The 72,089-nt window shown below is 41.6% G+C and overlaps 2 protein-coding genes across 5 annotated transcripts in view; both read right to left on the reverse strand.

The window, feature by feature from the left end:
* Positions 1-1,899: 1,899 nt before the first annotated feature.
* On the reverse strand, positions 1,900-28,731 carry nt5dc2 (5'-nucleotidase domain containing 2). Of its 3 annotated transcripts, none has more exons than XR_002949095.2 (15): positions 28,204-28,731; positions 20,888-21,072; positions 20,698-20,772; positions 20,536-20,591; positions 19,434-19,527; positions 14,561-14,689; positions 10,502-10,562; positions 9,850-9,952; positions 9,608-9,709; positions 9,397-9,478; positions 7,048-7,134; positions 5,188-5,328; positions 4,199-4,319; positions 3,744-3,808; positions 2,877-2,930 (listed from the first exon to the last, which is right to left on the reverse strand). XR_002949095.2 is itself a non-coding variant. In XM_024384617.2 (14 exons), exons 1-14 carry the CDS (start codon positions 28,568-28,570, stop codon positions 2,669-2,671), a joined length of 1,809 nt encoding a protein of 602 aa, XP_024240385.1. In that variant the 5' UTR covers positions 28,571-28,729; the 3' UTR covers positions 1,900-2,668. The 3 variants fall into 3 exon arrangements, 1 of the variants encoding a protein (XP_024240385.1); XR_002949096.2 differs by having other exon boundaries at positions 4,199-4,270; positions 28,204-28,730; XM_024384617.2 differs by lacking the exon at positions 4,199-4,319 and having other exon boundaries at positions 1,900-2,930; positions 28,204-28,729.
* A 41,893-nt stretch (positions 28,732-70,624) lies between these two features.
* Positions 70,625-72,089, reverse strand: part of LOC112222055 (coiled-coil domain-containing protein 22) — a 9,787-nt gene continuing 8,322 nt past the window's right edge. For both annotated transcript variants that reach the window (XM_024384618.2, XM_024384619.2), the window contains 2 exons: positions 71,929-72,003; positions 70,625-71,786 (listed from right to left, as the gene is read on the reverse strand). In XM_024384618.2, coding sequence (XP_024240386.1) covers positions 71,673-71,786; positions 71,929-72,003 — 189 coding nt within the window. In that variant the 3' untranslated portion in view covers positions 70,625-71,672. The remainder of the gene's footprint in view (positions 71,787-71,928; positions 72,004-72,089) is intronic.

The following is a 72,089-nucleotide window of genomic DNA, read 5'->3' on the forward strand; positions in this document are numbered from 1 at the left end:
GGTGAAATAAAATAAATCAAAATAAATGGCGTGGCATTCCGGCAACTTTGAGAAAACCAATTTTGTATTGGAGTTGTGCCTGTTGTTTTTGTTTACATGTGTATCTGCCCTCTTATTGGCTAGAATGTTCTCACCTGATCCCGCCTCTTCCTGTCTGCCTTTGTAGACATTCATTCCCATTTTTACAGTGGTCACTCCACTATCTTGTCAGTTTACAATCTTTGTTTATGTTAATTTTGACTTGGAGGTTCTCATTAGCATAGAGTTGATCAGGCTGTTGATTTTGACCTGTGGAATGTTGACCCTCTCCTCTTCAATGGCTGTGAGAAGTTGCAAGATATTGTCTGGAACTGGAACACGCTGTCCTACATGTAGATCCAGAGCATCCCAAACATACTCAATTTGTGACATGTCTGGTGAGTATGCAGGCAATGGAGAACTGGGAAATTTTCATCTTCCAGGAATTATCATGCTGAAACATGAGGTGATGGTGGCAGACGAATGGCACGACAATGGGATTCAGAATCTCGTCACAGTAGCGCTGTGCATTCAAATTGCAAAATGTTCGTAGCTTATACCTGCCCGTACCATAACCCCACCGCCACCATGGGGCACTCTGTTCAGCAAACCACTCACCCACACCGCGCCATACACACTGTCTGCCATTTTTTGCCCAGTACAGTTGAAACTGGGATTAATCTGTGAAAAGCACACTTCTCCAGCATGCCAGTGGCCATCGAAGGTGAGCATTTACACACAGAAGTAGGTTACGATGCCAAACTTGTAGTCAGCTCAAGACTCTGGTGAGGACGACGAGCACGCAGATGAGCTTCCCTGAGACAGTTTCTGACAGTTTGTGCAGAAATTCTTCGGTTGTGCAAACCCAGCTTCGTCACCTGTCCAGGTGGCTTGTCTCGGATGATCCCGCAGGTGAAGAAGCACGATGTGGAGGTCCTGGGCTGGCGTGGTTACATGTGGCCGGTTGGACATACCGCCAAATTCTCTAAAATGAGAAATTAACATTGAATTCTCTGGTAACAGCTCTGGTGCAAATTCCTGCAGTCAGCATGCCAACTACATGCTCCCTCGAAACGTGAGACGTCTGTGGCATTGTTGTGTAATAAAACTGCACATTTGAGAGTGGCCTTTATTGTCCCCAGCACAAGGCGCTCCTGTGTAATGATCATGCTGTTTAATCAGCTTCTTGATACGCTAACCCTGACATGTGGATGGATTATCCTGGAAATGCTCACTAACAGTGATAAACAAATGTGTACACATTGAGAAATACGCTTTTTGTGAGTATAGAATATTTCTGGTATCTTTTATTTCAGCTCATGAAACATGGGCCCAACTCCTTGCGTTTATATTTTTGTTCAGTGTACAACGTATATGATATATAGCTGGAATCCTCAAATAATCATTTAGTAAGCAAAATAAAATAATTATCAAGTCCCATTTATTTTTCAAGAGGATTTTCCAATTCTTGAATTTACCATCCTACCATACTTCCCTCCCTTGGTGGAGTGTACTGTTCAGGAACTGACATGAAAGCTCAGTTACTACAAAAACAACACATTTAGTTAAAAAGGTCATTCTGTGATTTGGGTTGGCATTTAAGTATTGCATTTTGTAACAAATTCTTATTTTTTGTAGATTTCTATTTAATTTATATGTATTTGGATACATTTTCCCATTATAAACAAACTAATATGGCAGCTTAATACATTTGGACCATTATGATAACATTGTGCCACCAGTAGGAGCAGTAACACCAATGCCAACTTTTAGGTAATTGAGGATTTTCATAAAATGGAGGCCACAGAAATGCAAATCTATGGTCAATAACCCTTTTCAAATAATTTACAAAAGTGATATGATGAATAATTTCTCACAATGCAACACCAATGACACTTTATTTAAACAATTCTCAATCCTCACATTTACGACACACTAAAAGGGTTTGATTAACTAATCCTTTCCTTTAATATAGGCCCCTATGCTCAAGGTCCTTTGTAATGAGTGATTTTCAAGGTGGTAACACCAATGACTTAAAATATACTTGTAAAAAATTCTATTAATCAAGATCCATTAATCAAAACTCAAACTGATGCGGTCATAAGATACTGTATATCATTATATGACATCAGTCCGTTACAGGCTACATGTTTAAAATTAGATTTAAAAAGTCATCATGTGACAGATATCAAAAACATACATTTGTACATGGTGTGGACAACAAGTTACAACCTTAACTAACCTAAAAAATAAAACTAATAGCTAAACCTGTCAAATGTCCTGGCCAACCAAGTGATATTGGGTGACTTGAATAGGCAGAAATTATGATATGCTACTACTGTAGGCCTACTGGCATACAGCAGGGGGTACTTTTTTCCCTCTTTTTTCTTTTATTGAACAGTGGGTTAACTGCCTGTTCAGGGGCAGAACGACAGATTTGTACCTTGTCAGCTCGGGGATTCGAACTTGCAACCTTCTGGTTACTAGTCCAACGCTCTAACCACTAGGCTACCCTGCCGCCCCACTCATGATCCGTGCAGACCTTTAACCTCTACTGGGTTGTCCACCATGCCTCCTTACTCTCAGCTTAGTCTCAGTTCCTGCATCTTCATATTCAGTTTGCGGTTTGTGAGATCTTGGATTGCCCCTCTCAGCGGATGTGAGCCATCTCCTCCAGAAAGGGAGTCTTCATGCAGCCAGTGCAAAGCTGGTCCATCCACAGGGGAGCCTCATGCTGCAGGGGGGTGCGACGAGGGTAGAAGGTGTAGGAGAGGTCGTAGTTCAGCAGACAGCTGATGGATGCCATGTAGACATCAGAGAAGCGGCACAGGCGACGGGAGAAGTAGGTGGGGTTGTGGCAGGTGCGGAAAATGCTACCAAAGTGAGGGTTGAACAGGTTCTTGGTCACAGCTCTGTGAGGGGGGAAAATGAAAGAAAGGGTCAAAGGAAGTTCATAGGTCAGTACAAAGCTTGTTAAGTCCAAATTACACTGAATCCTTTAGGTCTGACTTGCTGTCCGACGGTCTTGATAAATTAAATGTTGAATATTATGACATACACTACATGACCAAAGGTATGTGGACACCTGCTCGTCAAACATCTCATTCCAAAATCATGGGCATTAATATGGAGTTGGTCCCCCCTTTGTTGCTATAACAATGGTGGCGAGTTTTACACCACTCCAGCTGATGCTTGGCATTGCGCATGGTGATCTTAAGCGTGTGTGCGGCTGCTCGGCAATGGAGCCCAATTCATGAAGCTCCCGATGAACAGTTCTTGTGCTGATGTTGCTCCCAGAGGCAGTAAGGAACTCGGTATTGAGTGTTGCAACCGAGGACAGACAATTTTCTTGCGCGCTACGGCGTTCCCGTTCTGTGAGCTTGTGTGGCCTACCACTTCACAGCTGAGCCATTGTTGCTCCTAGATGATTTCCACTTCACAATAACAGCACTTACAGTTGACCAGGGCAGCTCTAGCAGGGTAGAAATTTGATGAAGTTACTTGTTGAAAGGTGGCATTCTGTGATGGTGCCACATTGAAAGTTACGGAGATCTTCAGTAAGGCCAATCTACTGCCACTGTTCTATGCAGTTTGCATGGCTGTGTGCTCGAGTTTAACACCTGTCAGCAACAGGTGTGACTGAAATAGCCGAAAGCACTAATTTCAAGGGGTGTCCACATACTTTTGTATATTTAGTGTATAATATCTACTAACACTATACTCACCGAAGCTCTTCTCTCTCCTTCAACCAATCCTGCAGAACTTTCTTTGACTCTGGATCTCGATGCATCTGCAACAAGTTCAATAAAAATGTTTTTACTTGAACACTTTCATCTTAACATAAAAAAACATGGCATGGCTGATGGGTAAAAAAAAAAATCATAATATTAGCTTGTAGTAGTAGTGATTATTGTGGGGGTACAATTGATTGGGACCAGAGTATGTGCAGCGGAGCATGATCAATTTGACTGGAGCGCTGAGCGAGATTACCAAAGGCTGGAGCCTGCTCCAATTTCGCTCCAGTAGCGCTCACTTCACAAGCTCAGGGCATGCCTGGCCCAGCATGCATTTGTAGTCTACTTGTGTGCTACTATAGCCCCTTGCTTTAGCTACTGTCATGGAGTTCAAAATATTTTAATAAAGAAACTGATAAAACAGTTGCAAAATCAAAATGACTTACAAGGATGAGGACCAAGAACAAGAGGGGGAGTGCGGTGATGTAGTGTCCACAACTAAGGAATCATTATGGAATCTGAAAAGACGCGTATCCAGAAAGCATGATGGTGTACTTCGTATACATGCTAAAAGAAAGGAACAAGGTGGGCAGAAAAAAACCTTTAGGCCTACCTATCCTACCTATAGAAAAATAAAAAATAAAACACCTCTGCATCTCTGCCCAGCCTGACCAGAGTGGCCAAAAGGGTGTTTAGCATCCCCAGAGGCTCTGCAAGCTCAGAGAGGATATTCTCCACTGCTGGCCTGCTCTCCAGGCATCATCGCATGAGTCTGAAGCCACAGACTCTGGCCAAACTCGTGTTTCTAAAAATGAATTCAAAAGGCACAGTAGACTAAGCCTAATAAGGCATTTTACATTAAATTCTAAGTCACAGCCTATATACTCAATTTATAGACTATAATGATACAACAAAATGTTGTTTAAATGCTGATCGCTTTATGTCCCTACCAGCCTATTCCGTCACATTCGCAAATGCTTCACAATGTATTCCTTTGTAGGCTATAGCCTTGAAATAATACAGCCTAAATAAGTCATTTTAGTTCCTTCTTAGGCTCTCTGTCTGGCTCCTGACCTATTTAGAGTGTTTATATGTTGTATAATATGACATGTGGCCTATTTGAAATTAGCGCTTCTTACATTCCCCTTTTCATGTTTATTCAAATCATTTTCATTCAAATCATATGGTTTGGTTTTAATACTTCAAAACCATATGGTAGGTCAAGGCAGTCACAAAAATAGATGGGTGTTGGCTAAATTGTGATTTTAATGAATGGAGCGAATTTTGAGATGCATTTTTCCCACACTATGAGTGTGGAGCGGTGCTGCTCCATGAGAGATGAGTGGGATTTCCAACCGGTAAACGCAACATTGCTTTAACCTCACAGTTTGCCGATTTCTATGTTGTAGAACACCCTATAGCTCTATAAGTGTACCTGCATGCGCTCCAGCAGACCGGTGAGTGCCTGCAGCCAGGTGAGGCCCTGGGCATACTGCTCCGTGTTCACAACCCTGGTCTCCACCTCCAGCTCCGGTACTATGGCTCCTGTCCGCCAGCCGTGACGCAGCATCAGGTCCTGCAGAAGAGCATGAGTAGTCAGCCCAGTACAATGACTAGCCACAGCATGACACAGGTTATTACAGTAAGCACAATGTGGGACACAGACCTTAAAACAAAGTCAATTTCTGTTTGCAATTTCCTGTGTGGAGAAATCACATCCACACTGCCTGCATCAGTCACCAAAATATTCAGACATAGTACCAGTACCACCACAGTACCAGTCAAAAGTTTGGACACACCTACTCATTCAAGGGCTTTTTCTTATTTTTTTTTCTAAATTGTAGAATAGTGAAGACATCAAAACTATGAAATAACACATATGGAATCATGTAGTAACCAAAAAAGTGTTACATTTTGCTATTTCAGATTCTTCAAAGCAGCCACCCTTTGCCTTGATGACAGCTTTGATATCTCTTGGCATTCTTTCAATCACCTGGAATGCTTTTCCAACAGCCTTGAAGGAGTTCCCACATATGCTGAGCACTTGTTGGCTGGTTTTCCACTCTGCAGTCCAACTCATCCCAAACCATCTCTATTGGGTTGAGGTCAGAGGATTGTGGAGGCCAGGTCATCTGATGCAGCACTCCATCACTCTCCTTCTTGGTCAAATAGCCCTTACACAGCCTGGAGGTGTGTTGGGTCATTGTCCTGTTGAAAAAACAAATTATAGGCCCAAACCAGATGGGATGAAGTATCGCTGCAGAATACTGTGGTAGCCATGCTAGTTGTGTGCCTTGAAATCTAAATAAATCACAGACAGTGTCACCAGCATAGCACCACACCTCCATGCTTGACGGTGGGAACCACACATGCGGAGATCATCCGTTCATCTACTCTGTATCTCACAAAGACAGGGAGGTTGGAACCAAAAATCTCACATTTCTGTCAAAGGACAGATTTCCACCGGTCTAATGGCCATTGCTCATGTTTCTTGGCCCAAGCAAGTCTCTTCTTATTATTGGTGTCCTTTAGTAGTTGTTTCTTTGCAGCAATTCGACCATGAAGGCCAGATTCACGTAGTCTCCTCTGAACAGTTGATGTTGAGATGTGTCTGTTACTTGAACTCTGAAGCATTTATTTGGGTTGCAATTTCTGAGGCTGGTAACTCTAATGAACTTATCCTCTGCAGCAGAGGTAACTCTGGGTCTTCCTTTCCTGTGGCGGTCCTCATGAGAGCCAGTTTCATCATAGCGCTTGATGGTTTTTGCGACTGCACTTGAAGAAACCTTACAAGTTCTTGAAATGTTCTAGATTGACTGAACTTCATGTCTTAAAGTAATGATGGACTGTCAATTCTCTTTGCTTATTTGAGCTGTCCTTCCCATAATATGGGCTTGGTCTTTTACCAAATAGGGCCATCTTCTGTATACCACCCCTACCTTGTAAAAACACAACTGATTGGCTCAAAGGCATTAAGGAAATAAATTCCACAAACTAACTTTTAACAAGGCACACCAGGGGACTGACTACCTCATGAAGCTGGTTGAGAGAATGCCAAGAGTGTGCAAAGCTGTCATCAAGACAAAGGGTGGCTAATTATTATTAATATATTAACATATTTTAATTTGTTTAACACTTTTTGTGGTTAATACATGATTCTATATGTGTTATTTCATAGTTTTGATATCTTCAATATTATTCTACAATGTAGAAAATAGCAAAAATAAAGAAAAACCCTGGAATGAGTAGATGTGTTCAAACTTGTGACTGGTACTGTAAATATAGTATGACTCACTGCCAAGTCACTGTACAGATGATCTCCAAAGTACAGCACCTTGGATCCTCTCCATCCTGTGAGCCTGAGAAAGTCAAACAGGTTGCCCTACAACAAGGAGACAGTGTAATGAATGTCACAAGGAATTATTATTAAGTTAAATCAGGCAATGGTTGAAGTTAACAGAGGAGGAAATATGACAAACAACGTGGATTGGCAAAACTATAACATGACAGTAATTATGTGGTCATGGATGTGGTCTTCCATCAAATTCTGCTGAGGCTTTAGCAACAGACAATTATTGGCTTTGAGGGTCAGTCTGGCAATGATGTTGGCAGTGTTCTTAGAGGAAAAGTACGGCATGGTTAACATGTCCAACTGTGAGGCAACAATACATGTAATTTCATCAAAGTAGTATCCATTTATCACCAAGCCTGATCGATTGTCCCCAAATCCTGTCCAGATAACAGAGAACGAGGTGGCCTCATGCTTGTCACATATTAAGCCACAGAAAGCACAGGGCCCAGATGGACTACGGGGCAAAGTACTGAAGGTCTGCGTCGACCAGCTCAAGGGAGTCTTCACACAACTGTTTCAACTCCTTCTGAGCACCTGTACTGTGCAAAACTCCTGGAAGGTGTCAATCATTGTACCGGTGCCTAAGAAGTCAGAGGCCAAATTACAAATTACTTTCGCCTGTGGCCCTCACACCCCTTCTGGCCCAATGCACGGAAAGGGTTGTTAGTAAGCACCTTACCCTGTCTATAGCAGATCATCTGGACCTGATACAGTTTGCCTATTAGTCAGAGGGGGACTGAGGATGCTATCCTGACCTTGGTGAACATAGTGGCTAGTCAGTCACCTTCAACATGATAAATCATATGCACACGTTATTTATTGATTTTAGTTCAGCTTTCAATACAATGCAAATGCACATACTGCTGAAACGACTACTGGACCTGAATGTCAACGGCGGCCTCGCAGGTTGGATCAAGGACTTAAACTGACCGCCCACAGAGGGTCCTCATGAATGGGGCCCTCTCTGATGAACTGACCCTGAACACAGGGGCACCCCAGGGGTGTGTCCTTTCACTGTTGTTGTTCTCGACCTACACCAATGAAATGAAGATCCAACTAAACAATGTGAGACTTTTCAAGTATGCGGATGACATGGCTCTAATAGGACTCTTTTTTAAAGATGCTACGTCAGATGGGTACAACTATTTTAAACAGATCAAAAACCTTCAAGAATGATGCTGGTCAAGTACCCTCCACATAAATGTGGAAAAGACAAATGAGCTGATCATCAATGGCAACAACTTGCCAATGTCCCAACCACTCTCTCTGAATGACTAACCAGTGGATGTGGTTGAGTGTTTCAAACATCTAGGGACACAAATTGATAACAAGCTGAGTTTTACAGAGAATGCAGACTATTTGTTTTAAAGCAAGCCATCGCCTGATTTGAAGGCGTTTGTGGTCAGCCAAGATGCTCTGGAGAGGGTGTACAGCAGCTTGGTGGAGAGCATCCACACGTTCAATATGACAGTCTGGTATGGTAATCTGAGCGTGAGGAGCAAAAGCAAACTGACCAGAATAGTAAACACAGCCAGCAAAGTAATTGGTCGACCACAGGCACATTTGAGCAGTCAACCATAAAGAAGGCACTGGCTGTCATTGGTGACCCCTCCCACCATCTACACCCTCAGTTTGAGAGGCTTCTCTCTGTCCGGAGCTTCAGAATGCCCATGGCCAAGAAGAACGTGTTCAAACATTCATTCATTGTGCTGTTGGACTACTAAATGCAACGTAAATTTGATCCGTATATGTACTTATCTATCCAGTGCAGTTGGGACAGCGGTCAGTTGTGAGTGAACGTATGGCCTATGTTTTTAGTATGATCAACTGACTGGTTTAAGTGTGTATGATGTGAGAATGTATGTGATCCTTTTAATGGAAGGTGATGTCCATCCTGGATGGACAATAAAGTTTAGTCTATTCTATTCTGACCTAAATTCAAGGACAAGACTAACATCTTTGCACAGGCTTCAAAGGCCAACTTTGTAACACCAGCCTAACTCAAGACTTTGGACATTTCATTCAGGTTGATTAAAGAGTTAACATCCCAGTCCAATCATGCGTCATTCACTTCCCACAATAAAAGGAACAAACAGTTTTGACATTGTGAATCTCACAAATTACCACAATCTGTTACGCAAGTAGTCAATGCTGGTAAATCCTGCAACTGAGTTAGTCACTTTGAGTTAGCCATATATTTTCCAAGTTGGAAAAGACAGTACCAGCCAACGTGCCACTTTAGTTCCATATACGGTATACAGTAATACTGCTGGGTAATGTCTACACTCCTACCTGTTTGTAGACCTGGCCCTTATCCAAGCTCTTGATCTTGTCCCACTGAAGGTCCCCGTTGCTATCCAAACGTCTGAAAGGTCTGCAAGTGGCAAATATGGTCACAGAATGACCTTAACAGTATGCATTTTCTGTGAATTTATGTGAAGACCAAAGTTTCGGAATTTGGACACTTCTTGATTGGGAATATAAAGGTATGCATTGTACTTACTTGCCACAGCTGTTGAAGAAGTGTGGTTTGTCAGCTTGAACAATGACAATGTCAAATAAGTCCCTCCAGTCCTTTCCTACCATGTATTTCATCCCTTTGTCTCTAAATGAAGAAAAAAATCTGGTTAGTCAACAACCACGAAAGGTACAGATAATGTGCAGAGCTGAACGTGCCCAGAGAACAAATCAATAACCTGCATGTATATCTCTGATTAACTCAGTTTGGTTGATGGTGGCACTCACACAAAGCTAAATGGGCTGTTGGTTATAAGGAAGAGCTTCTTGCCATGGCTTGCCAGACGGTGTAGAACTGCATATGTCTCATCACCTCTGAGAATATATTTCTCTGTGGGAGGGAGATGAGAAGAGGGGGGGGTCAATTCCAACTGAAGCAGACTGAGCTTCCCTAGAGCATTTCGAAAGTATGTAAATATTCCACTTCCATCAGAATGTATTGTTCCTTGGAAGAAAATGGCAGATTTTCCCATTTGGAAACAGTCCTGTAGCATTTAAGCAAAAGATAAAGGCATTTAAAGTACTTTTCTTGAAACTGTGAGAGAGCAGAGTATAAAGAGATAGATATGTCCTAAAATGTTCTTCTCTCAATTCCTGCCAAACCTGAACTCCGTAAACACATATTTAAACAAAAACTAGGATTTAAGGTTATAAATTGTTAAGTGTACTATCATTTTTATATTCACTTAAAAGTATGGTAATATTTTTGCACTTTAAAGTATGTTAGTAACGTTTTATCAATTATCTTGACTTCCACTTGGCCATGGTTTCCTGGCTTGAAAAATATGCTTTTTACCTAATCATAACCCGAAAAAAATTATCTGCAGGGCTGTTAAATTGCTACACTGTTTTAATAGTGTATAATAATAGTATATCTCACCCAAGTCTTGCATTATCCACTTGTACATGTAGCCTTTGATATGCACCATTCCAATGGCATCCTTAGGAAAATAAACACAGTGGATAAGCAGTTGAGCTGACTGTTTTCCCTGAGTATGCTTATATACAGTCGTCTTGCTCAAGGTTTAAATACATTCTTGACTCGACTTCTGTATTTACACTTTTGATGGCTTTCTACGCCTATCTAAAAGGAAATTTATCCAGACGTTTTTTCAACATGGTTCTCTTCTCTCTCTTGGGAGAGAACATTCATTGAATGTTGCATAGTTTGCTATAAACAGCTAGCATCCCTGGAATCTTGCCACTCACTTACTGTACTTCTGTAACTGGGAAGTACAGTTTGTTCAGAACCAATCAGAAACAATGACCCCCGGGGAAGGAACCAAAGGGAGTGACATATATAGGGCAGGTAATCAAAGAGGTGATGGTGACAGGTGTACGCCATAATGAGCAACCTGGTGACCTAGAGGCCGGAGAGGGAGCACACGTGACAGTCATTAATTTGTACGTTTTTTGTGTGGTCTTAATCGCACAATTTTACATCTAGCTATGATGTTTGGTGCAGTATTTTAAGTAAAATAATTTTCATGAAAACTATTAGTGCACTGCAGACTGCATCGAGTCAGCTGCCATTGCCCTCTGGACTGATTTGAGAACTACAACTTATTTATTAGCAAGCTGCCAAACTACTGTAAATAAAGCACAAGCTTCATTCTGTTTATCAGTGCCAAAAATCAGTAGCTAGCTAAATTTAATCTCTGTGTTTGTCAATAAAGCTAGCTAGTAGCTAGCAGGCACATTGAGCAGGCATGCTACATTAGCTAAATCAAATCAAATCACATTTTATTGGTCACATACATATATTTAGCAGATGTTATTGCTGGTGTAACGAAATAGATGTGTTCCTAGCTCCAACAGTGCAGTATTATCTAACAATACATACAAATCTCAAAGTAAAGGAATGGAATTAAGAAATATCTAAATATTAGGACGAGCAATGTCAGAGTTGCATTGACTAGAATATAGTAAAATACTGTATGTAAACATTATTCAAGTGTCCAGTGTTCCATTATTAAAGTGACCAGTAATCCCATGTCTATGTACATAGGGCAGAAGCGTGGCTATTTAATAGTCTGATGGCTGTGAGATAGAGACTGAAAAACAGATTATTGGTCTCATCTTTGATGCAACTGTACTGACCTCGCCTTCAGTGGGGTGAACAGCCTATAGCTCGGATGATTGTCGTCCTTGATGATCGTTTTGACCTTCCTGTGACATTGGGTGCTGTCGGTGTCCTAGAGAGCAGGTTCTGTGCCCCCGGTGATGCGTTGGGCAGACCGCACCACTCTCTGGAGAGCCCTGCTGTTGCGTGCAATGCAGTTGCCGTACCAGGGGGTGATACAGCCCGACAGGATGCTCTCAATAGTGCATCTGTAAAAGTTTGTGAGGGACCAAGCTGATTTTCTTGAGCCACTGTCTCTGAGGGTGGACAATTTCAGTTTGTCAGTGATGTGGAGGCCAAGGAACTTGAAGCTTTTCACCTTCTCCAAAGCGGTCCTGTCGATGTGGATAGGGGTGTGCTCCCTCTGCTGTTTACTGAAGTCCACGATCAGCTCCTTCATTTTGTTTCACATTTAGGGAGAGGTTCTTTTCCTGTCACCCCTCCGCCAGGGCCCTCACCTTCTCTCTGTAGGCTGTCTCATCATTGCTGGTAATCAGGCCTGTCATCTGCAAACTTGATGAATGAATTGGAGGCGTGCATGGCCACGCAGTCATGGGTGAACAGGGAGTACAGGAAGGGGCTGAGCACGCACCCACGTGGGGCCCGTGTTGAGGATCAGCGGAGTGGTGGTGTTGTTTCCTACCTTCACCACCTGGGGGCGGCCCGTCAGGAAGTCCAGGACCCAGTTGTACAGGGCAATGTTCAGACCCAGGGCTCTGAGCTTAATGCTGAGCTTGGAGGTAATATGGTGTTGAAGGCTGAGCTGTACTCAATGAACAGCATTCTTACATAGGTATTCCACTTGTCCAGATGGGATAGGGCAGTGTGCAGTGCAATGGCGATTGCATCGTCTGTGGATCTATTGGGGCGGTATACAAATTGAAGTGGGTCTAGGGTGTCAGGTAAAGTGGAGGTGATATGATCCTTTACTAGCCTCTCAAAGCTCTTCATGATGACAGAAGTGAGTGCTACGGTGCCAAATGTAAATGTACAGTTTTGTCATTTAGCAGACGCTCTTATCCAGAGCAACTTACAGGAGCAAATAGGGTTAAGTGCCTCAAATCAAATTATATTGGTCACATACACATGGTCAGCAGATGTTATTGCGAGTATAGCGAAATGCTTGTGCTTCTAGCTCCGACAGTGCAGTAATATCTAACAAGTAATCTAATAGTTCCATAACAACTACCTAACACATACAAATCCAAGTAAAGAGATTCAATAAGAATATATACATAGAAATATATGGATTAGCAATGACCGAGCGGCATAGGTCAAGATGCAAGAGATGGTATAAAATACAGGATATACATGTGATATGAGTAATGTAAGGTATGTAAACATTATTAAGGTGGCATTGTTTAAAGTGAGTAGTGATCCATTTATTAAAGTGGCCAGTGATTGTGTCTCAATGTAGGCAGCAGCCTCTCTGAGTTAGTGATTGCTGTTTAGCAGTCTGATGGCCTTGAAATAGAAGCTGTTTTTCAATCTCTCGGCCCTTGCTTTGATGCACCTCTACTGACCTCACCTTCTGGATGGTAGCGGGGTGAACAAGCAATGGCTCGGTTGGTTGTTGTCCTTGATGATCTTATTTGCCTTCCTGTGGCATTGGGTTCTGTAGGTGTCCTGGAGGGCAGGTAGTTTGCCCTCGGTGATGCCGACAGGATGCTCTCAATTGTGCATCTGTAAAAGTTTGTGTGGGTTTTAGGTGTCAAGCCACATTTCTTCAGCCTCCTGAGACGCTGTTGCGCCTTTTTCACCACACTGTCTGTGTGGGTGGACCATTTCAGTTTGGTCGTGATTTGTACAATGAGTAACTTAAAACTTTCCACCTTCTCCACTGCTGTTCTGTCGATGTGGATAGGGGGGATGCTCCCTCTGCTGTTTCCTAAGTCCATGATCATCTCCCTTGTTTTGTTGACGTTGCGTGAGAGGTTGTTTTCCTGACACCACACTCCCGAGTGCCCTCACCTCCTCCTTGTAGGCTGTCTCGTCGTTGTTGATAATCAAGCCCACTACTGTTGTGTCGTCTGCAAACTTGATGATTGAGTTGGAGGCATGCATGGTCACGCAGTTATGGCTGAAAAGGGTGTATAGGAGGGGGCTGAGCACGCAGCCTTGTGGGGCCCTTGCTCAAGGGCACAGACAGATTTACCTAATTGGCTCTGGGATTCGACCCAGCGACATTTTGGTTACTGGCCCAACACTCTTAACCAGTAGGCTACCGTCCGGCCCAAATCATCTTATCAAGTCACTGGCGAGTGGCAAAGTGCTTCGGTGCCGTAACAGCTTCCCTAAATTTCGCAAATGTCAGTTTTAGAAGACAGTGACTTAATGACCAAAATTGTGCTATACACACTAGACTAATATTGATGCAATATTGCCCGTTTTCAACCAGAGAAGTTTGTTTTTGAGTTCAGCTGCCCGTTAAACGGAATGAGAAGATCAAATAGTATGCATCTTTTTCATTAAGGGGGAATGAAAGAGCTTTTGGCTCACTGACCGACCGGCACAGCATAACAAACAACGTTAAAATCACATTCCCAACTGCCTTGCACACTGGTAGACAAAAGGACCATTCACAGATATTGACTTTGGTGCAACTACTTATGAGCTAGGATGCAGCAATCAACTAAGTTAGTTACATTATTTAAGTCAAAAAGCATTTTTTGTTAAAAGCCTCTATTTCCAGAACCAGTTATTTGCCCACATGTTCAAAGCTGGTTTCAGTTTGACTGTCTCAATTAAAATACAGTATTATCTGTGGATTCCAAGTTTGTGAGAATGTGGGTATGTTTTGTTGCCGAATGCACTCACTGAAACGTCTTTGTAGAGATGACCAGGGTCATATTCAATGTCATTGGAGTTGAAGTAGTCATTGGCAGCAGCCAGGAGAGTCATCTCTGGGATGGAGAAAACATCCATGAACTGCTTCATCACAGGACCCTGTAAGATAACGTTAGCTCAACGAGATAGAAGACAAAGCTGAGCCTCAGCAAAAAAAAAACACAACAAATCCGACGATTTTTTTTTTAATGAATTTTTTGCAGATATTGGATATACATTTTAGAGAGCAATTTCCATCGGGAACTGATCATTAATGCAAGTCTTTTACGCAGGCTTTTAACCATTATTTTATCTTTTAAAGAATGGAAATTTGGCAACAATTGCAGCAAATTCCACGGATTTCCATACATACCGTGCGTTCAGAAAGTATTCAGACCCTTTGACTTTTTTCACATTTAGTTACATCACAACCGTATTCTAAAATGTATTAAAATGACATTTTTTCCCTCTTCAATCTACACACAATACCCCATAATGACAAAGCAAAACTGCTTTATACACTGCTCAGAAAATAAAGGGAACACTAAAATAACACATCCTAGATCTGAATTGAATGAAATATTTTTATTAAATACTTTTTTCTTTACATAGTTGAATGTGCTGACAACAAAATCACACAAAAATGATCAATGGAAATCAAATTTATCAACCCATGGAGGTCTGGATTTGGAGTCACACTCAAAATTAAAGTGGAAAACCACACTACAGGCTGATCCAACTTTGATGTAATGTCCTAAAAACAAGTCAAAATGAGGCTCAGTAGTGTGTGTGGCCTCCACGTGCCTGTATGTCCTCCCTACAGCGCCTGGGCATGCTCCTGATGAGGTGGCGGATGGTCTCCTGAGGGATCTCCTCCCAGACCTGGACTAAAGCATCCGCCAAGTCCTGGACAGTCTGTGGTGCAACGTGGCGTTGGTGGATGGAGCGAGACATGATGTCCCAGATGTGCTCAATTGGATTCAGGTCTGGGGAACGGGCGGGCCAGTCCATAGCATCAATGCCTTCCGCTTGCAGGAACTGCTGACACACTCCAGCCACATGAGGTCTAGCATTGTCTTGCATTAGGAGGAACCCAGGGCCAACCGCAACAGCATATGGTCTCACAAGGGGTCTGAGGATCTCATCTCGGTACCTAATGGCAGTCTGGCTACCTCTGGCGAGCACATGGAGGGCTGTGCGGCCCTCCAAAGAAATGCCACCCCACACCATGACTGACTCACCGCCAAACCGGTCATGCTGGAGGATGTTGCAGGCAGCATAACGTTCTCCACGGCATCTCCAGACTGTCACGTCTGTCACATGTGCTCAGTGTGAACCTGCTTTCATCTGTGAAGAGCGCAGGGCACCAGTGGCGAATTTGCCGATCTTGGTGTTCTCTGGAAAATGCCAAACGTCCTGCATGGTGTTTGGCTGTAAGCACAACCCCCACCTGTGGACGTCGGGCCCTCATACCATCCTCATGGAGTCTGTTTCTGACCGTTTGAGCAGACATATGCACATTTGTGGCCTGCTGGAGGTCATTTTGCAGGGCTCTGGCAGTGCTCCTCCTGCTCCTCCTTGCACAAAGGCGGAGGTAGCGGTCCTGCTGCTGGGTTGTTGCCCTCCTATGGCCTCCTCCACGTCTCCTGATGTACTGGCCTGTCTCCTGGTAGCGCCTCCATGCTCTGGACAATACGCTGACAGACACAGCAAACCTTCTTGCCACAGCTCGCATTGATGTGCCATCCTGGATGAGCTGCACTACCTGAGCCACTTGTGTGGGTTGTAGACTCCGTCTCATGCTACCACTAGAGTGAAAGCACTGCCAGCATTCAAAAGTGACCAAAACATCAGCCAGGAAGCATAGGAACTGAGAAGTGGTCTGTAGTCACCAACATCAGAACCACTCCTTTATTGGGGGTGTCTTGCTAATTGCCTATAATTTCCACCTGTTGTCTATTGCATTTGCACAACAGCATGTGAAATTTATTGTCAATCAGTGTTGCTTCCTAAGTGGACAGTTTGATTTCACAGAAGTGTGATTGACTTGGAGTTACATTGTGTTGTTTAAGTGTTCCCTTTATTTTTTTGAGCAGTGTATAAATGTTTGCAAAATGAACAACAAAAATACCTTATTTACATAAGTATTTAGACCATTTGCAATGAGACTTGAAATTGAGCTCAGGTGCATCCTGTTTCCATTGATCACCCTTGAGATGTTTCTTCAACTTTATTGGAGTCCACCTGTGGTAAATTCAATTGATTGGACATGATTTGGAAAGGCAAACATCTGTCTATATTAAGTCCCACAGTTGACAGTGCATGTCAGTGCAAAAACCAAGCCAAGAGGTCCGTAGAGCTCCGAGACAGGATTGTGTTGACGCACAGATCCAGGGAAGGGTACCAAAACATTTCTGCAGCATTGAAGGTCCTCAAGAACACATTGGCCTCCATCATTCTTAAATGATGGATGCTCTGCCAAACTGAGCAGTCAGGGGAGAAGGGCCTTGGTCAGGAAGGTGACCAAGAATCAGATGGTCACTCTGACAGAGCTCAAGAGTTCCTCTGTGGAGATGGGAGAACCTTCCAGAAGGACAACCATCTCTGCAGCACTCCAACAATCAGGCCTTTATGGTAGAGTGGCAAGACGGAAGCCACTCCTCAGTAAAAGGCACATGACAGCCCGCTTCTAGTTTACCAAAAGTTTAGAACCTTAAGACTCTCTAGTTCACCACCGTAAGACTCTCAGACCATGAGAAACAAGATTCTCTGGTCTGATGAAACCAAGATTGAACTCTTTGGCCTGATTGCCCAGCCTCACGTCTGGAGAAAACCTGGCACCATCCCTACGGTGAAGCATAATGGTGGCTGCATCATGCTGTGGGGATGTTTTTCAGCGGCAGGGACTGGGAGACTAGTCAGGATCGAGGGAAAGATGAACGGGGCAGAGTACAGAGAGATCCTTGATGAAAACCTACTCCAGAGTGCACAAGACCTCAGACTGGGGCAAAGATTCACCTTCTAACAGGACACCGACCCTAAGCACACAGCCAAGACAACGCAGGAGTGGCTTCGGGACAAGTCTCTGAATGTCCTTGAGTGGCTCAGCCAGAGCCCAGACTTGAACCCAATTAAACATCTCTGGGGAGACCTGAAAATAGCTGTGCAGCGCCGCTCCCCATCCAACCTGATAGAGCTTGAGAGGATCTGCAAAGAAGAATGGGAGAAACTCCCCAAATACAGGTGTGCCAAGCTTGTAGCGTCAAACCCAAGAAGACTCAAGGCTGTAATCGCTGCCAAGGGTGCTTAAACAAAGTACTGAGTAAATGGTCTGAATACTTATGTACATTTGATATTTCCATTTTTTATTTTTAATACATTTGCAAACATTCTTTGTCATTATGTGATATTGTGGTTAAATTGATGAGGGGGAAAAAACTATTTAATCCATTTTATAATAAGGCTGTAATGTAACAAAATGTGGAAAATGTGAAGGGGTCTGAATACTTTCTGAATACACTGTATATTCTATTTTAGTGTCTCCGGTCCTTATTTTTCAGTTAACCTTTTCATACGAGTTCCAAATATCTCTAACGGTCACCCCAGTGTGAGTTGTTTTATGCACGTGATGTCAGAATTCACTCACTGTTCCAAAATATGATTATTACGCAACAGGACAGTTAACACGTGCTTCCTGCTAATTGTCTATAGGCTGTTTCAACTTGTCAATTTCAAATTATTTTCTAACAAGTTGTATTTCCTAACAATAGTTTGAATTGAGCTGTGTTCCGCCTCCTCATTAATTCACATAGAAGTAGCTCATTTCAGCGTTGCAGACAATTTATGTATGAGGCTTTACTGAGCCAGACAAACTTCTCTCTTCGAGAGTCCACGCACTTCACCAATGTTTGCGCAGATCAAGTATGCAGACATTTGCGCAGTCTTGCACAAATTGGAACATGTTGGTTTTCCTTACAAATAATAACTTTGGACATGCGTTCCTATCAAAGTAAGTTCCTTATTTTCTGTATATCGTGTTGTCGTTTCTACTGTAGCCGCATACAATATGTATGTATGTATGTATCTATGTATGGGGCATAATGTACTTACAGTTTTATTCACAGTACCGGTGACAAATAATGCATTCCGATTATTGCATTGATTGTAATGGACACCTATGATGTGTGTAAAATACTTTTTTGAAGGTTGTACTGTTTATAATGAGCTAATGCTAAGCTATTTGCCAGCTATGTGTGGCGCCATGTTTGTTGACATTATACAATGCATTCTGGGTGTCACCTAAACGTCTGTCAAACCAAAAATGTTATAATGAGGTGAAGGAATGGTTCACTCATCTTTCAGGTAAACTTCCGGAAGTGAATGAAGGGAAGTGAATGAACGTAGACAACACACCCCCTTCAACATGCATACTATAAACAGACCAAACTCATCTTGTCTCCTTGTATTATCTTTGGTTAAATAATAATTGCTATTAGATCATTTATAATGTAGTTTCTGTCAGCCGTGAGTTATAAAAATATGACCTGTTATGTCAATCTTTCCTCACTTAGCGCTAGAAAAATGCAGCCTACATTTTCCGGTTTGGATGAATGTGTTATGCTGTAGCTACTTCTGTGAATGTCTGAACATTGCATCCAAAAATAAACTGGTCACATTCTGGACATAAATTTGTAAGGACTGTGTTTGTGCAAAATGTTTCTGTGAAAAACAATGTGGCCAGCTCAAATGCTGATTCATTCGAAACTGGACGTTAAAAATAAGCATTCAGGGACCACTGTTGAATGATCACACTCGTTTGTTGGTAAGTGTGAAAAGGTTAAGGTAAAAGAATGTAAATAATGACCTTTCCATAGAAGCCACTGACTTCCTCAAGAGGGACATGGTTAGTTCCACCGTAGAGCTCCAAAACCTCCTCATCTGGGACAGGATTCAGACCCCTGTGGGAATCAACATCTCTCAATTACAGAATTGAATCCATGACATACCAATAGCAAAGAGTATTGTTATTAGAAAAAACGTTGTGCACAAAACTCAACAGAGGCGGGAGGGCGGAGAGGACAGGATGAGCAGAGCGGTAAAATCAATAGACAGTGAGGACATCGTCCTGGTTCTAGTTTGGCTGGTGGTGCACTCGGTAGCTAGCCAGACTTGATAGGTCTCTGGCACTTCAAATGAATGAGTCTCTGTCAGTTATGTTTAGTATCTGCATAGTTAATACCATCAGTAGCAAGCTACTGTTGCGAGCAACTTCGAGAATAATAAATATACACTTTTGAGCACCCTCCAAAAAGTTATACTTTGCAACAGCTTACCTTGAAATAAAATGTAAATTCTCATCTCCCTCCCTTTCAAAATCGGCAAAGACACCCCCAATGACAGTTCTGGCTTTTGCTTTGACTGTATGCTTCAGGATAGTCTATACCTCTAATCATCTTTGCTGATAGCGATGTTTCCAGAAGTGGATAAATTGGTCTAATTTAGCATGTATTGTAAAGCCTCAACCTTTAGCTAACTCTTCATATTCAAATGAGCTCAAAAATGTTTTAATGAGGACAAAATGTTTTGTGTGACTACACTCCAGCCATAAAAAGCAAAAATAGACACGTTGTAATTGAGCGGCGTGTCAAAGAGAACCGCGCGTTCACTGCCCGCCCGGCATCAGTTGGGTCATTATCATTCAAAACAAAGCATTCTAAAATCAATTGCACGCACGCCTAAAGTTATTCTTATTTCATTGTGTTACTATTTTCCCTTAAGTTTATTCAGAAATGTTTTCTTAACCTACTTTTTTAAAACTCTGCATTGTTGTTTATTAAGGGCTCATAAGTAAGCATTTCACATAAGGTCTACTACACCTGTTATAGTTGGCACATGTGACTAATAAAATTTGATTTTGTGAGTTTAGGCCTTTAGTTTTCATTATATTCCCCCAGCAAGTGTCTCACCTGTATACAGTCCCAAGCTGAATGTAATGGAAGGCATCAATTTTCATCAACAGTCCCTGCATGAAAAAATATAATTTTATTGACTGAACTACCATTTCACTCTAATTTCACTCTCAAACTTTGAATGTTTAAAAGCTTTTATACACCCATAAAAACACTTACCTTCTGAATGTCATAGTGGAGACCACGAGCAGCGAAGTTGGGAATATAGTCATACTTGCTAATGCCCTCTGGATACTGTTAGGGGAATTAAAAGTAACAATTTAAATTCAAACAAACAATAAACAACGTGCACAATGACCATTTGTATGAGGATATGAGGCAAACAGCATCACATTTCTGTCAAACTAACCTTGTAGTGTTTGACAAGGAAGTCTCGAGCTGTGTTGTAGATCATTGTATCAAGAGTGTTGGAGTACAAAGCGAGCGTGTAGTCATAATCAAAGCCATAGATTTCCACTTCGTCCAAGTCAACCTCATTGTTGGCATAGATGGTGGAGGGGTTCAGTAAGTTACATACACCTGGAGGAATCAAATCTGCAGAAAAGGAAGGGGAGACATTACACACACAAAAAAAAATCTAACATGATCCAGCTTCATGATTTGTCTTAAATGCATTGTGTGGATAATCTAAAGAGCCTGTGCTTACAATTTTGGGCAGTAAGTGGTCTATTGTTCAAAATGGCCAAAGATATACAGTTGAAGTCGGAAGTTTACAGAAGCCTTAGCCAAATACATTTAAACTCAGTTTTTTACAATTCCTGACATTTAATCTTAGTAAAGATTCCATTCCCTGTCTTAGGTCAGTTAGGATCACCACTTTATTTTAAGAATGTTAAATGTCAGAATAATAGTAGAGAGAATGACTTATTTCAGCATTTATTTCTTTCATCACATTCCAAGTGGGTCAGAAGTGTACATACACTCAATTATTATTTGGTAGCATTGCCTTTAAATTGTTTAACTTGGGTCAAACATTTTAGGTAGCCTTCCACAAGCTTCCAACAATACTTTGGGTAAATTTTGGCCCATTCCTCCTGACAGAGCTGGTGTAACTGAGTCAGGTTTGTAGGCCTCCTTGCTCGCACACGTTTTTTCAGATCTGCCCACACATTTTATATAGGATTGAGGTCAGGGCTTTGTGATGGCCACTCCAATACCTTGACTTTGTTGTCCTGAAGCCATTTTCCCACAACTTTGGAAGTATGCTTGGGGTCATTGTCCAGTGGGAAGATCCGTTTGCGACCAAGCTCTAACTGATGTCTTGAGATGTTGCTTCAATATATCCACATATTTTCATTCCTCATGGTGCCATCTATTTTGTGAAGTGCACCAGTCCCTCCTGCAGAAAAGCACCCCCACAACATGATGCTGCCACCCCCGTACTTCAAGGTTGGGATGGTGTTCTTCGGCTTGCACGCCTCCCCCTTTTTCCTACAAACATAACGATGGTGTCATTATGGCCAAACAGTTCTATTTTGTTTCATCAGACCAGAGGACATTTCTCCAAAAACTACGAACTAAAAAGCCAGACGGCTTTTTTTATGGCGATTTTGGAGCAGTGGCTTCTTCCTTGCTGAGTGTCCTTTCAGGTTATGTCGATATAGGACTCATTTTTACTGTGGATATAGATACTTTTGTCCCCGTTTCCTCCAGCATCTTCACAAGGTCCGTTGCTGTTGTTCTGGGATTGATTTGCACTTTTCGCATCAAAGTACATTCATCTCTAAGAGACAGAACGCGTCTCCTTCCTGAGCGGTATGACGGCTGCGTTGTCACATGGTGTTTATACTTGCGTACTATTGCTTGTACAGATGAACGTGGTACCTTCAGACGTTTGAAAATTGCTCCCAAAGATGAACCAGACTTGTGGAGGTCTACAATTATTTTTCTGAGGTCTATCTCCCAGGCTGCGTGCCGGTCTTGACAGCCAATCGCATGCAAGGAACAAAACAGCCCATTTGGCCAGTCTTGTGAGCTAGCTAGTTAGCTCGGTAGTCTTGGTAGGTATCAAGCTAGCTTGTTACGGCAGGTAGTCTAGTGGTTAGAGAGTTGGACTAGTAACCGAAAGGTTGCAAGATCAAATCCCTGAACTGGCCAGGTAAAAAGCTGTCATTCTGCCCCTGAACAAGGCAGTTAACCCACTGTTCCTAGGCTGTCATTGAAAATAATAATCTGATTCGATAAACCAATGGGAGAGGCAGGACTTGCACTGCGTTCAGCGTCACAAATAGAACTGACTTCTATTTTAGCGCTTGGCAACGCAGACGCTCGTTGGCACGCGCGAGCAGTGTGGGTGCAATAATTGAATAACGTATGTTTACAATTATTTTGCAAAGCACACAACGCAAGTGGTGTGGTAGGCATGTTAAGTTAAATCTAGATTTGGTCATTCCTGAATTATGAATTATTTAAGAGGTGCAATATGGAAAAATTGCTCCGCCATTTCTTGGTTGCTGACATTCTAATAGTTAGCCTAATTTCAGTTTGTGAAAACAAGCACTTAAGAGTGTAGAAAATCATTGTAGCATGTAAACCGCTGTGAAATATATTTGCAACAACCCAAATGATTGTATTTTCAGTTGTTTGAAGGTGGTGTTCAAAACCAAAAGTAAAAGACGCAAAAACGAAACTTAATAATGGGAAGCATAGAAACAGCAAACATAGAACAGATCTACAGTTTTTTAGACTTACTTTCAATTGTTTCTTTTAATTTAACCTTTATTTAACTAAGCAAATCAGTTAAGAACAAATTATTATTTACAATGACGGCCTACCAGAAGGCAAAAGGCCTCCTTTCAGACTTAGTGTAAGGGGCCATGTACAGGACGGTGCTGATGGTGGCCGATAACACCCAGCAACAGTCAACAAAGAGTTATTGAAAGTTTAATGCGTAAAACCAGCAAATCAAACTGTTTGGGGACAGACTTGGTGGAGACAACCGAGTACTGAAGGTGTTCCTTGGTAAAGATTGCCACTCCACCAACTTTGGAAGATCTGTCTTGCCGAAAAAGGTTATGTGAGGATGACAGATCTATAACTCAAATTTCTATGTACATTTGGTCGGGTTGCCCAAAAAGTTACATATTGCAGCTTTAATGTAACAAATCAAAAATTAATAATGTTATAGAAGGTAAAGTCAAAATTTGAACTGGTCTGTCAATGCATAGCCTAGGCTATATATTTCTTTATGTTTATCGCGCAGCCCTAATTTCTAGTCAAAATGACAAATGAGTAATGCCAAATTATCTAAAACGATTGGAGGTGGTTATGGTAGAGAAATTAACATTCAATTCTCTGGCAACCGCTCTTGTGGACATTCCTGCAGCCAGCATGCCAATTTCACACTCCCTCAAAACTTGAGACATCTGTGGCATTGTGTTGCGACAAAACTTTGCATTTTAGAGTGGTTGTTTATTGTCCCCAGCAAAAGGTGCACCTGTGTAATGATCATGCTGTTTAATCAGCTTCTTGATATGCCACATCTGTCAAGCAGATTAATTATCTTGGCAAAGGAAAAATGCGCACTAACAGGGATGTAAACTAATGTGTGCACAAAGTTTGAAAAATAAGGTTTTTGTGCATATGGAACATTTATGCAATCTTTTATTTCAGCTCATGAAACATGGGATTAACACTTTACATGTTGTGTTTATATTTTTGTTCAGTATAGTTTACATGTTGGCAACAATCCTTTGATTCTACACAAACTCGCCTGTTCTGCTCCAAGGTTGCACACGCATCGGTTTTGTTGCTAAACAATCAACCCACCTATACACATTCAGTTGATTAAAAAAAACATACATATTTTAGGCAAGCAGCCTAGAAAAAATAAGGAAGGAAAGTGCTGCTATGTTACACAATAGGTCTTTGTAAATAGAAGCTGCTCTTTGGTAAAAGGGGATAATTGTATTTTAAAAAGCAAGGAGGCCAAGACACTTCATATTTGTATGACATTTTCAAAGGAACAAATGTTTTTTAATGACACATTTGGCAGCATGGCTTTCTTCAGGGAGTACAAAGATACAGTGATGTCTTTTGAACAAACAATGTTCAAATCAACCCAATTTGATTTATTTATATATAAGCCACCAGATCCGACCCTCTTTCTTGCAGCTGCAAACATTTCTAAAAAACAGTTTCTGCTTTGTCAGTATGGGGCATTGTGTGTAGATTGATGAGGAAAAAAATGGAAGATTGAAAACTGGAAGAAACTATCTAAATTTCAACAACAAAAAAGCAATGGACTATTCTCCATCCTCCCCCGAATTGGGATATATCATTGTCATTGTCATGGCACACTTTGTTTAATTAAGAGCTATTGATGAGAGAAAACCGAATATCCACCGAATATCCAATATAAAAGTAATTTTACCTCTGTCTAAAATTAATTAGCTAACAAACCAACAACTGTAACAATGTATTTAAGAGACAAAAAGTGCTCATTGTGCACATTTCGTCATGTCTTCCAATAAAGATTTGGAGAGGAAATATACACTGAAACAAAAATACAAACACAAAAATGTCATAGATTTTACTAGGTTACGGTTAATTTAAGGAAATCAGTTCATTTAAATAAATGAATTGGCCCTAATCTGTGGATTTCACATGACTGGGAATATAGATATGCATCTGTTGGTCACAGATACCATAAAAAAGGTAGGGAAGTGGAACAGAACAGCAGTAAGTATTTGGTGTGACCACCAGTCCTCAGCACAAGGTGCACCTGTGTAATGATCATGCTGTTCAATTAGCTTCTTGATATGCCACACCTGACAAGCAGATGAATTATCTTGGCAAAGGAAAAATGCTCACCAACAGGGATGTAAACAAATTTGTGCACAAATGTGCGTATGGAACATTTATGGGATCTTTTACTTTAGCTCATGAAACATGGAATCAACACTTTACATGTGTTTATATTTTTGTTCAGTATAGTTTACATGTTGGCAACAATCATTTGATTCTACGCAAACCCCGCCTGTTCTGCTCTAAGGTTGCACAGGCATCAGTTTTGTTGCTAAACAACCCACCCACCAATACACATTCAGTTGGCAAAAAAACATACATTTTTAGGCAAGTAGCGTAGAAAAGAGAAGGAAGGAAAGTGCTGCTAGGTTGCACAATAGGTCTTTGTAAATAGAAGGTGATGTTTGGTAAAAGGGGATAATTGGATTTTAAAAAGCAAGAAGGATCAAGACACTTCATATTTGTATGACATTTTCAATGGAGAATTTTTTTTTTAATGACACGTTTGGCAGCATGGCCTTCTTCAGGAAGTACAAAGATACAGTGATGTCTTTTGAACGAATGATGTTCCTATCAACCCTGATTTTACGTATTTATTAGCCACCAGATCCGACCCTCTTGCTTACAGCTGCAATAGGGTCAGACAGCATTCCTGTGTATATTAAGACACCACAAAGCCGGCACGAGGTATGACTCTGAAAATGTACCTCAATCCAGGGATGAGAAAAGTGTTGTGCTCCGAATTGTCCCATTATACCAACTGTTAGACCAAAAAGAATGAACAACTGCTCGTTTAAGTAAACTACTGTTTTTGTCCCCATGCTAACTAGCAGTAGCAACAGCAACCATTATGGAATGGCACATCTCGTTGAACAACAAGAGCCAGGGTTGCCATGTCTGCGGTTTTCCTGAAAAATTGGGCTACTTAACAAAACGACGTCGCGGGTGAAAATGTATTGGCCGCGGGTTTTGGACTACTTCTAAATTGCATGGCAATTTTAAAAAATATATATATTTCACTGTGACCTGCTGCTGAAGACTATCAGGCAGTGAGGCAGCCTGTTTCTGAGTGAGTGAGTGGGGAGGGCCTGAGCGGTGTGTATGTATTGAGACTGAGCGCTGCAGCAGGCAGCTGAGTCAAGTGAGTGAGAGGAGATAGAAGAGCACATGCACACATCCTGAAAACCTTGACCAGTTGTAGGTAGGCTATTTAGATTAGCTGTCTCCGTAATGACATTTCCAACCTTTTTTCCATAAAACATATTAACGCGCTATAACTGATTGCGCATCAATAAATAACAGTGACAAAGCACAGGAAATGCCTGTAGACGCTCTAGAGCGCATTAGATAAATTTGCTTGGAGGTGGTTTAAACTGCATTCTAATGTTGACTTTGCTCATGGAAAACCATATTAAGCAAAGGGTTTCATGCATGCTCAGTTCTTGGGTTTCGAGCGCTGCACAAGTGGAAATTTCAAATGGCAGTTATGCTTCTTTTATGGGGAAAAGTCCACAACGAAACTGACAGTAAATGTGGATAATGATACATTTGCATCCGTTGGCTATTAATTTCTATGCCTATGTATGCTACTGTAGTCTACCATTTTATAAAATAAATATACTGACATTACGATATCACTGGAGCCATTGCAAATCAATTTGTGCCACTTGTGTTGCCTACCTGGAGTTGGCAAACGCATTTAATAAATTGCCTATAATAAGTCGCATTTGATAAATTGCCAGTTTATTGCTGTTGTAGCCTTGTGTTATTATGCAATGTTCAGCTGTTTTTAGAATGCATTAGATTGAAGGTAACAGCCAGTCAGATCAGTTAATATCCATATTATGAATATTTGATTAAGTCATTGAAATTATGAACCCATCTTCAGTAGCCTATTCCAGCAGGCTATTGGGCAATGGAAACACTTCTTACCACTAAATCTCCTCGCTATTCATGTTGAATAAATTAGTCTGTCAATTTGAACTAAGCAAGCTGTTAAATCATGAATCTTATATCTTGGCTACTGTGTAGGCTATTTGAAATTAGAAGTAGGCCTATCAGGGGCTATAGGCTACCTGCATCTAGCTAACCAAGCCATGGAAAAGTTTAATTACAATCATAAATCCAGGTTTAAATCAGTAGTCCTAGTCTATGCCTATTGAAAAGACAAGTCAATCTCCCAAATAGGCCATTTATAACGGTTTGTAGTCTTAACATCTGGCACATAACGGCACAACGGCCAGAAAATAGCTTAACATTCGTTTTTTAAGTTTAAAAAGGGTGAATTATATTTTCTCTTGCAATATATTTAAATTATTTTATTAGTCACGTTAGCTCCCAATATTAATTATTTTGATGGAAAACCCTAATTTAGCTTCTTATGGTCTTTAGAAGTTAAGTCGAGATTCCTTCTCAATTCGCTCAATAACGTTATGGAGAAAGAGTTTATTGGCTAAATATGGCAACTCCCCTCTTGCTGCAGTAAAAAACATTTGGGCTAGTTTTCAAGCCTTGTGGTTGGGTTTTGAGTAGTCATTGGGCTACACATTTTGCTATACTTGGCAACCCTGACAGGCTGTTCGGGCTAACACTGCCATTTCAAAATGGCTGCTGTGCCTTCTGCAACCAAGCATTATGACAAAAAGGACAGGTTTCAGGACAAAACAGAAGTTGTTCAATCTTCGAAGTGTAACAGTTGGGATAATGGGATAACGGGACAATTCGGAGTACAACACATTTCTTATCTCTGGAATGAAGCTCATTTTCTGAGCCTTATCTTACACTAGCTCAGTGGAGTTTTAATAGGCTATTAACAGTAATGCTGTCTAACCCTAGTGCAGCTGTAAGCGAGCAGGTCAGATCTGCTGGCTAATATTCGATATATTAGGCGAGCTTTAACATTACATAAAAACATCTTACCGTGCACAAGTCGTTTCATCTCATTATACCTTGACCAAAGGTACACCTTGGAGTCAATCTTGGGTGCAGTAGTGAATGCCCTTTCAGAAAACGTCGGCGACACCTCCTTAAATTTCTTGCCTGCGACTTGTCTGTGATTTGCGGGTGATGGAGAAGTTGGGATGGCTGTGGACCCTGTAGCCTGGATACCCGAATTTGATCCACAACTTTGACCATTTTCGCAGCATTTTCCTATTTGGTTGGTCGGACCTCTAGATGCCACGTTACCATAAGACGCAACAGATGTTTTTAAACCCCTGCAAAGCGAAGCTGCCTTACTTTTCTGCAATAACGCATGGCTAAACTTTCTTATTTTTTGACAGGACATTACTACCTGGCATTTATCAGAGTATCTCCAGAACGTTATCTAATTCAAACCTAAATGTAGGCTACAGTTGATACAGTAGCAACTGAGTCAGATGCACAAGGATGACAGTATATCATCAACAGAGGCTATCTATATACTGAGACGGGTCTCAACGTTCTAACAAAGAGAACAAATATCCGCAAAGGAGGCGGGAACAGGCGGGAATATTCTAGCCAATGAGAGGGCAGATTCGCATGTAAACAAGTTCACCAACGTAGCCAGGGACACATTCATTTGAAAAACGTTCTTGATTTTTCAGATAGAAATTACATCAAGATAGCCTACATTATTCCGTATGTCAAGTAGAAATATTCTATATTGAACAAACATGCCCATCTGAACTTTCCAAAATGTTGCTTCCTGCTGAACATGCCCCAGGCATAAAATAAACCCTGAAACTAGATTCCCCACATTCTGGTAGGGGGATGTTCTCTTCTGCACTGTTCAACCAATCCAGTAAATGTGAAGGAGGAGTTAAGATAGAGTGTTGCCACAGTGTTTCTAAACCCAGAGGCACAGCATTGTGAGACATCAATAATCACTTGCGAAACAGACCAGGCAGGGATTTGAGAAGTCAATGAGAGAAGTGAACAAGTAAATCAAATCAAATTGTATTTGTCAAATGCACCGAATACAACAGATGGTTTTAGACCTTACCGTGAAATGCTTACTTACAAGCCCTTAAACAACAATGCAGAAACAACAATGCAGTTTTAAGAAAATAAGAGTTAAGAAATGATTTACTAAAATTTAAAAAAATAACAACAAAATAACAATAACGAGGCTATGTACAGTACCGAGTCAATGTGCGGCGGTACAGGTTAGTCAAGGTAATTGAGGTAATATGTACATGTAGGTAGGGGTAAAGTGACTGCATAAATAATAAACAGTGAGTAGCGGGGGTTGGTCAATGCAAATAGTCCGGGTAGCAATTTGATTAATTGTTCAGCAGTCTTGGGGGTAGAAGCTGTTAAGGAGCCTTTTGGACCTAGACTTGGCACTCCGGTAGCGCTAGCCATGCGATAGCAGAGAGAACAGTCTTTGACTAGGGTGGCAGGAGTTATTTTGGGCCTTCCTCTGACACCGCCTAGTATAGAGGTCCTAGATGGCAGGAAGCTCGGTCCAGTGATGTACTTGGCCGTACGTACTACCCTCTGTAGCGTCTTATGGTTGGATGAAGAGCAGTTGCCATACCAGGCAGTGATGCAACTGGTCAGGAGGTTCTCGACGGTGCAGCTGTAGAGGTTTTTGAGGATCTGGCTACCCATGCCAAATCTTTTCAGTCTCCTGAGGGGAATAGGCATTGTCGTGCCCTCTTCACGACCGTCTTGGTGTGTTTGGACCATGATAGTTTGTTGGTGATGTGGACACCAAGGAACTTGAAGCTCTCAACCCGCTCCACTACAGCCCCATCGATGTGAATGGGGCATGTTCGGCCCTCCTTTTCCTCAAGTTCCCGATCAGCTTGTTTGTCTTGCTCACATTGAGGGAGAGGTTGTTGTCCTGGTACCACACTGCCAGGTCTCTGACCTCCTCCCTGTAGGCTGCCTCATCAGTCGGTGATCAGGCCTACCAACAACTTTATATCGAAGGAGGGCCTTTGATTTGACGGACTGTACATGAGCAGTTCGGAATGAGATGACCATTAGACCCAATGATGTGTTTCTGCGCACGAGCTTAGCTAGCCAACGTCGCCTACAAGTGTGATTGCCATAGCCTCAAAACAGTCTGAATTAATCTAAAATAACTCAAGAAATCTGTCATTAATTTAGACGTTTTTGTTTTCGAGATCTTAGGGCATCAGACTAGGGTGTTTGGTGCCGTATTTCTCAAGTGAAAGAATGTGCATGAGGACAGGCACTTCATAGAAGAATCCCTACTGTTGACCAATCGCTGACGAGGGCGCGTAGACTTCGGCTGCTGACTTTGGCTGATTAAAAATCCCTTGCCGAAGTCACAATGTCATCATAATATATGCACAAACTGTTCCGAAATGTTTCGGCTGGGAAGCACGTGGACTCCTTTAGTCCTTCCAGGTCATTCACACCTTGTCCAGTGGGGAATCAACAAGCAATTGTCTGGACTTCACATAGCCTTAGGAGTTGCAGGATTGGTGCAAATTTTACAAGTCTGTGGAACATTTTCACAATTCTAAGCACAAAAATCAAATCAGCTCATCAAAACTTTAAGCACATTTTCAACAAAACAAATTCCCAAAGTCACATGTTCACTGCACCTAATCACTCTTTCAATTTGGATACATATTCAGCCCTAGTATCAGTTTTTCAAAATTCAATATTCTCTTGACTTTTTAATTAAGTATTACTTAATCAAACTGCCCAAAACATACAGTGAGCTCCTAAAGTATTGGAACAGAGACATATTCATATTTTTTGGAGCTCTGTACTCTATCACTTTGGATTTGAAATGATACAATGACTATGCGGTGAAAGTGCAGACTGTCAGCTTTCATTTTTGGTTATTTTCATCCATATCGGGTGAACCATTTAGAAACACTTTTTGTACATAGTCTCCACATTTTAGGGGACCAAAAGTATTAGGACAATCCACTTACGCGCATTAAAGTAGCAAATTACTTATATGTGTTTGAAAGTAGTATTTGTATTTGGTCTCATATTCCTAGCACACAATGACTACATCAAGCTTGTGACTCTACACATTTGTTGGATGCATTTGCTGTTTGTTTTGGTTGCGTTTCAGATTATTTTGTGCCCAATGAAAATTAATGGTAAATAATATATTGTGTCATTTTGGAATCACTTTTATTGTAAATAAGAATAGAATATGGTTCTAAACACTTCTACATTAAGGATGCTACCATGATTACGGACAATCCTGCATGAGCCGTGAATAATGATGAGTGAGAAAGTTACAGAAGAACAAATATGACCCCCCCACCCCCAACCTCCCAAAAATGCTAACCTCTCACCATTACAATAAGCATTAGCATTTTGGGTGGTATGATATTTGTGCGTCTGTAACCTTTTCTTTCATTATTACTCACGATTCATTCAGGGTTATCTGTAATCATTGTAGCAATATTTTCACTTTGTCATTATGGGGTATTGTGGGTAGATGGGTGAAAAAAAATTTAACCAATTTTTCAATTCAGACTGTTATGTGGAATAAGTCAAGGGGTATGAATACTTTCTGAAGGCACTGTATATACTTGATAATAAAACTGTAAAACTGCCATGTTATAAAAATGTGTGCATGTCAAGATATAGTGAAATACTGTATGGAAAAGTATATTTACCCATCTACTCTTCTTCCTATTCAGCACTTAAAAAATAACTGTTTTGAAATGTGTGTCTGCATTAGTTTGCTGTTGGATTAAATGGTAGTTAAGAAGACTAAAAATGGTGAGCCTGTCGTTATCTGATTTACAGTATTTGATGGATTTTCCATATCCGTCCCCATCACTAACAAATATAAATATTCACACAATAAACGATCTAGTTGGAGGTTTTTGCAGGCCCTTCCCCGCACTGCTGAATTCATTATTCACTACTGAACAATCCTTCAGACAAAACACAAAAGGTTTCATACCATTTGAATTAAAGTTGTTCCATGCTGAGAACAGGCATATACACTTTTCTTAAAGATTTTGCTGATGTGATTTATTTGTGTTTTTTTATAATCGATTAGCCTCAGGGTATTGTGGAGATATGGATTTTGTTTACAGTTCCATTTTTTAAAGATTTGTTTTGGGAATGCTTTCATTTAGAACTTTTGTGTATATTTTCATTCACAGGTTGAATGTCAATAAAAAGTTGTATTATTGAGTGGTTTGACTTTACAATGTGCAGCTACATTATACACTAGATGGCTTTATAGGAATCCATTCCTAATTGACTGAAATGTCTTCATGGTCAAGTTGTTTTAATTAAACATTCTAATATATCCCCCAATGTCTTAGTACTAAAGGTTTTCCATACCACATCTTCGGAATAATTTTGACCCACCCTTGGTTTTTGATGGATATGACATGACAACACTTTGGCTATCTTAGCAGCCCCATTTCAGATATTTATACTCAAAAAATAAATTTGTACAGGGGAATGAAATGTTTATATGTTAAACTGTTGAGAAATATAACCTATGGTGAAACAGGGAGACACTGATGTTTTAATTACTACACATATCCAAAAGTCTCATTCTGACAATAAACAAGTAGCTTTATGCTTTTAAAGGATGTTACAATATATATTTACATTGTCAAGATATGTCAGTACTGTACTTCTACACTAATACTACTTTGTAACATACTACTACTGTACTACTATCCAAGATGGTAACCCTTTAAACTCGTACCTGTATAAGGGTTGAAAATGGCAGATTGGGGCACTGATAAGCACCTAAACTGGAAGGCAGTGGCGGTACTGTAACATTATATAAATTAAGTTAGAGCTCAGGCTCTGCGCCTCACAGCACCGTAAGGGCTTTGACTGACAGCAGTTCTGAACTTGAGCATCGCACATGACAAGAAGTTGCCACCATTCCTCTGGCTAATTGGACAACTTTTGCAACATGAGTGAGGGGAATGGTGTAAATTAAGAGGACTCAGTGTATTTTGAAAGATGAGACGTTGAGGACTATAATAAATATCGCTTTGATGTCATACAAGCCAAAGACCCGTGAGTCCAAATGTGCACTTCACATTTCCATATCAAAAACTCATGTCATATACAGTGTCAATATTTTCTATCATTGTTTGATGTACAGTTACAAGATGACATGGCACCATACCTTGAGTTGTTCTGAGCCTATGAGCCTATGTTTGTCTATTGGGAAGACAATTTACCACAGAACACACACCTGAATGCAGTCCTTTCAATCCACACCAAAATTACAATCTGTTTCTCTGAATTTCCACTTTATTATCATATTTTATAACCTTTTGACTCAAAGTACATTGAAATGACTTAGGAACTGATAGGTGTGTAGCCACTTGGACACACCAGTTAGTCCTCTCACTCAAAACCGTGTCATTTTTTGTTTTATGTTGCACCGACCCAAGTTTTCCAGGAATGTTGCTATCATGTTACTGATGGTATTTTCAGATTTTGTTATCAACAAATGCGGCAAAAAGTACAGTACATGTAAAATGCATGTAAAAATCAACAGTGTAATGTTTGGATTCAGTCTTGTGTCCGGTGAACTGTTGTGTCCTCAACTTTGGCCTAATAATATTCCCATAATCTCCAAACTGTTCCCTTTCAATTGCTACCATGCATATGTTTTTCATATTTATTCAGTCAGAAGCATTTCAATTTAGCCCTATCCATATAGGCAAATTCCCACGAGTGTAAAGGCTTAAGGACTATTCGCATGTGTAAAATGTATGCAATAGATTACATCACCATATGGGGCGGCAGGTAGCCTAATGGTTAGAGTGTTGGGCCAGTTACCGAAAGGTAGCTGGATCGAATCCCTGAGCAAGGCCGTTAACTCACTGTTCCCCGGGTGTCGATTAAGGATGTAGATTAAGGATGTAGATTAAGGCAACCCCCGCACCTCTCTGATTCAGAAGGTTTGTATTAAATGTGAAAGACACATTTCAGTTGAAGAGCCACTGCCTGTTCACCCCGCTATCATCCAGAAGGCGAGGTCAGTACAGGTGCATCAAAGCTGGGACCGAGAGACTGAAAAACAGCTTCTATCTCAAGGCCATCAGACTGTTAAACAGCCACCACTAACATTGAGTGGCTGTTGCCAACACACTGACACTGACTCAACTCCAGCCACTTTAATAATGGGAATTGATGGGAAATTATGTAAATATATCACTAGCCACTTTAAACAATGCTACCTTATATAATGTTTACATACCCTACATTATTCATCTCATATGCATACGTATATACTGTACTCTATATCATCGACTGCATCCTTATGTAATACATGTATCACTAGCCACTTTAACTATGCCACTTTGTTTACATACTCATCTCATATGTATATACTGTACTCGATATCAGCTACTGTATCTTGCCTATGCTGCTCTGTACCATCACTCATTCATATATCCTTATGTACATAATCTTTATCCCCTTACACTGTGTATAAGACAGTAGTTTGGAATTGTTAGTTAGATTACTTGTTGGTTAATACTGCATTGTCGGAACTAGAAGCACAAGCATTTCGCTACACTCGCATTAACATCTGCTAACCATGTGTATGTGACAAATCAAATTTGATTTGATTTGATTTTGATTTGATTTGAAGGCATTCAGTTGTACAACTGACTAGGTATCCCCCTTCCCCATAGGCTGCATATACTGACACTATAATATTATATTATAAGTATATATAAAGAGTTTACATGTTTTTTTATACAAGTCTCTGGTGAATATTGAGAATATGTTCATATATTTGTCTCCCAATTTAATCTGATGGTTAAAAAGCACTTGTGAGTTGTAGACATGTTTTACATCTTATCCATACATTTTTTTTATACTTTCCCGAACTGGTCCACCATGGGAATCAATCGCACAACACTAGCATTGCAAGTGCCATACTCTACTAACTGAGCCACACTGGACCCAGATGTATTATCTGAATTGTTGTCCACATCAACAACAAACTAGAATGGTCCAAGCACACCAAGACAGTCGTGAAGAGGTCATGACAAAGCCTATTCCCCCTCAGGAAACTAAAAAGATTTGGTATGGGTCCTGAGATCCTCAAACGGTTCTACAGCTGCACCATCGAGAGCATCCTGACCGGTTGCATCACTGCCTGGTACTGCAATTGCTCGGCCTCTGACAGCAAGGCACTACAGAGGGTAGTGCGTACGGCCCAGTACATCACTGGGGCTAAGCTGCCTGTCATCCAGGACCTCTACACCAGGCGGTGTCAGAGGAAGGCCCTGAAAATTGTCAAAGACCCCAGCCACCCCAGTCATAGACTGTTCTGTCTACTACCGCATGGTAAGCGGTACCGGAGTGCCAAGTCTAGGACAAAAAGGCTTCTCAACAGTTTTTACCACCAAGCCATAAGACTCCTGAACAGGGAATCAAATGGCTACCCGGACTTTGTATTGTGTACCCCCCCCAACCCCCCTTTTTACGCTGCTACTACTCTCCGTTTATCAAATATGCATAGTCACTTTAACTATACATTCATGTACATACTACCTCAATTGGGCCGACCAACCAGTGCTCCTGCACATTGGCTAACCGAGCTATCTGCATTGTGTCCCACCCACCACCTGCCAACCCCTCTTTTACACTACTGCTACTCTCTGTTCATTATATATGCATAGTCACTTTAACCATATCTACATGTACATACTACCTCAATCAGCTTGACTAACCCGTGTCTGTATGTTGCCTCGCTACTTTTAGAGCCTCGCTACTGTATATAGCCTGTGTTTTTACTGTTGTTTTATTTCTTTACCTACCTATTGTTCATCTAATTCCTTTTTTGCACTATTGGTGAGAGCCTGTAAGTAAGCATTTCACTGTAAGGTTGTATTCGGCGCACGTGACAAATAAATTTGATTTGATTTATTGTCTCTCCTGTGAAATGCTCCATTCATGTCAGGCCCTTTCTTTAAAAAATAATCATGTTTGGTGGTGTTTAAATCACCCCAATTCTCTGGTTATAAATACATTAACCATGATTGGGATCATTTTAAATCCACATCTCTACTATTAATAAAATATTTTGGAATAGGAGAAAGTAAATCTTACCAACACACCCAACCTCAGTTCCATCACAGACATTTGGGCACCATGACCTGACAACCAACCTATTGTGTTGCTGATGTTACAAACATTAAGTCCGACCATTTGGTCTGGTCAAAGAGCAGAACAGCCCTTTCAAAATGGATACATCCTCTCAGCCTTGATTGCCGAAACTCAGCAAAGACCCCCCCGCCCTCCATACAGATCAAAGTAGCCAGATCATGGTGACCCCAGAGTTATATAATTTTATTACCTAATTGTATTACCTCCTGCTATGTCCTTCTTATAAATCACGAGGCGTGAAATATCGTTTGACAGAACAAATCCCACGTCAACTACTTTGGCCATGTGTTTAGGTTGACTTAAGTCTTCTTCCACTTCAGTAAAACGTCAACAAATCAAATTGTATTTGTCACATGTGCCGAATACAACAAGTGTAGACCTTACAGTGAAATGCTTACTTACAAGCCCTTAAATGACACGTGTGTAGAAATAGGCTGGATGTTAAGGTCTAACCAAGCCCCCACCAAAATGTGACCTGAAACGCCAGAAATCTCTTCTCACTGTCCTCACTTTCACAAGGTAAGCCAACTCCTTAGTCTTGATCATTGTATTTGAGAAAGATATTCTAATTGTAAAAACAATTAGCATGTCAAATATTTTATTGCAGAGAACCATCTGTCTCTCACATGGCTTAACCCTGCAGCATGAGGGCTCAACATGTAAAGTGTTGGTCCCATGTTTCATGAGCTGAAATAAAAGATCCCAGAAATGTTCCATACTCACAAAATCCCTATTTCTCAAAAATGTTGTGGACGAATGTTTTTACATGTAACGGTTGTCGTCTGGAGATAGAGAGGACCACAGTGCAGCGTGATTAGTGTTCATCTTTTTAATGGAAAACTGAACACTTCAAAACCGAAACAGTTCAATCTGGTACAGACACACAAAGACTGAAAATAACCACCCACAATCCCCAACAGAAGACAGGCTACCTAAATATGGTTCCCAATCAGTGACAATGACTAACACCTGCCTCTGATTGAGAACTATATCAGGCCAAACAAGAAACCCAACCTAGAAACACAAAACATAGAATACCCACCCAAGTCACGTCCTGACCAACTAAAACAAAGAAATAACACAAGAACTAGGGTCAGAACGTGACATTACATCCCTGATAGTGAGCATTTCTCCTTTGCCAATATATTATTCATTTATTTGACCTTTATTTAACTAGGCAAGTCAGTTAAGAACAAATTCTTATTTACAAAGACAGCCTATACCGGCCAAACCCAGACGACGCTGGGCCAATTGTGCGCCGCCCTATGGGACTCCCAATCACAGCTGGTTGTGATACAGCCTGGATTTGAACCATGGTGTCTGTAGTGACACCTCTAGCACTGACACACAGTGCCTTTGACTGCTTCGCCACTCGGGATAATCCATCCACCTGACATGTGAGGCATATCAAGAAGCTGATTAAACAGCATGATCATTGCACAGGCTGTATCATCATCCAGGCTGTATCACAACCAGCTATGATAACCTTGTGTTGGGGACAATAAAAGGCCACTCTAAAATGTGCAGTTTTGTCACAACACAATGTCATAGATGTCTCAAGTTTTGAGGGAGCATGCAATTGGCATTCTGACTACAGGAGCTGTTGTTCAATTCTCTACCATAAGCCTCCTCCAACGTTGTTCTAGAGCAGTGGTTCCCAAACCTTTTATTATGCCGTACCCCTTCAAACATTCAACCTCCAGCTGCATACCCTCTCTAGCACCGGGGTCACACTATACAATACACACTATACAATACACACTATACACTACACACTATACAATACATTTATTAAACATAAGAATGTTTTTGTCACAACCTGGCTCGTGGGAAGTGACAAAGAGCTCTTATAGGACCAGGGCACAAATAATAATATAATAATAATCAATAATTTTGCTCTTTATTTAGCCATCTTACATATAAAACCTTATTTGTTCATCAAATGAATTACTCACCACAGGTTAATGAGAAGGGTGTGCTTGAAAGGATGCACATAAATCATTTTCCACTCTGAGCGCAGCCCAATCCGGAAATCTGTCAGTGGCTTCTGATTAAATCAAATTTTCACAGAACCCCTTGTTGCAATTTCGAGGAGGCTCTCTTGTTCAGATATCGGTAAATGGACTGGAGGAAGGGCATGAAAGGGATAACGAATCCAGTTGTTTGTGTCGGGAAAGTACCTGCGGAATTGCACACCCAGCTCACTTAGGTGGTTCGCTATATAACATTTGACATTGTCTGTAAGTTTGAGTTCATTTGCAAATCATACAATAATGGAAAGACCTGTGTGTTGTTCTTGTTAATGCAGACACAGAAGAGCTCCAACTTCTTAATCATAGCCTCTATTTTGTTCCGCACATTGAATATAGTTGCGGAGAGTCCCTGTAATCCTAGACTCAGGTCATTCAGGCGAGAAAAAACATCACCCAGTTAGGCCAGTCATGTGAGAAACTCGTCATCATGCGAGCGTTCAGGCAAGTGAAAATGATGGTCAATAAAGAAAACTTTAAGCTCGTCTCTCAATTTAAAAAAAAAACGTGTCATACTTTGCCCCTTGATGACCAGTGCACTTTTGTATGTTGTAAAAGTGTTACATGGTCCCTGCCCATATCATTGCATAATGTAGAAAATACACAATAGTTCAGGGGCCTTGCATTTAACGAAGTTAACCATTTTCACTGTAGTATCCAAAATGTCTTTCAAACTGTCGGGCATTCCCTTGGCAACAAGAGCCTCTCGGTGGATGCGGGAGCAACTGCTTTCACGCGCGTTACCACTCCACTATGTCTCCCTCTCATGGCTTTTGCGCCATCAGTACAGATACCAACACATCTTGACCACCAAAGTCCATTTGATGTCACAAAGCTGTCCAGCACTTTAAAAAATATCCTCTCCCGTTGTCCTGGTTTCCAGTGGTTTGCAGAAGAGGTCTTCCTTAATTGACCCCCATAAACGTACCGAACATATACCAGGAGCTGTGCCAGGCCCGCGATGTCTGTTGACTCATCCAGCTGTAACTCATAGAATTCACTGGCTTGTGTGCGAAGCAGTAATTGTTTCTAAACATCTCCTGCCATATCAGTAATACTTGTGAAACAGTGCTGTTTGATGAAGGCATTGTCTGTATAGTTTTTTGGGCCTTTTCCCCCAGCATTGTCCCAGCCACAACTGCGGCTGCAGGAAGAATTAAGTCCTCCACAATAGTATGGGGCTTGCCTGTCCTAGCCACTCGGTAGCTCACCACATAAGACACTTCTAGCCCCTTCTTATTAATGGTATATGATGCTTTTATACTTGTCTTACTACTCAAAGGTCATCTTAATTCTCGGTAAGAAAAACTCCTGTGGCTTATTTTTCAAATTCAATTTTTCCCGTGAGAGAGTAACGTTGGATTTGTTTTCAAATTCTTTGTGAGTCTGTGTAATCTGAAGGAAATATGTGTCTCTAATATGTCCATACATTTGGCAGGAAGTTAGGAAGTGCAGCTCAGTTTCCACTTAATTTTGTGGCCAATGTGCACATTGCCTTACTTCTCTTGAGAGCCAGGTCTGCCTACGGCTGCCTCTCTCAAGAGGAAGGCTATGCTCACTGAGTCCGTACATAGTCAAAGCTTTCATTAATTTGGGTCAGTCACAGTGGTCAGGAACACTGTATACTCTCTGTTTAGGGCCAAATAGTCAAGTAATTATCTTTTTGTTTTATCATGTTTTGTCCTGGGACTCTTTAAAATATGTATATATATATATATATATTTCACCTTTATTTAACCGGTAGGCCAGTTGAGAACAAGTTCTCATTTACAACTGCGACCCGGCCAAGATAAAGCTGTCACGACTTCCGCCGATGTCGGCTCCTCTGCTTGTTAGGTCGGCGTTCAGTGGTTGACGTCACCGGCCTTCTAGCCATCACCGCTCCATTTTTCATATATCAATTTGTCTTGTCTTGTTTCTATACACACCTGGTTTTCATTTCCCCAATTAAGCTACTTGTATTTAACCCTCTGTTTCCCATCATGTTTTGTGTGTAATTGTTTCTTGTTGCTGTGGTGTCTTTTGACACGCTTTAATTTTGTTATGTTCTGTGTTTTTTGAGCTCATTTTATTTATGTTGTGCTCCCGTTTTGGAACATTAATAAATTGCGCCTGTTTATATCACACTAATCTCCTGCACCTGACTTTGCCTTTTTACACACACTGACAGAATTACACACCACCACACCAATGGAGTCAGCAGGAGCAGGTACCCCGGTTAGAGGAGTTGAGGAGCGCGCCCAGGAACATTCGGCCATGTTACAACAACTTGGTGCCATGATGGATCGCGTTGTCCAGACCATGGACCGCTGGGAGAGACAGGAAGTCTCTCCAGTGCCTCGACCAATACATTCGGGGTTATCTCCATCCATCCCACCCGGAGAGAGTTCCAGTGGAAAGCGTCTCTCCCTTCCTAGGCCTTCCTTGGTTAGCTCTACATAACCCCACTATTTCCTGGCAACAGAGGGCTCTCACGGGGTGGTCGCGAGAGTGCTCAGGGAGGTGTGTAGGGGTTTCAGTTGGTGCTACCACGGTGGATAGTCCAGACCAGGTCTCCACCGTGCACATCCCCCCCAGAATATGCCGATTTGGCTAAATTACCACCTCATCGACGGGGGGATTGTGCGATAAATCTCCTGGCAGATGCTGCGCTTCCCAGGAGTCACGTGTATCCCCTGTCGCAAGCGGAGACGGTGGCTATGGATACATATGTCTCTGAGGGGTACATTCGGCCCTCTACTTCACCCGCCTCCTCAAGTTGCTTTTTTGTGAAGAAGAAGGATGGAGGTTTACGCCCGTGCATTGACTATAGAGGCCTCAATCAATTCACGGTGAAGTATAGTTACCCGCTACCTCTGATCGCCACGGCGATTGAGTCAATGCATGGGGCGCACTTCTTCACAAAACTGGATCTCAGGAGTGCGTATAACCTGGTGCGTATCCGGGAGGGAGACGAGTGGAAGACAGCGTTCAGTACCACCACAGGGCATTGTGAGTACCTCATCATGCCCAGAGATACTGGGATACTGGGGTGCAAAAGAGCAAGAAGATAAATAACAATATGGGGATGAGATAGTTGGGTGTGCTATTTACAGATGGGCTGTGTACAGGTACAGTGATCGGTAAGCTGCTCTGACAGCTGATGCTTAAAGTTAGAGTAGGAGATATAAGTCTCCAGCTTCAGTGATTTTTGCAATTTGTTCCAGTCATTGGCAGCAGAGAACTGGAAGGAAAGGCGGTCAAAGGAAGTGTTGGCTTTGGGGATGACCAGTGAAATATACCTGCTGGAGCGCATGCTACGGGTGGGGTGTTGCTTTGGTGACCAGTGAGCTGAGATAAGGCGGGGCTTTACCTAGCAAAGACTTACTGATGACCTGGAGCCAGTGGGTTTGGCGATGAATATTTAGCGAGGGCCAGCCAACGAGAGCAAACAGGTAGCAGTGGTGGGTAGTATATGGGGCTTTGGTGACAAAACGGATGGCACTGTGATAGACTACATCCAGTTTTCTGAGTAGAGTGTTGGAGGCTATTTTGTAAATGACATCGCCGAAGTCAAGGATCGGTAGGATAGTCAGTTTTACGAGGGTATGCTTGGCAGCATGAGTAAAGGATGCTGTGTTGCGAAATAGGAAGCCGATTGTCAAGACCCAGTTACGAACTCGGGTCTCCGGTGTGAGAAACAGTCACTTAGCAAACTGAGCCACTAATAGTCGACAGAACCCAGAAGATGAGGCAGACACAGCAGTACTTGGACGGTGTTTTAATAAAGTAAAAAGGAAAGTTCTTCAGGCAAAAATATAAATCCACAACGTCCTCCAAGTAAAAGGTAAATCCACAAGGTGGTAGGTACAGCAGAAAAAAGCCTCAAAAGATAATCAAAAATAAATAAACGAGAACAAACACAGAGTACTACAAGAGATCCCAACTGGAGCAACAAATGTTCACAGTATCGCTGGGGCTGGGTGCTAACATTCAAACACAGAGCAAAGAACTGAGGAAAACTAAGGGTTTAAATACATTCAAGGGAAACAAGGCACAGGTGCAAATACTAACTGGAAACAAGGGAAAACAAAAGGGTCAAAAAGCACAATGGGGGCATCTAGTGGCCAAAACCGGAACAATCCTGGCCAAATCCTGACACCGTTTCTAGATTTAATTTTGGATTGGAGATGCTTAATGTGAGTCTGGAAGGAGAGTTTACAGTCTAACCAGACACATAGGCATTTGTAGATGTCCACATATTCTAAGTCATAACCGTCCAGAGTAGTGACGCTAGTCAGGCGGGCGGGTGCGAGCAGCAATCGGTTGAAGAGAATGCATTTAGTTTTACTTGCATTTAAAAGCAGTTGGTGGACACGGAAGGACTGTTGTATGGCATTGAAGCTCATTTGGAGGTTTGTTAACACAGTGTCCAAAAAAGAACCAGATGTATACATGGTGTCGTCTGCGTAGAGGTGGATCAGAGAATCACCAGCAGCAAGAGCGACATCATTGACATATACAGAGAAAATAGTCAGACCGAGAATTGGACCCTGTGGCACCCCCATAGACACTGCAAGAGGTCTGGACAACAGGCCCTCCGATTTGACACACTGAACTCTATCTGAGAAGTAGTTGGTGAACCAGGCGAGGCAGTCATTAGAGAGACCAAGCCTATTGAGTCTGCCGATAAGAATGCAGTGGTTGAATGAGTCGAAAGCCTTGGCCAGGTCGATGAAGATGGCTGCACAGTACTGCCTTTCATCGATGGCGGTTATGATATCGTTTAGGACCTTGAGCGTGGCTGAGGTGCACTCATGACCAGCTCGGAAACCAGATTGTACAGTGGAGAAGGTACGGTGGGATTCGAAATGGTCAGTGATCTGTTTGTTAACTTGGCTTTCGAAGATTTTAGAATTGCAGGGCAGGATGGATATAGGTCTATAACAGTTTGGGTCTAGAGTGTCTCCCCCTTTGAAGATGGGGATGACCGCGACAGCTTTCCAATCTTTGGGGTTCTCAGATGATACAAAAGAGATCATGGATCATTTTGGAAAGAGAGGGTCCAGATTGTCTAGCCCAGCTGATTTGTAGGGATCCAGATTTTGCAGCTCTTTCAGAACATCAGATGTCTGGATTTGGGCGAAGGAGAAGCGGGAGGGGGGATGTTTCCTAGCCTCAGTGCAGTGGGCAGCTGGGAGGAGGTGCTCTTATTCTCCATGGACTATACAGTGCCCTAAAACATTTTGAAATGAGTGCTACGGGATGCAAATTTCTGTTTGAAAAAGCTAGCCTTTCCTAACTGTGCATATAACTGTGCATATTGGTTTCTGACTTCCTTGAAAAGTTGCATATCGGGGGGGCTATTCGATGCTAATGCAGAACGCCACAGGATGTTTTTGTGCTGGTCAAGGGCAGTCAAGTCTGGGGTGAACCAGGGGCTATATCTGTTCTTAGTTCTACATTTTTTGAATTGGGCATGCTTATTTAAGATGGTGAGGAAAGCACTTTTAAAGAGCAACCTGGCATCCTCTACTGACGGGATGAGGTCAATATCCTTCCAGGATACCCAGGCCAGGTCGATTAGAAAGGCCTGCTCGCTGAAGTATTCTAGGGAGACTATGACAATGATGAGGGGTGATCGTTTGACCGCGGACCCATTACGGATGCAAGCAATGAGGCAGTGATCGCTGAGATCCTGGTTGATGACAGCAGAGGTGTATTTAGAGTGCAAGTTGGTCAGGATGATATCTAAGAGGATGCCTATGGTTACGGATTTAGGGTTGCACCTGGTAGATAATTTGCGTGAGATTGAGGGCATCTGGCTTAGATCGTAGGATGGCTGAGGTGTTAATCATATCCCAGTTTAGGTCACCTAACAGTACAAACTCTGAAGATGGGGGGGCAATCAATTCACATATGGTGTCCAGGACACAGCTGGGGGCTGAGGGGGGTCTATAACAAGCGGTAACGGTGAGAGACTTGTTTCTGGAAAAGTGGATTTTTAAAAGTAGAAGCTTGAATTGTTAGGGCACAGACCTGGATAGTATGACAGAACTCTGCAGGCTATCTCTGCCGTAGATTAGAACTCTGCCCCTGTCATGACGTTGCCTTCTTTTGGTACAACAAGCCCCATCCCCCTCTCCCTGTCTCCTACACACAGGCTGCTGTGGTCAGAGAGAGGTCGTAAATTCCTGGAGGAGATTATCTCCTCATGGCCACAGTATAGAGACAGAGTGAATTTTCTTAGAGAACAAAGGAATTTCTTCCACCTCACAGAACCTGAGGCCCGAACAACATTTATGTTATGGAGAAGGTATAAAAGATCGGTGAAGAATCCAGCAACAAACTGGTCCGTTTGGTACAATTTGGTGAAACTCATGGGAGACTATACGACCACATCACCATAACGCTGTTTATATATTAGTCTCAGATATGGGGTTTACATGAATGACTGAGGATGATACTGTTTGTAAAATTGTGTAATGTGATTTTGGACTGTTTAATGAAGGAAACTCCAATTCCCTTTTGAGTTTAACTAAATCAGAGGACCACCCATGAGCCTAGTTAGGGTCGGGCATCCTGGGACAGGCCCTTTTCTGCAACTCCCGAATAAAACCCCCACTTTGAGAATTTCTCAACTGACCATGTTTCCCTCAATTATGAAAGGACAAAGGTTGCAGACCAGCTTACCTCGATAACGAGAGGGCCAAGGTTTGAGTAGATGGCTGAATTTTGATCATTAACGGGTATCGACCTAATTCTGCTCTGCATGCATTATTTGGTGTTTTACATTGTACACAGAGGATATTTTTGCAGAATTCTGCATGTAGAGTCTAAATTTGGTGTTTGTCCCATTTAGTGAATTCTTGGTTGATGAGCAGACCCCAGACCTCACAACCATAAAGGGCAATGGATTCTATAACTGATTCAAGTATTTTTTTGCCAGATCCTAATTGGTACATCAAATTTGATGTTCCTTTTGATGGCGTTTAAGGGCTTTCTTGCCTTGTCTCTCAGAACGTTCACAGCTTTGTGGAAGTTACCTGTGGCACTGATGTTTAGGCCTACATATCGTTTGTGTGCTCTAAGGCAACGGTGTATAGATGGAATTTGTGGTCCTGGCAACTGGACCTTTTTTGGACACCATTATTTTTGTCTTACTGTCAGGGCCCAGGTCTGACAGAATATAGGACCTCGGTTGAGAACAGAAGTACTATATTGTCAGCAAACGTAAATATTTGACTTCAGATTCTAGTAGGGTGACGCCGGGTGCTGCAGAATGTTGTAGTGCCCTCACCAATTCATTGAAATACAGTGGCAAGAAAAAGTATGTGAACCCTTTGGAAATACCTGGATTTCTGTATAAATTGGTCATCAAATTTATCATCCGGTAATTTGATTGAGAGTGGCTGATAGAAAGGGGCTAGAGCAGTCGTATTCAAAGTCAGCGGGAACTGCAGTGGGGTAGACAAAATAAATTAAACCTTTAAAAAAAATTTAACAAAACATTTAAAGTACATATTATTGTATGGGACAATATACAAATATTTTTGAGAAAGATCAATGCAATTTTATTGAGTAAATGTTTTTATTGGTTTATTTTAATTTTAATAAGAGATGAAAATGTTAATAATTTAAGGTTATTTGTTGTGGTAAAACTGTGAACTGAACAAAAATATAACATGCTACAATTCCAAAGATTTTACTGAGTTACAGTTATTATAAGGAAATCAGTCAATTGAAATAAATGAATTAGGCCCTAATCTATGACTGGGCAAGGGCGCAGCCATGGGTGGACATGGGAGGGCATAGGCCCATCCACTGGGGAGCCAGGCCCTGCCAATCAGAATTTGTTTTTCCCCACAAAAGGGCTTTATTACAAACAGAAATACACCTCAGCACCCCATCAGATGATCCCACAGGTGAAGAAGCCGAATGTTGAGGTCCTGAGCTGGGGTGGTTACACGTCGTCTGTGGTTGTGAGGCCGACTGGACGTACTGCCAAATTCTCTAAAACAACATTGGAGACGGCTTATGGTAGAGAAACAAACATTCAATTGTCTGGCAACAGCTCTGGTGGACATTCCTGCACATCATTCCTCACATTTTAGAGTGGCCATTTATTGTCCCCAGCACAAGGTGTACCTGTGTAATGATTATGCTGTTTAAGCAGCTTCTTGATATGGCACACCTGTCAGGTGGATGGATTATCTTGGCAAAGGAGAAATGCTCACTAACAGGGATGTAAACATATTTGTGCTCGAAATTTGAGAGAAATACGTTTTTGTGCATATGGACATTTTCTGGGATATTTTATTTCAGCTCAAGAAACATGAGACAAACACTTTACATGTTGGGTTTTATTTAAAAAAATTCCGTATAAATGTACCAATTTTAAGGTTGTGTCATTCGAATTTGGGTGAGTTGAGGTTGCGAGACTTTCTTACAATAAAAACGGTGTCCTGTCCCTCTCAGCTGGATGCTTCCAGAGACCCACCTAATTTCTTTGTGTGTGTGTGTGTGTGTGTGTGTGTGTGTGTGTGTGTGTGTGTGTGGCGCCACACAGGTTTTACTGGTTTTACTGCTACTTTTCTCTGCCGTACATACTTACACATGTTTGTGTGTGTGTGTGCTTGTCTGTGACTACCTTAGGGAGGAGCTCTCTCTCTCCTTTTTCCTCTCTTCCTCGTTCTTTCTGTCTCTCTGTGTGTATTCTTTGTAATGCTTTAGTTAATATGTATGTGTGTTTAGATTAAGGGATTTTAGACGTCTCAGTTGTTCTCTTTACTTGTTCTTTATTTCTCTCTCTCTCTTTCTCTCTCTCTCTCTCTCTCGCTCATTTCTCAAATGTTCTTTCCCTCTCTGTGCTATAGCTTTCACCATGGCACAGCAACAATATTACTTTCCCAGCAGAAAGACTGGCTATTGCAGCATGGGCAAAGTGGCAAAGCCAGAGAGCAACACCAAATAACTTGTTTACAGGCAATATGCATGCATGCAAAACATAAACAAACAAAGCTCTACCGCACCTCAAACTGTGAATATTGGTGGAAAAATGTCTGCATAATATTAATATTTTATTTAACAACCCCAAAAAAGGATTATTCCCAAATCCAAACATATTTCCTTCCCTAGCACCGTTCTTTAGGCCTAAATGAGGTAGAAAGGAATGCTTTGTAGTATGAAAAAGAACCTTGAGCTTTACCAGCTGCTTCAACTCTGATCCCTCTCAGAAAGCTCTCAGTTTGTGGCAGAGAAACTGAGTTTTTTTTTAGGTTGGAGGCTCAGCGAGGGGGAGGGGGAAGGGGAAGGGGAAGTTGGAGATTCGAGGAGAGGAAGGAGAATGGTCTCAATGGAAAGGAGCATGAAATGTGACTGTGTGTTTTTGCGTTTGTGCATGTGTGTCTGCACTACTTGGTGTGCATGTGCGTGTATGCAAGTGGGTGTGTGTGCGTGTGCGCGCGTGTGTTCGACCCTGGGTTGCTTTTGGGGAACACCGGAGATCTTTATGGCTCCTATCCCACATGGCCCTGGCTCCCGATCAAAGCACAAGGCCCATGGGCTGTACTTCACACTGGAAGAATTTCTGTTTAGCTACACGAAAGCTACCCTAAAAATATGGTTTACCTAACTAAAGTTACTTTGAAAAAGTAGTTCACTACACCCAAACCAAATTATCATAACTAAATCTGAAGTGTCATAGAATACAAATTGCGAGAACAGATCACATCACTCTGCAGTCAGATGTTAACAGGATATGTAATTTAGCCTATTACACACAAAAGCTGTTTCAAGTTAGTATTAGGAAGGTCTGTTGTCAAAAAAGAAAGGAATTTCTTGCCTACTTCACCCATATTTTATTTCTGCAAAAAAAGTAGTGTGTAGTTCCAGTAATTAGCTACACCACTACATGGCAAAAAAGTAATTAACTACTGAAAATATTACCAAGATTTGAATTTAGTTCAACTACCACCAAGCTACTGCAAAATGTAGTTGAATTACTAGTTGAACTATACAGTTGAAATCGGAAGTTTGGCTGCAGCAAATGATTGATGTATTATAATAATTGATTATGCTAATGTTGTATTAATAGAAGGGGAAGGGCTATGAGACCCTCCCCCACTACATTTATAGGGTCCTGGACCACAGATTAGCAATAATTGCATTATAAGGTTTAATACTGTTCCACAGTTCTTTTCTAGTCTCTGCCTCTTATAAGAAACGGTCTGAGAGATGCGTGAGCCATTGCAGTCAAAACAGGGTGTCTGTGAGAAAGCGCCTCAAGTCTAAAAGAGATACATAGACACAGACCCCTGCAGGGGAGTAAAGAGATAAGAGTCAAGTCAGACACACCACTGTACGCCACACAGGAATGGAAATTACTGCTGAGCCCTTAGAAAACACTGGACTATTGTTTGCTCCTGCAAGTTTGTATAACTGTATATGCATGGGCTTGGTCTCATGAGTAGAAAGTGTTGACATAGGCAGTTACATCACTAGGGGTTGACTGCAAGCATATTAAAAAACGTTGACATTTTTTTTTTGCAGAACTTACTCTGAAACATGCGTACTGCGTTTCCGTTGTCAACTTCTGTCTGCAATTGCATTAATAAAGGTTTGATTGATTTACTTAAAGAAGTAATTGTCTGATTGCTGATGTCACCAATAAGCAGAATGATTGACAAGGAACAAGGAACCTACCCCAACACATTAAAACTAGTTTATCAACCACTCCACAAATGTTTTGTTAACAAACTATAGTTTTGGCAAGTCAGTTAGGACATCTACTTTGTGCATGACCCAAGTAATTTTTCCAACAATTGTTTACAGACAGATTATTTCACTTATAATTCACTGTATCACAATTCCAGTGGGTCAGAAGTTTACATACATTAAGATGACTGTGCCTTTAAACAGCTTGGAAAATTCCTGAAAATTATGTCATGGCTTTAGAAGCTTCTGATAGGCTTATTGACATAATTTGAGTCAATTGGAGGTGTACCTGTGGATGTATTTCAATGCCTACCTTCAAACTCAGTGCCTCTTTGCTTGACATCATGGAAAAATCTAAAGAAATCAGCCAAGACCTCAGAAGAAAAATTGTAGACTTCCACAAGTCTGGTTCATCCTTGGGAGCAATTTCCAAACGCCTGAAGGTACCACGTTTATCTGTACAAACAATAGTACGCAAGTCTAAACACCATGGGACCACGCAGCCATCATACCGCTCAGGAGGGAGACACGTTCTGTCTCCTAGAGATGAATGTACTTTGGTGCGAAAAGTGCAGATCAATCCCAGAACAACAGCAAAGGACTGTGTGAAGATGCTGGAGTCTATATCTATATCTACAGTAAAACGAGTCTTATATCGACATAACCTGAGAGGCCGCTCAGCAAGGAAGAAGCCACTGCTCCAAAACCGCCATAAAAAAAACAGACTACGGTTTGCAACTGCACACGGCAACAAAGATTGTACTTTTTGGAGGAATGTCCTCTGGTCTGATGGAACAAAAAATAGAACTGTTTGGCCATAATGACCATCATTATGTTTGGAGGAAAAAGGGGGAGGCTTGCAAGCCGGAGAACACCATCCCAACCGTGAAGCACGGGGGTGGCAGCGTCATGTTGTGGGGGTGCTTTGCTGCAGGAGGGACTGATGCACTTCACAAAATAGACGGCATCCTGAGGCAGGAACATTATGTGGATATATTGAAGCAACATCTCAAGACATCAGTTAGAGCTTGGTCGCAAATGGATCTTCCCACTGGACAATGACCCCAAGCATACTTCCAAAGTTGTGGCAAAATGGCTTAAGGACAACAAAGTCTAGGTATTCGAGTGGCCACCACAAAGCCCTGACCTCAACCCTATAGAAAAATTGTGGGCAGAACTGATAAAGCGTGTGCGAGCAAGTAGGCCTACAATCCTGACTCAGTTACACTAGCTCTGTCAGGAGGAATGGCCCAAAATTTGCCCAACTTATTGAGGGAAGCTTGTGAAAGGCTACCCGAAACATTTGACCCAAGTTAAACAATTTAAAGGCAATGCTACCAAATACTATTTGAGTGCATGTAGACTTCTGACCCACTGGGAATGTGATGAAAGAAATTAAAGCTGAAATAAATCATTCTCTCTACTATTATTCTGACATTTCACATTCTTAAAATAAAGTGTTAATAAAGTTACTAAGGCACATGAAAGGTCACATGTTCAAGAATGCAGATGTTTTGTCTGCGGCAGTCTCTAGCTTTACTACAGCTAAAGATTATCTATGCTATGGTTGCACACACACGCACACACATACACATATTTGTGTTACTATGAATAGGCTAGAGTGTCCTTGGTCATATGCACCGCATGACTCCTAAGCTTGTGAGGTAAATGCTAGCAACAAAGCAGTGATGTCTAAAGCTCAACCACCAACCTGGTCTAAGAGAATTTCGTATTCTGTACATAAACTGAACAAAAATATGAATGCAACAAGTTTTAAAGGAGCATACAAATGGCATGCTGACTGCAGGTATGTCCACCAGAGCTGTGTCCAGGTAATTTAATGTTAATTTCTCTACTATAAACCGCCTCCAACGTCGTATTAGAGAATTTGGCAGTACGTCCAACCGGCCTCCCAACCGCGGACCATGTGTAACTATGCCAGCCAGCCCAGGACCTCCACTTCCGGCTTCTTCACCTGCGGGATCGTCTGAGACCAGCCAACCGGAAAGCTGATGAAACTGAGGAGTATTAATGTCTGTAATAAAGCCCTTTTGTGGGGAAAAACTGATTGGCTGGGCCTGGCCCCCAAGCAGGTGGGCCTATGCCCTTCCAGGCCCACCCATGGCTCCGCCCCTTCCAAGTCATGTGAAATCCATAGATTAAGGGCCTAATTCATGTATTTCAATTGACTGATTTCCTTATAATAACTGTAACTCAGTAAAATCTTTGAAATTGTAGCATGTTATATTTTTGTTCAGTTTACAGTTTTACATCAACAAATAACCTTAAATTATTAACGTTTTCATCTCTTATTAAAATTAAAATAAACCAATAAAAACATTTACTCAATAAAATTGCATTGATCTTTCTCAAAAGTATTTGTATATTGTCCCATACAATAATATGTATTTTAAATGTTTTGTTACAATTTTTTTTAAAGGTTTAATTTATTTTGTCTACCCCACTGCAGTTCCCGCTGACTTTGAATACGACTGCTCTAGCCCCTTTCTATCAGCCACACTCAATTGACCCAGTCTCACTCTCATTCCTGGAAATACCCACAGAAGTCACAGAGGGAGAGATAGAGAGGTTCCACAGTTGACAGTGCATGTCAGAGCAATAACCAAGCCATGAGGTGGAAGGAATTGTCCGTAGAGCCCCTGAGACAGGATTGTGTCAAGGCACAGATCTGGGGAAGGGTACCAAAACATTTCTGCAGCATTGAAGGTCCCCCAAAACACAGTGGCACATTCTTAAATGGATTAAGTTTGGAACCACCAAGACTCTTCCTAGAGCTGGCCGTCCCGGGCAAACTCAGCAATCGGGGGAGAAGGGCCTTGGTCAGGGAGGTAACCAAGAGCCCGATGGTCACTCTGACAGAGCGCTAGAGTACCTCTGTGGAGATGGGAGAAACTTCCAGAAGGACAACAATCTCTGCAGCACTCCACCAATCAGGCCTTTAACGTAGAATGGCCAGACGGAAGATACTCCACAGTAAAAGGCCCGCTTTGAGTTTGCCAAAAGGCACCTTAAGAATCTCAGACCAGGAGAAACCAGATTCTCTGGTCTGATGAAACCAAGATTAAACTCTTTGGCCTGAATGCCAAGCGTCACATCTGGAGGAAACCTGTTAGCATCGCTGCCAAAGGTGCATCAACAAAGTACTGAGTAAAGGGTCTGAATACTTACGAAAATTTGATATTTCAAAATATTTTATAAAAACCTGTTTCTGCTTTGTCATTATGGGGTATTGTGTGTAGATTGATGAGGGAAAAAACTATTTAATCAATTTTAGAAATAAGGCTGTAACGTAACAAAATGTGGAAGAGTCAAGGGGTCTGAATACTCTCCGAAGGCACTGTAAGCTATTGATATTGTTTTGTTAAGTGGCCATGTCACACGTTCGGCATTTGGAGCAATTAACAGGGTCTTCCTCTGCGCCTCATTGCATTTAAAATCAAATCAAAGTTTATTTGTCACATGCACAGAACCTTACAGTGAAATGCTGACTTACAGGCTCTAATCAATAGTGTGGAGAGAAAAAAAGTATGTGTGTGTGTGTGTGTGTGTGTGTGTGTGTAGGTAAGTAAAGAAATAACACAACAATAAAAAGACATCTGAAAATAAGAGTAGCAAGGTATATTCAGACACCGGTTAGTCAGGCTTATTGAGGTAGTATGTACATGTGGGTATGGTTAAAGTGACTATGCATATATGATGAACAGAGAGTAGCAGTAGAGTAAAAAGAGGGGTTGGCGGGTGATGGGACACAATGTAGATAGCCCGGTTAGCCAATGTGCGGGGCACTGGTTGGTCGGGCCAATTGAGGTAGTATGTACATGAATGTATAGTTAAAGTGATTATGTATATAAGATAAACAGAGAGTAGCAGCAGCGTAAAAGAGGGGTTGGGGGGGGCACACAATGCAAATAGTCCGGGTAATCATTTGGTTACCTGTTCAGGAGTCTTATGGCTTGGGGGTAAAAACTGTTGAGAAGCCTTTTTGTCCTAGACCTGGCACTTCGGTACCGCTTGCCATGCGGTAGTAGAGAAAACAGTCTATGACTGGGGCGGCTGGGGTCTTTGACAATTTTCAGGGCCTTCCTCTGACACTGCCTGGTGTAGAGATCCTGGATGGCAGGCAGCTTAGCCCCAGTGATGCACTGGGCCGTATGCACTACCCTCTGAAGTGCCTTGCGTTCGTAGTGCCTTGCATCACTGCCGTACCAGGCAGTGATGCAATCTGTCAGGATGCTCTCGATGTTGCAGCTGTAGAACCTTTTGAGGATCTCAGGACCCATGCCAAATCTTTTTAGTTTCCTGAGGGGAATAGGCTTTGTCGTGCCCTCTTCACGACTGTCTTGGTGTGCTTGGACCATTCTAGTTTGTTGTTGATGTGGACACCAAGGAACCTGCTCCACTACAGCCCCATCGATGAGAATGGGGACGTGCTCGGTGCTTCTTTTCCTGTAGTCCACAATCATCTCCTTGGTCTTGGTTACATTGAGGGATAGGTTGTTATTCTGGCACCACCCAGCCAGGTCTCTGACCTCCTCCCTATAGGCTATCTTGTTGTTGTCGGTGATCAGGCCTACCACTGTTGTGTCATCAGCAAACTTAATGATGGTGCTGGAGTCGTGCCTGGCCATGCAGTCGTGGGTGAACAGGGAGTATAGGAGGGGACTGAGCAAGCACCCCTGGGGAGCTCCAGTGTTGAGGATCAGCGTGGCAGATGTGTTGCTACCTACCCTCACCACCTGGGGGCGGCCCATCAGGAAGTCCAGGATCCAGTTGCAGAGGGAGGTGTTTAGTCCCAGGTTCCTTAGCTTAGTGATGAGCTTTGAGGGCAGGTACTATGGTGTTGAACGCTGAGCTATAGTCAATGAACAGCATTCTCACATATTGGTTACAAGATCCTAGGCTTATTTTTTATTTTTTTACAAAAACTGTTACTTTTGTTGGTAAAAGTACAGAATCAGAGCTTTGAAATGTTATGTCATACAATTTGATAAGGAAATGGGAAAGCATGAAAGTTGACATACTTGTTTACACACTTTAGATAAAAATCCCTTAAGAGAATTTGTAGAGGTTTTCACACTTGCTGGAGAGCTCTTCTTTGTTTATGCCCATTCAGCATAATCCACACCCTCTTAAGCCTTAAGGCATCAGCATGCTTCAGTCCTGCTGGCTCCTAGCCGAAGTCGGCTAGGCGAACCGAACGAGAAAAAAAAGTGCCAATAGTACTGTTTGTCCCTTTTGAGATGCCATAGTCAGCACCAAGGAACTTAAACCTAGCCACACCCATCTCTTTAAGATTTCACAGGTGAACTGGCCTCTTTGAGAATGGGTCTCTTTTGTCTCCTTTGTTTAGCTAGCTTAACTAGTTAATGTTCGCTATTATTAACTATTAACACTATTATTAACTATTATCTCAGCCAATCATGGCAACCTGGAAGGATCCAATAGTTGTTGTTTATTAGTTTACTCCAATTTGGGGAGGGGTGGTAGTTTTTTATAAAAAATTTATTGAACCTTTATTTAACTAGGCAAGTCAGTTAAGAACAAATTCTTATACAGGAAAATATATATTTTTTATATATTAAAAAATATATACATTTTTTAAATTACAATGACCCTGAGCACACAACCAAGACAATACAGGAGTGGCTTCGGGACAAGTCTCTGAACGTTCTTGAGTGGCCCAGCAAGAGCCCGGACTTGAACCCGATTGAACATCTCTGGAGAGAACGTAAAATAGCTGTGCTGCAACGCTTCACCACCAACCTGGTAGAGATTGAGAGGATCTGCACAGAAGAATGGGATAAACTCCCCAAATACAGGTGTACCAAGCTTGTAGCGTCATTCCCAAGAAGACTCTATGCTGTAATCGCTGCCAAAGGTGCTTAAGCAAAGTACTGAGTGAAGTGTAAGGGCTATTTGACCAAGAAGGAGAGTGATGGAGTGCTCCATCAGATGACCTGGCCTCCACAATCACCTGACCTCAACCCAATTGAGATGGTTTGGGTTGAGCTGGACCGCAGAGTGAAGGAAAAGCAGCCAACAAGTGCTCAGCATATGTGGGAACTCCTTCAAGACAGTTGGAAAAGCATTCCTGGTTGAGAGAATGCCAAGAGTGTGCAAAGCTGTCATCAAGGCAAAGGGTGGCTACTTTGAAGAATCTAAAATCTAAAATATATTTTTATTTGTTCAACACTTCTTTGGTTACTACATGATTTCATATGTGTTATTTCATAGTTTTGACGTCTTCAATATTATTCTACAATGAAAATAGTAAAAAAAAAAAAAAATTAAACTGGAATGAGTAGGCATGTCCAAACTTTTGACTGGTACTGTATATAAAAAAATATATGGGGGATTGGAAATGATGTAGACAATTGCATTGATGGAGGCCACAGTCTATCTAGAATATTGAAGCTGATCTACCCCCTAAAAAAATATATGATGATGATAATAATAATAATAATTAAACCAGGAAGGATCCTGTCGTTCTCCTTATTTTTTCAGAACTTTCTCCTTGGCTAAACTAGGCTCGTAATTTAACATATTTACAGATCAAATGCCAGTTTGTTATTAAGACAATTGAAAGTTCATATGTTCAAGAAGGAATTTCTGGAGAAAATAATATAAACACTTTTCTTTCACAGCCATACTGTGAAGTAGGAAACAAAGATGGTGGATAAATGGTAGTTCACTCAGGTAGTAGGTAGGTAGTTCACTCAGGTGGTTCTCCAAAACTCTGAGAATGAGTGTAGTTCTTTGTTTTGGTCACACTGTGGGATGCGCTGTCATCTACTTCTACACATGGCTGTGGCTGTGGCTGTGGCTGTGTCGCATAGAAAATGACTTGATAGCAATAAGGATAAAAAACAAAGTGTCAGCAGCGTACATGATACCTTTGTGTGTGTTTGGTGACAGTATGTGTGACGCATACTGACGCCACAGAGGTTAAACTTGTTTTACTGTTAACCTACAAAGCATTGCATGGACTTACACCTACTGATCTCTCTGATTTGGTCATGCCGTACATACTTACACATACTCTACGGTCACAAGACGCAGGCCTCCATATTGTTCCTATAATTTCTAAGTAAACAGCTGGAGGCAAGGCTTTCTTCTATATACAGCACATTCAGAAAGTATTCCGACCCCTTGACTTTTTCTACATTTCATTATGTTACAGCCTTATTCTAAAATGGATAAAAATACACACAATACCCCATAACGACAAAGCAAAAACAGATTACATTTTTTGGGGGTAATATCATATTTACATAAGTATTCAAATCAAATCAAATCAAATTTTATTTGTCACATACACATGGTTAGCAGATGTTAATGCGAGTGTAGCGAAATGCTTGTGCTTCTAGTTCCGACAATGCAGTAATAACGAGCAAGTAATCTAACTAACAATTCCAAAAAAAACTACTGTCATACACAGTGTAAGGGGATAAAGAATATGTACATAAGGATATATGAATGAGTGATGGTACAGAGCAGCATAGGCAAGATACAGTAGATGATATCGAGTACAGTATATACATATGAGATAAGCATGTAAACCAAGTGGCATAGTTAAAGTGGCTAGTGATACATGTATTACATAAGGATGCAGTCGATGATATAGAGTACAGTATCAACGTATGCATATGAGATGAACAATGTAGGGTAAGTAACATTATATAAGGTAGCATTGTTTAAAGTGGCTAGTGATATATTTACATCATTTCCCATCGATTCCCATGATTAAAGTGGCTGGAGTAGAGTCAGTGTCATTGACAGTGTGTTGGCAGTAGCCACTCAATGTTAGTGGTGGCTGTTTAACAGTCTGATGGCCTTGAGATAGAAGCTGTTTTTCAGTCTCTCGGTCCCAGCTTTGATGCACCTGTACTGACCTCGCCTTCTGGATGGCAGCGGGGTGAACAGGCAGTGGCTCGGGTGGTTGATGTCCTTGATGATCTTTATGGCCTTCCTGTAGCATCGGGTGGTGTAGGTGTCTTGGAGGGCAGGTAGTTTGCCCCCGGTGATGCGTTGTGCAGACCTCACTACCCTCTGGAGAGCCTTACGGTTGAGGGCGGTGCAGTTGCCATACCAGGCGGTGATACAGCCCGCCAGGATGCTCTCGATTGTGCATCTGTAGAAGTTTGTGAGTGCTTTTGGTGACAAGCCAAATTTCTTCAGCCTCCTGAGGATTGAAGAGGCGCTGCTGCGCCTTCCTCACGATGCTGTCTGTGTGAGTGGACCAATTCAGTTTGTCTGTGATGTGTATGCCGAGGAACTTAAAACTTGCTACCCTCTCCACTACTGTTCCATCGATGTGGATGGGGGTGTTCCCTCTGCTGTTTCCTGAAGTCCACAATCATCTCCTTAGTTTTGTTGACGTTGAGTGTGAGGTTATTTTCCTGACACCACACTCCGAGGGCCCTCACCTCCTCCCTGTAGGCCGTCTCGTCGTTGTTGGTAATCAAGCCTACCACTGTTGTGTCGTCCGCAAACTTGATGATTGAGTTGGAGGCGTGCATGGCCACGCAGTCGTGGGTGAACAGGGAGTACAGGAGAGGGCTCAGAACGCACCCTTGTGGGGCCCCAGTGTTGAGGATCAGCGGGGAGGAGATGTTGTTGCCTACCCTCACCACCTGGGGCGGCCCGTCAGGAAGTCCAGTACCCAGTTGCACAGGGCGGGGTCGAGACCCAGGGTCTCGAGCTTGATGACGAGCTTGGAGGGTACTATGGTGTTGAATGCCGAGCTGTAGTCGATGAACAGCATTCTCACATAGGTATTCCTCTTGTCCAGATGGGTTAGGGCAGTGTGCAGTGTGGTTGAGATTGCATCGTCTGTGGACCTATTTGGGCGGTAAGCAAATTGGAGTGGGTCAAGGGTGTCAGGTAGGGTGGAGGTGATATGGTCCTTGACTAGTCTCTCAAAGCACTTCATGATGACGGATGTGAGTGCTACGGGGCGGTAGTCGTTTAGCTCAGTTACCTTAGCTTTCTTGGGAACAGGAACAATGGTGGCCCTCTTGAAGCATGTGGGAACAGCAGACTGGTATAGGGATTGATTGAATATGTCCGTAAACACACCGGCCAGCTGGTCTGCGCATGCTCTGAGGGCGCGGCTGGGGATGCCGTCTGGGCCTGCAGCCTTGCGAGGGTTAACACGTTTAAATGTCTTACTCACTTTGGCTGCAGTGAAGGAGAGACCGCATGTTTCCGTTGCAGGCCGTGTCAGTGGCACTGTATTGACCTCAAAGCGGGCAAAAAAGTTATTTAGTCTGCCTAGTCTGCCTATTCAGACCCTTTAATCAGTTCTTTGTTGAAGCACCTTTGGCAGCGATTACTGCCTTGAGTCATTTTCGGCATGACGCTACAATCTTGGCACACCTGTATTTGGGGAGTTTATTGTCTTTTTCTGAAGACTCATCTCTTCAGTAGGTCCTATGATTGAATGTAGTCTGACCCAGGGGTGCGAAGGTGAACAGGAAGGCATTGCAGTGATGAACCAACCTTGCCGTCTCTTCCTGGCCAGCTACCCCCTCTCCACTGGGATTCTCTGCCCTATTACAGGGGCTGAGTCACTGGCTTGCTTGACGTCTCTAAGAGGGCGTATCACGTCATGCCAGACTTTTTTTTGTTGCTATACTCTACATGGGTTGAGTTGCTGAAGTGATCTTCTTGTCCGGTTTTGCACCCCCCTCGTGCTTGTGTGTTGGGGGATATCTCCATGGGCTATACTTGGCCTTGTCTCAGGATAGTAAATGAGTGGTCTTTTGATATCCCTTTGGTGGTCTGGGGGCTGTGCTTTGGCATAGTGTCTGGAATTATATCCTGCCTGGTTGGTAGCTTAGGACGGGCCACAGTGTCCCCTGGACCCCCCCAGTCTCAGTCCCCAGTAGCTATGTTGCAATAGCCTATGTGCCGGGGGGCTGGGGTCTGTCCAATCTGTCCAATCTGGTGTGCTGTATGAACTTAGGCATGCTCCCTCTAATTCTCCTTTATCTCTCTTTCTTTCTATCCTATCTCTTTCTTTCTCTCTCACTCTCTCTTTTTCTCTTTCTCTCTATGTCCATACCTCCAGATAGGACCTGAGCCCTAGGACCATGCCTTTGGACTACCTGGCCTGATGACTCCTGGCTGTCCCTGTCCCCAGACCACCCAGTCATGCTGCTGATATAGTTCTGCCTGTGGCTACGGAACCCCAACCTTTTTCCCCAGACCTGATACCTGTCATGGACCAGCTGTCTCTGTCTGCCTCTCTCTCACACGGACCAGCTGTCTCTGTCTCTCTATGTCTCTATGTCTCTATTTCTGTCTCTCTATGTCTCTATTTCTGTCTCTCTATTTCTCTCTCTCTATTTCTCTATTTTTCTCTCTCTCTCTTTCTCTCTCTTTCTTTCTTTCTCTCTCTCTCTCTCTCTCTCTCTCTCTCTCTCTCTCTCTCTCTCTCTCTCTCAATTCAATTCAATTCAAGGGCTTTATTGGCATGGGAAACACATGTTAACATTGCCAAAGCTAGTGAAGTAGATAATAAACAAAAGTGAAATAAACAATACAAATTTACAGGAAACATTACACTCATGGAAGTTGATATCTCCCTCTCTCTCTCTCTCTCTCTCATTCTCTTTTACACCACCCCTCTCTCACTCTCACGGACCGGCTGCCTTGACCACTTAATGCTTGGCTATGAAAAACCAATTGACATTTCCTTAGGTGTTGAACTGCTGCCCCCTCTAAAACCACTGTGTTTGTTATTTGACACTGCTGGTAATTTATGAATGTTTGAATGTCTTGAAGAATGATTAGGCCTTAATGGCGTTGTACTCTTATAATCTCCACACGGCACAGCCAAAAGAAGACTGCCCCCCTAAATTGTGTTAGCCGCTAATGCTAATCACTAGCTAGCTATACACCATTTAAAACGGCCAAACTCTATTCATAACGATATTCAGTTGGTAAGAGACAGACATTCAGTCAATAGTAGGAATAGATTGTCCACCATCTGTGTTATCCAGACGGAAAAGAGAAATAGCCAAAATAACATTTTGATTTAGAGCAATAAAGAAATTGAATAATTTAACTGGGGGAAATCAGAAACCTCTAAATATACAAATTTAAACAACACTTATTTTAGTATTTATCTGGTCAATATGTTAGTGTATTATGTCTGTTTGTAACAGTGTGTATATATGTGAAAATGTGTTCTTATTATAAATTGTATTTTAATCTTTCAGGTCTCTTGGAAGATTAGTCCAAATGAGGACTAAAAGAGATAAATAAAACATTTAAAAAATCTAATCAAGCTAGCAAATAAATGTACTGAGTTAAAACAAATGTAGCTAGCTATACAGCCTGATACCAGTGATGGTGTCTGCCTAAATCAGCATGCTATCTTCTAAACCAGAGAGGATTAGGTGAAGCATGAATATGTTGGCTACATAAAGTGTCTAGAAGAAAACATTTAATGTAGCCATTGATGACAGGGTCCCCTAGGAAACACTGACCTACACTTTGATTCCGACCATGTCACAATAACTCCTCTCTGGCATTTTCATTCGTTGTCTTGTCAAACAACACTGTGTCCACTATTATATTATAACTATAGAATAACAATAATCATTCTATTTCCAACAGTTCTCACAAGTGTTTTGAGCTAAATCGCAAGTAAAATCGCAATTACAACAGTTGGTTAAAAACAAGGCATAGGTTTTTGTCAATATCGTGCAGCCCAACAGTATGGAAATGATATCAAATGAGTGCAGGAAATGCAGAAATTTGAGAAAATGCAGAAAAGTATTGGTTGAAGTTTAATTGAACAGTATAAAACAATCAGAATGTATATGTTGCCACTGTATTGTCACGCACTGTAATGTTCGTCGTCTTCCTCTGATGAGGAGTAAGAGAGGACGGACCAATTTGCAGCGTGGTAAGTGTCCATTTTAATAAGACAAACTGAACACTACAAAAACACAAAATAGCAAAGTGAAACAAACGAAACGATCCCGTGTGGTAACAAACACTAATGTAACAGTATAACTTTAGACCGTCCCCTCGCCCATACCCGGGCGCGAACCAAAATAATCACCCACAACTCAAAAGTGAAACCAGGCTACCTAAATATGGTTCTCAGGGACAACGATAAACAGCTGCCTCTGATTGAGAACCATACCAGGCCAAACACAGAAATCCCAAAACATAGAAAAAGGAACATAGACAACCCACCCAACTCACACCCTGACCATACTAAAACAAAGACATTATAAAAGAACTAAGGGGGTCAGAACGTGACACGCACTACTCAAAGCAAATGTAGAATTGTTATTATTAAAAATACAAAAGAATACTGTGATATGATATGCGGTCCATATTGTCCAGCCCTAGCTTCACGACAGCCCCGCCAATGTGGAGGGGAGCGTGCTCGCCCCGGTTTCCTGTAGTCATATGCGATGATAGAATGTGTTGAAAGTGTTTATATTTGTAAGAAAATAGCATTTAACAGTTCATTAGCTTTATACTAACCAAATGTAGCTAGCTCTAGGCTATTGGGTTTCAGCTATTGTTAGCTCACGTGTTGATGGTTTAGAATGTAATGGTTGTAGCATTGTGTAGCACAGGCCTCTGCTAGCTTTATGAAAATTGACACGGCTAGTACAGTCAGATCTATATCATGTAGTGTAGTCTCTTATGATATAATTTTATGGTTTTACATGCTAAATAGCTTTTGCTGTTAGATGCTAAATACTACTGATAAAATAGCCTAAATACTAATGATAAAATACAAATGCACTATTCATTTGATTATTAGTGAAAGGTGAATGTGTAGATGTATGGAGATAGATTTTTGAACTTGAGACCTTTATTTTTGATACTCAACATGGAATGTGAAAGACTTAGTACTACAATGCAGTTGTAATGTATAATTGATTTTGACAACAGAAAGAAAAGATAAATAATAAAACATTTTCCTACATTTTGGAGAATGTCTAATACTGAACACGACTAACTTTTCTCTGTCTCCTCATTCCACCCGGTTAATTCAGATCTATTAATTAACTGCTGACCACAGCTCAGTCCGAGGTGTGTAACATATACACTGAGTATACCAAACATTCGGGAAACCTTCCTTTCTAATATTGAGTTGCACCCCCTGCCTTTTGCCCTCAGAACAGCCTCAATTCGTCGACAAAGTGTTGTTTTGGAGGCAGTATTTGCAGCATACTGTAGTTGTACGGAATGGACTCTCCAAGGTGTCGAAAGCGTTCCACAGGGAGGCTGGCCCATGTTGACTCCAATGCTTCCCACAGTTTTGTCAAGTTGGCTGGATGTCCTGTTTGTGGTGGACCATTCTTGACACACCCGGGAAACTGCTGAGCGTGACGAACCCAGCTTCGTTGCAGTCCTTGACACAAACCAGTGCGTCTGGTACCCTGTTCAATGGCACTTACAGTAAAAAAACATTGTCTTGCCCATTCACCCTCTGAATGGCACACATACACAATCCATCTCAATTGTCTCAAGGATAAAAAATACCCTTCATTTATGCTGATTGAAGTGGATTTAACAAGTAACATCAATAAGGGATCATAGCTTTCACCTGGTCAGTCTATGCATGCATGGAAAGAGCAGGTGTTCTTAATGTTTTGTATACTCAGTGTATACCACACATGTGATCCATGATAAGACTATGCAATTAGCCTATTCAAATCTTAATCTGACTACATAAAGATGATATAGCAATATGCTATAATAGACTGTAGCTGAGTTACAGTAATAGCAATCAAGATAGGTCTGAGAATGGAATTCTTAATCAAGTGTATTATTTAATAACTTTGTAAAATGAATGAATTCACATACAAGACATAAAGCTTAAGTTACAAAGCATTAACAAGTATTACAAGCATTGTTCTAGGCATGACCAGAGAAAGAGAGAGAGAGAGAGAAGCCTGAAAGGCCATGCCACAAGAGTCCATGGGGTGGAGAGAGAAAGAGAGAGAGTGTATCTTACTAGCACAGATCAGGAACAAAGAGAGAGAGAGAGCAATGAATCCCTTTTATAAAATCTGAGTTGTATAGCGTTACTGTTGAGTTAACTCCCAAACAGATATCAGAAAAACAGGATTCAAAGGCAACTGAACCTCTACTACCCAGAGTTGAGGATGGCGGGGGGAGGACCCTACAGAGTCGTGCATGGCCACACAGTCGTGGGTGAACAAGGAGTAAAAGAGGGGACTAAGCACACACCCCTGGTGGCCCCCCGTGGTGAGGATAAGCATGGCGGATGTGTTGTTGCCTACCCTCACCACCTGGGGGTGCCCGTCGGGAAGTCCAGGATCCAGTTGCAGAGGGAGATGTTCAGTCCCAGGGTCCAGAACTTGGTGACGAGCTTGGAGGGGACTATAGTGTTGAACGCTGAGCTGTAGTCAATGAACAGCATTTTCACATAGGTATTCCTCTTGTCCAGGTGGGAGAGAGCAGCGTGAGATGCAATTGAGTTTGTGTCATCTGTCGATCTGTTGGGGCGGTATGCGAATTGGAGTATGTAAGGGGTGGACATTGCAAGAAACACTTAATTCTGCAGGAGTTAATGTAAAAAATTGGCAAACATGTGAGGCCAACAGTCAGTGTCCAGACTTCAGTTATTAGTCCAACTATTACTGTTCCCATCTGAACTTCAAAGGTGTGCAAACCAGGGCTCACTTTGGAGGGGAAGCACATTGGTTCCAAGACAATGCGGTTTGTCCAGTGCGCATTGAGTGGATTCCTCCAAGTTAAACTGCATATTGAAAAATGGCTGCAAACACATTGTTTCTAAACCCAGGGGCCTAACGTCCAGATACTTCCTGGAACACTTCACGAAGCAGAATCCACAAGACTGAGGTTTGGGGTTTCACAAGTCAATGGGAGAAGTGAAAAATGTGCCATCAAGTTGTTACATTTTTCGAAATCTAAAGGCAAAACCTAAATTTGAGCCAATGTCTTAAGCAGCTGAAACTGTAATATGCCTACTACAACCTTGTGAAAGTGACAAACCTGAAGTCTTTTAATTTTCATCAAAAACAACTTGAAGAAATGCCTTTGATTTGAGAGCCCATGCACAGTTTGGCGCAACATGACCATTGGACCCGATGATGTGTTTCTGTGCATGAGTTTAGCTAGCTAAAGTCCCCTTTGTACTGCAGTTGAACTGCATAATGATTGCAGTAAAAAAAAAAGGTTGTTTTACAGCATACTGTAGCTATACTGCAGTGTTCTGCAGTTATACTGCTCTTTGACTGCAATATTTTTTCGTAAGGGTCGCCATGACATCGCCTACAAGTGTAATCAGGAATTTTTATTGGAGTAACAGTTTCAAGGTCTCTTTATTTCATCTTTGACAAAACGGGGTATGCAAAACTTGCCATTGACTCCGTAAGGCCAGCAGGCTAGTCTTTTCTTCTTTTTTATTTCATGTTTTATTTCTTATTTCTTACTATTATTATTTTTTATTGGTATGTAACTGTTATGAAAGTTGTATTGTCAATTTTGTTTTGTATTTAAACGCCACTTTAAATGTGTACATGACACTGCAACAAAATTTCCCCATGGGGACAATAAAGTCAGTAAGTAAGTAAGTAAGTAAGTAGTAGGTTCATTATGCACTGAGTGTACAAAACATTAGGAACACTTTCCATGACATAGACTGACCAGGTGAAAGCTATGATCCCTTATTGATGTTACTTGTTAAATCCACTTCAATCAGTGTAGATGAAAGGGAGGAGACCGGTTAAAGAACGTTTTTTAAGCCTTGAGACAATTTCCTTTGAATGGGGTATGGTAGTAGGTGCCAGGTGCACCGGTTTGAGTATGTCAAGAACTGCAATGCTGCTGGGTTTTTCACCCTCAACTGTGTGTATCAAGAATGGTCCACCACCCAATGAACATCCAGCCAACTTGACAAAAATGTGGGAAGCATTGCAGTCAACATGGCCCAGCATCCCTGTGGAATGCTTTCGACACCTTGTAGAGTCCATGCCCAGACGAATTGAGGCAGTTCTGAGGGCAAAAGATGGGGCAACTCAATATTAGGAAGGTGTTCCTAATGTTTTGTACACTCAGTGTATACCTTAGTGATGCAAACAGGAATAGATTATGTTGAAAACAAATGGATGCTGTCTCTAGTAGTTCATATATACCTCAGTGATCCCATTGACCTCTATACGCTTTATCAAAGATGATGGATAAATATGTTTACTTAGGCCGTTTACCATTGGAAGAAATTGTTATGGATCTTGTGTGTAAGTGGGCGTTCCCGCTCTCACGTGAGCATACTTTTTCTGAGTGAGCTCACGGTTCCTCCATAGTATCTGGGATGCTCACAGGAGAGAGGGAGGGGGGTCTTCTTTTTCTTTGAAATTGGGTTGGCATATCATATCCCATTTTTAAGGTGCATACACCACCACCTACTCTACTGGAGTGTGAGGCCAGTCAAGGCCTACATACATAAAATTCTCTTCATTAGCCTTGTTCCTCTAAGAAAGTGAAATAAATCCCTAGACATCAATTCCTTCCCACCACTACACCACCCAAACACCAACCCCGTCCAGCCTCTCTAACCCTTTAACACAATCTCTCCCTATCTGCATCATGCAGTTCACAAAATATCAACATATGCTCTACCGTTTCCTCCACTAAACAGTCATCACACAGACCTGTTTCATGCCTCCCTATCATCCACAACATAGCATTGAAACCTGTGTGTCCAAACCGTAGTCTACTGCACACAACTTCCTCTATCCTACAGCTAAACTCACATTAACATCTGCTAACCATGTGTATGTGACCAATACAATTTGATTTGATCATGTCCCATACTGTTTTTTGAATGGGATTCAAGAATATATCGTCAAATTCATGAAAACGGGGTCATTTAAAATATTCTGGATTAATTTACTTTTACCTGATGTCTTTCTTTTTTTTTTACTGCATTTTGTTTTTTTGTAATCGAAAACCTTTATAAAAGGCATTGGGTAAAAGTTAATTAATCGACAAATATGAATATAATTTCACATATATCTTAAATGACCAAGTTTTCACTAATTTGATTATATAATTTTGAATCCCATTCAAAAACAGTATGGGACATGATCGAGGAAGTATGAAGGACTTTCATAGTGTATAATATAGCCCTGCTAAGCCAGCATCTCCTCATGTCTTTTTCTACACATATTTTCAAAAAAGTCCAACTTTACAGCAGTCCTCATGGATTAAATATTTATCAAATCTGGGTTATATCTTATTTTCCCCAGTGACAAGATACACATTGTAATTTAATGTTTGTAGGCCCTTCTAGTGAAAATTACAGCCGGAAATCAGTCATGTCCAGCAATGCCATGTGTAATATTGTAACTGCATGACTATGTGTAACTCTGTGTTGTTGTCTGTTCACACTGCTAGGCTTTATCTTGGCCAGGTCGCAGTTGTAAATGAGAACTTGTTCTCAACTAGCCTACCTGGTTAAATAAAGGTGAAATAATTTTTTGTATAAAAAACTACAGTTTGTAACGCATTATCAATTTATATACAAATATTGAAAACATATTCATAGATGCAATTCAATATAGAAGATACAGTATATTATTGAAAATAACATAGCACGATGTTTCCAAGAGACGTACATGATCACAGTTATTTTCACTGGCTATGTGTGGATATACTGATTGATAACTGGTTGCTAATGGATATATGTACCTGATGCAAATGTCTCAAAAATAATAACTGTTTTAGAAGCCTTGTTTACACTTTGTGGTAACATGCACGTTTTGTGATCTGATCAATATGACCCAATCACTATTTGTCTGTCACGTCCACACATGGTATTAAAATGTGTCTGTGTTTACACAGGAAGCCTAATTCTGATGCTTTGCACAATTATTGGTGAAGAAAGAGTTAGGCTGCCTGTGTAAACAGCCTACTTGTGTCTGCATTGTGACCAGATTAGCTGGTGCCTCCCTGTGTGCAAATTGTTTGACAGATATCGGGTGTGTTTGAGTGATAAGGCTAAAGCAACCGACTATAGACGAAAGTCAAGGAGTGAAGTCGGGGTAGGTGCATCGGCAACCAATGATGTATATAAACCATGGATTGCTAATTAATGTATTGGCCATTGAGAGGCTTTGAGGCCACTGGTCGGCCATATTGGCACTCCCCAGCAGAAGCAGGCCTCCATAGGAATAAATGGAATTCTACAGTATTTCAATTAATTGTTCCAATGACATAATTACATGTATTTAGGTATTTTTGTTGTTTTAGTAAGGACAGTAACATTAGCAATCTCTAAAAAGCATACTTTAAGGAAAATGTTTATATATATATATATATATATATATATATATATATATATATATATATATATATTATTTGTTCTATCTTTAGCTCACATAGTAATATTTTAAAAGTGTGCATTAAGGTGTCTGTAATAGAATAAGTGTGGGAAATGTAGACATTAATATATGCATTTTTATAGCTTCCAAAATATTTTTTACAACGGTCATCTAGTGTATGTATAAATCATTATTGATCTGCGACAGCTGAGAGTCAGACACAAATGTCGTTTTGCAACGGCAAGGCTCAGATCAACATGGCAGTGTTGCCATTGGCTGGTTTCGAGAGCAGCAAATCCATGATGCATTGTGGGTAAATGGTGACTGACTGATCAAGAAATAATAATGAGTAGTTATTTATGATGCAAGGTGATGCAAATTTGTAGAGCAGTCAGTCGCACGCACTGTTGATCTAGCCCATTGTTTGTAAAAGGGTTACTTTATGTCGAAATAAACCTTTATGTCGAAACAAACTGAAATCATATTATGTGTGTACACATTGTACAATCAATTAGTGAGAGCCTCAAATATCACATTTTTATGTATATTTCCACTGTACAAATAAGTCAGGACAAATTGGTTCCTTTTCCAGTCATGTCTTTGGTCACGTTCGTGTGGTTCAAACAAAAACACCTTAATGATTGGTTGACAATAGTCTCCCACAGTGCAAGCGATGGCCGCAGGATGAAGTTGTTGAAGAGCAACTGCAGAAACCTGCAGTCAAAACTGAATGACTTTTGATCACATGATTTTTGTAAAGTTCATGCAGTTGACATGCAGGCGCAAAAGTCGGACAACTTTGATCCCCAGAATGCAACACACTTTGAAGGCGTTGAAAAAAAGAGATCCACTCGAACGCAACCCCGCATTAACGCAAACTGCTATGGCTGAACATTGATGAGTGAAGTCGTGGGAGGTGTATCTGCAACAGCCGAAAGTCGGAAAATGTTATGGTTTATGGACTCTGTCCAACATGGCAGTGTTGCCATTGTTTCTAAAAACTTTTTCTATGGAATGTTAAAATAAACATGTAAATATGGGTACATTGTACTATCAATTGGTGAGAGAGAGCCTCGAAATATCACATTAATTTGTACATATCCACTGTAGACATGAATCGCAGCAAAGTTTCACGCATGTCTTTTGTCCCGTTCGCTTGGGTCAGAAGCAGCAGCAGGGACTTGAAGGCGATTTCATAGTTTTTGTAAAGTTCATGCAGTCGACAAGTCGGACCATTTTTATCCCCATAATGCAACACACTTTGAAAGTGAAATGGTAAAATGTATCACATTTATCCACTCAAACACGCCCATTCATTCAATTAATAATGTGAATGCATTTTTTAAAGACAATTGCTGCGGTCATAAGTAAATGGTGCTCAGTGTCAATGGGCTTGTTCAACATTGCAGCCGACTGCCATTTCTACACGTAACAAAAATATAAACACAAGTGTTGGTCCCATGTTTCATGACCAGAAATAAAATATCCCAGAAATGTTCCACACTCACAAAAAACGTATTTCTCTAAAATGTTGTGCAGAAATTTGTTTACATCCCTGTTAGTGAGCATTTCTCATTTGCTGATATAATCCATCCACCTGACAGTTGTGGCATATCAAGAAGCTCTTTAAACAGCATGATCATTACACACCTTGTGCTTGGGACAATAAAAGGCCATTCTAAAATGTGAGGTTTTGTCACACAACACAATGCCACAGATGTTTCAAGTTTTGAGGGAGCGTGCAATTGGCATGCTGACTGCAGGAATGTCCACCAGAGCTGTTTCCAGAGAATTGAATGTTAATTTCTCTACCAATAGCTGCATCCAATGTCATTTTAGAGAATTTAGCAGTACTTCCAACCGGCCTCACAGCCGCGGACCACAAGTAACTACACCTGTCCAAGACCTCCACATCCGGCTTCTTAATTTGGAGGATCGTCTGAGACCAGCCACTGGGAAAGCTGATGAAACTGGGTTTTGACAACTGAAGAATTTCTGCACTGTCAAGAGTCTCAGGGAAGCTTATCTGCATGCTTGTTGTTGTCTCCAGGGTCTTGAACAGACTTCAGTGGGAAAATGCTCACCTTTGATGGCCACTGGTAAACTGGAGAAGTGTGCTCTTCACGGATGAATCTCAATTTCAACTGTAATAGATGGCAGAGAGCATAGCATATATTGCTTCATGTGGGAGAGCGGTTTGCTAATGTCAACGTTGTGAACAGTGCCCCATGGTGGTGGTGGGGTTATGGTATGGGCAGGCATAAGCTACGGACAATGAACACAATCATATTTTATCGATGGCAATTTGAATGCAGAGATACTGTGATGAGATCCTGAGGCCCGTTGTGCCATTTATCTGCCGCCATCACCTCATGTTTCAGCATAATTCCGAGTCCCATGTCACAAGGACCTGTACACAATTCCTGGAAGCTGTAAATGTCCCAGTTATTCCATGGCCTACATACTCAACAGACATGTCACACATAGAGCATGTTTGGGATGCTCTGGCTTGACACGTACAATAGCATGTTCCAGTTCCCGCCAATATTCAGCAACTTCACACAGGCATTGAAGAGTTGGACAACATTCCACAGGCCACAATCAACAGCCTGATCAACTCCATGCGAAGGAGATGTGTCACACTGCATGAGGCAAATGGTGGTCACACCAGATACGGACTGGTTTTCTGATCCATGCCCCTACCTTTTTTAGAGGCATCTGTGACCAACAGAGGCATATTTGTATTCCCAGTCATGTGAAATTCATAGATCAGGGACTAATTACTACATTGTAATTGACTGATTCTTATATTACATTTTGTTGCATATTGCATTAAAATTTTCATTGTGTACGAATCACCTTACGTCACAAATAACTCATTATTTGTAGATCAGACCGTCACAATTTACCCATGACACATAACGGTTTTGTTGCACAAGAACAAGGCCAGTGACTTTAGAGGCCAGTATAAGGATAATTCAAATAGTTTGACCATCCAGATCTGTTTACACTTGATTAATATCCAGACACCACACATACCTGACTACCTCTGGAGTTGGTCAGGAAGATCTGATAACAATGAGATCATGTGTCTTTAATAGTCTACACCAGTCTAAATGTGGGCAGTCAAGAATGTTGACAAGATTAGGACAAAGGGGGCATGTTGGCACCAGGTATAAACAGGGGTTGAGAGCCAGTTCAACAGGCATCCCCTCCAGGATCAAGCAAAAAAAAAAAAGGACAGCATACAAACGACACTAAGGACCTTTCAGCATTTCAAATAAACATGAAAGAAAGCAACAGCACAGTACTTCATTAACATGTTCATTTTCTGCTGACAAAGACAAACATTTTGTATTGTTTTTATACAAGTTTCACATGATTCATTACATCAATGTGGTTTGTTACCTAATCTAGACCATTTCAGGAGATCAGTGCTCAAAAGGTGAGGCCATTTACTTTGCACCAAGGCTCCCTAATCCAAATAACACTGAGCCAATGAGACCAACAAAAGCAGCACTTGATTTCAAGGCATGAGAATGAACTAGAATGGACAAACCTAGTAATCTCCAAATCGACTCGAGTTAAGACAAAATATGGCATGAATGGGATCTTAGGCCGTACCTAACCACTGCATTGTTCTGGGGAATGAGAGCCAACATGAAGAAATTCACCTGAATTGCAGTGAATTTCAAAGTAGATCATTAAGACATTCACTTGATTGATTTATCAGAACTACTGCAATTTTGAAGAACTACTACAAATTTATAATAAAGGTCAGCATCATTTTCCTAACTTATTTTTTGACTGGGTGGAATCAATATGGAACCAGTGTATGGACACCAGGGATGCAAGGCCAGTATAATTCATCACTGTGTTGTTACACATCACACTTCTTTCTCCAGCATGGATTTTGGGTAAGCCAAAGTTTATGCATTAAAAATGGTACAAAAATCTATCTCCCCTTTCCCATATGCCATCAGTGCTCCCAGAAGGCAATGCAACAAGACAGTGGACAAAGGACAGCGTTGAAAGTCTTGAGACCAGATGGAGTGTACTTTCTTGGTTCCACACACACACACACACACACACACACACACACAGGACAGGCAGTCTCGAGGGCATGCTACCAGTCAGTTTGACCAGCAGACACATCAGGTGGCCACTACGGTGCAGCATGGGGAGGGTCAGGTCAGGCCTCTCTGATCTTGGCAGCCAGAGCAGAGTTCTCCTGGCGAATGGCTTTGTAGTCCTCGAGGATCTTCTCCAGGTTGCTTACAGTCTTCTTACCATTTTCAGTTTCAATCTATGGAGAGAAGGAAACTTAAAAGTTTGCTCTACCAAGCCAGCCCTATATCACTATGTCAATAAAATGACAAACTGACTCATGTGGTAAAGTAGCAGTACAAGTTAGTGGTTTGGAATAAAAGAAAGAGGGCCATATATACCTGCTCCTCCAGGTCTCTGATCTCTCTCATGATTGTGCCTGTGTCCTCAATAGTTTGGATCAACTGAGTGCAGTTCTATACCAAGGAAGATAATGAAGTCACACAACTAAGCAATGTAGATATAGGCACCTAAAATTACCACAGAGCACCAGACCAAAGGA

The sequence above is a fragment of the Oncorhynchus tshawytscha genome, linkage group LG22, assembly GCF_018296145.1.
Source record: "Oncorhynchus tshawytscha isolate Ot180627B linkage group LG22, Otsh_v2.0, whole genome shotgun sequence".
In the NCBI taxonomy this organism is placed as follows: Eukaryota; Metazoa; Chordata; class Actinopteri; order Salmoniformes; family Salmonidae; genus Oncorhynchus; species Oncorhynchus tshawytscha.

What these genes read in the sequence shown, in the direction of transcription:
- nt5dc2 (XM_024384617.2), bottom strand. Translation starts at nt 28,570, where the DNA reads ATGTCCTGTCAAAAAATAAGAAAGTTTAGCCATGCGTTATTGCAGAAA. An exon ending in ATCTCTACAAAGACGTTTCA is followed by an intron (nt 10,563 to 14,560) that starts GTGAGTGCATTC and finishes TATTTTCCTAAG; the next exon opens with GATGCCATTGGAATGGTGCA. An exon ending in AAGGAGAGAGAAGAGCTTCG is followed by an intron (nt 2,931 to 3,743) that starts GTGAGTATAGTG and finishes CCCCCCTCACAG; the next exon opens with AGCTGTGACCAAGAACCTGT.